Source organism: Ruditapes philippinarum, unplaced genomic scaffold, assembly GCF_026571515.1.
Source record: "Ruditapes philippinarum isolate M1 unplaced genomic scaffold, ASM2657151v2 ctg1156_1_1_1_1, whole genome shotgun sequence".
NCBI classification, from domain to species: Eukaryota; Metazoa; Mollusca; class Bivalvia; order Venerida; family Veneridae; genus Ruditapes; species Ruditapes philippinarum.
This window is the reverse complement of record NW_026862197.1, coordinates 1-72,089: the sequence shown is the minus strand read 5'-3', so window position 1 is coordinate 72,089 and position 72,089 is coordinate 1. Positions and strand designations below refer to the sequence as shown.

Below are 72,089 nucleotides of genomic sequence, written 5' to 3'. Positions count from 1 at the left end.
TCCGCCTCACAATGGTGAACATTTGTGCCAAGTAAAATTGAAATCCCTCTATACATGTGGAAGTTTTGCTCCGGACAAGCATTTTTCAATGAGCTGTGTGACCTTGACCTAGAGACCTGGTTCATGTGCCCGACACTGCTCCTCATAGTGGTGAACATTTCTATGAAGTTTCATTAAAATCCCTCCATACATGTAGGAGATATGCTCCGGACAAAATTGGACGCTGCCCGCCCGCCCACCAGGGGCGTTCCCATAATACGTCCCGTTTTTCAAACAGGCGTACAAAAAGTGGATACGACGGCCATTCGATACATATCAAAGGTCTAAAATCTAAAATATTTAGATTTTACACTCATTCTTAATTTGGCAGTTCTTATGAATAATAGATATTAAATAACTGCAACAAGTGCGAAACATTAACTTCTATAAATTTTATGCCAATAGGATTTTCAAAACGGGTAATTGCATGTAATAAATTCATGTATCTGTAAAAATTAAAAAATTCCATCGACATGAAGAAATAAATGTCTTGTTAAGTTCCGTAGGATATCATTAACCAAGGGAATATTTATACTTGGTGGAGCAAAACAGAAGTTGTCTAGTCTCGAAGATTTGATCAAACTAATGTCCATGTAGGAGTTGGTATTCAGACAGTTCAGTTCAAAAAGCACTAGATAGACTGTTCGTTCGGCAATTTTAATTTAGGAAACATACTAGTAAAATTTGCTGTTCCGCAAAGTATAAATAGCCATTTTTTTTACAAAAATTTCAAATCTTGAAGAAAATAATAGAAATGTATCATTTGGATGCTCTTATAAAATATTGTTTGAAAAAATTCTTAGCGTGAACACTTATAGGGTGAAAAATATTTTTTCTGGAACATTTATTTGCCATATGAATATATAGAACATCCATAATATAATTCTTTTGCGATTTGTTGTTTTCCGATACTACCAGGTTATTATAAATTGTGGAGTACAGTAATAAATTCTATTGAATAAGTACAGCCTTCAAAACTATATTGGACGAGGTGCCAGTTGAGTCCAATATTATGCAGCTGTGTACGAGTCCAATAGAATCAGTACTGTTTTAACCCATTATTAATACCTTTATTTCACACTATCATTTACTTCTTATATAACTTCACTAACATTAAATTAAGAATTTGACGAACTAGGCTAGATGGGGTGCATTATGGATTTGATATAGCGTAGACATTGTAAATATATTAAAGAATTTCAATTATTTAAGTTTTAAGGGTTTTGGGTATATGTAGCTCATTTATTAAGAGTAATACAAAAAGAAGATAATTTTTCTACTTTTATTTCATATACTTGCAATTACAATGGATTTTCAACAATGTTAATATGAAGACTGAATACAATTTTGTACGAGAATTTTTGAAGTTAACAGCCCAAACATAAACAAAATATATGTATATTCGCTTTACAAGCATGTATTCAGCCATCTTGAACATCAAACAAAATGTAAATATCAGTTGAAAACATGCTAGTTTTACTTATGCTTTTCAAAAATAATATTGTTATTTTTTTCCTCTAAAAAAAAAGAAGACAATTTGTATATTAGTTACAAAAATAAAAAATTCTGTCACATAAATTCTTGGTTGAAAAAACACAATTGCACAGTAAAACACTTGTCATATCAAACAGTTGCATTCTATAAAGGATAGTTATAAATTCAAATGAACATTTTTTTTCCAGATTTATAACAAAATCAATTTTCTTTTAATAAAAGTTAAAATACTTTTTGTTAAACACCACATGGCATGTTGTTTTTTTTAAATGCAACTGTAAGATGTGTTTATTAAAAGAATGAAATCAAATCTAAAGAATCAGCTTGTCTTGTATAGCTTATTTTTCACATTTAAAATTTCAAGGCATATAATTTTTGAAACATTTCAAGACTGAGCTAATTCTTTTGGGTTAAATTTCACAAAATGATCTGAAAATGGAAATATCTGTCAAATAGTCCGCTATATAATACCGATTGAGCAATATTTTTTTTTTAATTTCAAATAAATACAATGGTCGGAAATTCTCTTAAAAAAAAAATATGAGTCATGTTTAAACAGACTTCTATATGCACAGACAAAGTTACACATGACAAGTTGAACACAATTCCATCACAACATATCTTTTTTTACATTGAGATTTGGTTTCGAAAAACAACCCAACTAAGTGACAAATATTTGATGCTGATATATGTATGATGTAATCTCAGTGAAGAATTTAACATACTGAGTTGAAGCATGGTCACTGGATATTTTATGGCAAAGTTGAAAATATGGAAATTGTTCAATAAAATGTACAACGCCTGTATCCAAATAAGTTTCAATCATTTTTCCATCAATCATTTTTACACAAATTTTCATAATTTTTTTCCCCATAAAGTCACCAGTGACATGCCTCAGCAATGTGCATAATAAAATAATACCAAATCATCCTTGATTGTTATACGAAGCACTAATTAACAACTTTCATCAGGATAGATAAAAGAAAGGCCGGGAACAGACATTTTCCTATCTATGAACTTTTTATGAAAAAATTCCACGTTGATTTATGTAACTTTAACCACAATCCTATTTCCCCATTTTTCTATCCTTGCTATTTTTCTTTCTTATCATTCCATAGGAATATCTCTGTTGCAACACCAGCACCTTTTTGCCTCCATATTTTAGGATCCTAGCCATTTTTTTTTTGTTCAAACTTTAAAGCAATCTTTATAAAGTTACAAGTGTTTCATTATCATTCATATAAAAAGTCCATCTGAAAAAGTTGCACCAAGAATTATTCATTTTAGCTGTACCATATGGAGACAGTGAAAGGCAAATGAAGAGTTATCAAGTTCACATATAAATAAACAATAACTGAGCTAGCGTGGAGTGTGCATTACAAGTCATCTTCGTCATCAGGCAGGGCGCAGTTCACCGCTTGCTGTAAACATAAAAAGCATATTGTATAAACCAACATGAAATTAATAAGAAGGCAATTACCAAGTAGTATGTACTACAAAATAATGTGCAGAAAGCATTTTTACTTCTACTGCTCCAACAATATCAGGGTTTGTACACTTGTCTCATGCCAAAATTCAAGCACTTAAAAGCACCTTTTCCCATTTTTCAGGCACAATTTGTTGCACATTTATCATTTAAAATCTTAAAACATTGGAAACTATTGTTAACTACTAAATAACATACACTTCATTATGTAAAATTTTTATACATGTATTGATGTATTGTGCAACTAAAATATTCGAGTATGACCAGCAAATTTAATTATTATCATTGTTCATCCACTCACACATATATAGTGTTAACAAATATCGGTAATATGACTAGCAACCATTATTTGTATCCTTGTTCGTATTCAGTTTCTATAGAACAAGGGGCACAACTACGTTCAATTCATACCTAAACTTGTCAACTGCAATTAGTTCCCTTACTGTTGACATTGAACTAACATTTCCTTAATTGGATCGTTTTTGTTCCAATGCAGATTTTTACAAACACTGTGTCATTCAATCATATTTGCAGCAAATTTAAGCGCTTATTAAATTCAAGGACTTTTCAGCACTTTTTGAGAAAGGGATTCAAATTAGACTGTCAAACCCAAAGTCATTTATTGAAATCATGAATTACATAATTTATGCACATAAGACTTATAAATTACAGAATACTGAAGTTGAATAAACAGTCAATGTCACCCTTCCAGTATGTTTAGGAGTTACTTACTGCAAGTTCCAATTCGTTCTGTTTTTGTAATTCAGGGTCCATTGTGATATCTGGGGGAGCAAGGGCTGGCATGGCAACAAATTCAAGATTTGGGTCACCAACAAGTTTCCTGGCTAACCACAAGAAAGGTTTCTCGAAATTGTAATTGCTCTTGGCACTGATGTCATAGTACTAAAACATAGAAACATTTGTAATTTTAACTGTAACCACCAACATCAATTACTTATAAATAATAGAATTATCAAAGAAAACAAAATTTGTTATTTCCACATTAATTTTTTTTCCAACTAATCCCTGTAGGCTCCTAATTCTTGCTATCATTACCAATTACTTAAAACAGAATTTACTGATTTTGAAAATTCCACTTGTATAATTACAAGTACAATGTACATAATAAAGGTAGAAAAATGTCTTCTCATCAACATGGAAAAGTGGAAATTCAATGAAGTAGAAGACTGCTAGCATGAAAATATTTTATATTTACATTTCACAAAGGAAAACTGGAAGCCTAGTCACTATTTTGAGCTATATGTCAAAAATGTTTTGTATATAACACTCACAGATGGATGCATTTGATTCATGCCACTGTCACCAATTTAACATATCTTTTATACATACCCAAAATATCAACTTGACTTTCGATTTTCCTTCATTGAAATATATAATAAGTTTGTCTATATTCAATCTGTCTTTAACTTAATATCTGGATCCAATTAATTAATGGGTGCATCCATTATTCAATACAGTTAAATTTATTTGTAAATTTAAGTTGCAGTTAATCTTGAAAATCACCCATGAAATGCAGAATAAGACGGTGAAACAAGCAGGACCAGTTTTATTTAGAAGTTAAAGAAACATGTAACACCTAACATAGCAAGTATTGTTTATTTAGTTTCATACTTTCTATTTCTAATTAATACAATACCTGGAGATTCTTTTTCCTGTGGAATACAATAGCTTTGGCTTTCACTTTTCTGTCTTTGATATCAACTTTATTTCCACACAAGACAATAGGAATATTCTCACACACTCGTACCAAGTCTCTGTGCCAGTTTGGCACATTTTTGTAAGTTACTCTTGAAGTGACATCAAACATTATCACAGCACATTGACCTGTTAATCGGCATAAAAAAACATATTAAAGAACATAGAAAGGTCACCATCTTTTAAAAATTACCATTGAATGGATAGTGGAAATAATGATTTATGAATGTAAATTTTTAACTGAATGCTTGAAATCTTTGTAGATATTACAGTTTATGAATGTAATTTTTAACTGAATACTTGCGAACTTTTACCGTGTTTAAAAGAAATTTTACTAAGTGCTGACTGCTTATAACTAATTAATTTTAGGGAAAAAGAGCAATTACTTGAATTATTCAACAAGAAATGTACATCAACTTAATTTCCAGCAAAGTTATTTGCCTTGGGTCTGCAAAACCTGCATGTGCGTGTACACAAATACAGCATGCCCATTCACGCACTACAGTGCGTAATTCACGCACAAAATTCTAGATGCACGCATAAAAATTGTAAGTAGGGGGTACATGCACGCAAAGTAAAATCGTCAGAATGAATGTTAGCCTAATTTGCTTATCAACTAAATGTTGTTGCCATCTACCAGTGGTTAGGAACAGTCTAAACCCGGTCACAATTGCTTGTCTGCTTTCAAAGTCATCTCAGTCTGATTCGTAAATATTTTAGTGATGTTTTGACGTCACATGTACTGTCTTAAGAAAAAAAGTTTTGGATATTTACAACTTCCAAAAAGTATTTTGTGTTCTCCAATGATCAGCAAAAAGTTAGTCACTTGATTTTTTAACAACTACCTTCAATTGTGAGCTTTATGTATGTCATATTGAGATTTTAAAATGTACAAAATTTCGGATATACAAAATTTTGGAAATGGGTAATAATCATATGGACTTAACAAAATACCAGTGATTGTAATGGCTGTTATATTGCTACCTTAAGTGTTGAGTTTGTGTCTGTGTTAGTGGGTAGTGATACTTAGTGAAACAGCTGTTCATTAATATCATGTTGACTAAAATGTTCTTACAAACATAAACATGTTTAAACTTATGACTATGTGTACCCCCAGGTTTTGAAATGTACCCCCAATTTTCAATGACAGGGGGCCCATGTACCCCTACGTTTGAAGTTGAGTGGGCATGCTGAAATATCTACCCATGATTCTAGTTATTTGATATTGAAACTCCTTCAACTTGTTCCAAATTCAGAACAGGGAATAACCAGTACACAAACTTCAAAGGGTTTAAACCGTTTAAGGTTTGCAAGTATACACCTACCTTGGATATAGTAGCCATCACGAAGACCTCCATATTTTTCTTGACCAGCTGTATCCCAAACATTATATAAAATTTCTCCTCTGTTAGTGTAGAATTTCAATGGATGTACTTCTACTCCAAGGGTGGCTGAAAAAAAAAAGATGGTTCAAAGTTAACTTCAGGGACTAAGTGGTTATCATAAATCTGTCAAGTTGGCATTATAACAAAGAATGTTTGGTTTTTATATTTCTTTACACGGGTCTGGTATATGGACCAATTCCTTGTACATAAATACCGAAGATATATTGATTGTAATGAAACTAAGCTAAACTTGTCATGTAATTTGATGAAAGAATTCCCAATTTAATAATTAATTAAACAATAGCCTAAATCTGACAGCTTACACTTCACAGAAAGGTTAAATACCACTTAATTATTTCAGGTCACTAGACACCTTTTGGGGACAGGTACCCATACCCATAGAAAGTGGAATTTTGCGTCGTTTTAAGGCAAATTTGAAATTTTATGTTATGATGTATTCAGTGTATTTTTATCACATTTAGTCATTACAATATATCCTACCATTGGTTTCAATAGTTTGTAATTTTCCTACCATTGAAATCAATTATAGCAAGTATATTTTTTTTAATTTAGACTAACAAATCAAACAAATTACTTTAAGTTGATTAATTTTAGAATTTGGAGGGGAATTTTTTCTGAGATAGGGGAAAAATACATATGATTTTGAGAAGGGAATGGTACCCATATTCGGCCCCAAAAACTACCAAACGAGTGCCCTGTATTTCCTTCTTTATTGTTTTATGAGACAGACTTGAAATATATTTTCAGATCAATTCATGACAAACCTTATAGTATTACATTTTTTAAACAAACATTTTTTTAAGAATGCAGAATGATTCACATTTCTTGCAAATACTGATTTTATAGTCCTGACACAAAAATTCCCAATTTGCTGTCTTTCCCGATACAAAAATTCCCAATTTGTCCTGCTAAATGAAAAATGTATTTGCGATGGTTGCATTAGCCTACATGTCATTTAGAAATTTTGAAGTGACATTATATGATAAAAAACAAAACTAAATCTGATTGCTAAACCAGAATCTTTTACATACCCACATATCTTTTTTCGAATTCTCCAGTTAAATGACGTTTCACAAATGTTGTTTTGCCAACACCACCATCTCCCACCAACACAAGCTGAAGTTAAAATAAATTGCAAGTATTAGCTATGTTTTAAAAAATGCTAAAATGGCCATCATTTTCTTTAGAAAAACTAAACAAAAACACCATAAAACCATATTTATCATACAAAGACAAAAAATATTACTTCACTCGAAGATCTTCCAGTAACAAAATACTAACTTAATATCATTGAATGTCAGTTTGAACTTACTGAAGACAAAAAGTTCTTGAACAAACTTAATGTGTTAAGGGTTATACAATTTGTTATATTTCTTTTATGAAATGTAAAAATATTTTAGTCAGGAGTTTCATCAGATTGCCATAACCCCAGCAGGGGTTTACTTAAGGTTTTGACTTTCACTTGCCCGAAGGGCAAGTAACTTTGAAAATCTACTTGCCCCCAGGAAAAACAGGTTGCCCGATCTTAAATGTGAAGTTTGTTAATATTAAATCAAAGCAAAAATTATGTGTAAAAATAAGATTTATTGCAGATCCTATCAACTTATGCCTCAGATAGTAAAATAGTCCTAAATTCCCTACTGTATATGTTTTTTTTGCTAATTCACAATAGTCTAGGGGTCGACACAACTTTCTTTGCCAGGGATCCAATAGAAATCCCTGAGATTTAATTTAGAAAAACTCCTAAATGTCAGGGATTCTTCACATCAAAATAGTAAAATGAAAGTGGAGATTAACAATAGTCAGAATGTCCGACATAATCTGTTAAGGCTTATAAAAATTACAGGTAATAATTAGGCCCTATTCCAGATGACTTAAAATATATATTAACATTCAGATGCTATCACCTTAAAAATATTTATTCCCTATTACAACTTTAAAAAGGAAACAGTACATTGATTGTTAAAATTGTGCTAGGTTTTAAATGTTAATTGTTGATTTCAAACAATGTAAATATCAAAAATATGTTTGCTTTGTTTGCATTTAATTTACCAAACTAGTAATGTACCTTTCAAATTTATTTCATTTTTAAAAACAACAAGTTGCTCCAAGTCCATGACAGGATGTGTTATACTCAATTTAAATGGATCTGTCTGATTACTATCCTCCCTGTTTGTATTAAAATTTATTTATGTCACATCAAAGGGACTCACTCCATGCAGTAATCATATAGTTCAGAGCACTGACTGGTTCAAAGAACTGTCAGACGTAATATACGTCATTTGCTGTATGTTTCACCTAAAGAGATTATTTCTGTTTTGGTCGTAAATTAGGCATGACCTAGAATGACCTCAGATAACTTATAGTTACACAATATGCTGTGATTTACCCAAAAGGATTTTAAACATTTTATGGATTATTTTATTTTGTTTATTAATAGGTAAGAATATTTTTAAACATTGCCGTAGGGGGAGAAAGGAAAATAAATTAACAACAGTTCAAGACTATTATGATTTTTCGTCAAGATTTGTGTAAAAAAGATTACTTGTGACGATTTTTAAAAAAAATTCTATAGGCCTATTGCAAATGAGTTGACGCCAGTTAGTTAAATTTTGACTGTATGAAGAAAACAATAGCGTACAGGATTCAAAGGAGTAGATTTTTACGGCCCGATTTTTCTGCATCTTGCAGTTGTGTCAGTCTTTATTGACATAACTCATCTTGAATTTTTGTGATCTTATGCTTTTTATTCAGAAAATCAGATGTTTTCTTTGCTGCAGCTTTTTCTTTAATTGCTGTAGATTTTTTCTTTTAAAAATGGGAAAACTTTCGGCGCCGCCCGCCATTTTGAAAGGAAAGCAAAATGGAAAAAGTTTTTTTACGTAATTTGATTGGTTGATAGGAGTCTAACTACAATCAGAAACAGTTAAAAATACACTTGTTTGACTGTAATATGAACGGAAAGAAAAGTATTATCGGCAAAGGATATCAAAGCTAATAGAAGGCATAACGAAAATTCACTTGCCCGCTGGGCAATTTGCTTTCAAATTTCACTTGCCCACAGCGTTTTCTACCCGACGCGGGCAAGCGGGCGTCCGCTTAAATAAACCCCTGCCCAGTCCAGCCAAACTGCTTAAATTCTATTAACATACAAATTGTACAGTTAAAACAACCACAAACAAGAGCTGTCAGTAGGACAGCACGCTCGACTATTCTAAGTGCTTGATAGTAAAAGAGCCATGATAATGTTAAATTTTTTAAGTTCACAAAAGGGCTAATTTTTTTTTATAAATTCATGTTATAGGCCTTAGAGAGAGTCTAATTATACAGTATTGTCTTGACTTTTCTGAAGGTAATGTCACAAGGGTGTTTTATTAAGTATAATAATATCAATTACCTATGAATACATAAATTTGACAGAAAAGGTACAAAGGCTTGTTATTAAGATGTTTTATCAAGTAAATTACTGCTTTATTATTATGAAGGAATAAAATTGTCCCAAAAAAGGTACAAACTCTTCGGTAGTTATTGAGATAACAGCTTACAAGCAAAACTTTATCATGAATTTCTAAGTTGAAAAAAGGGGAGAAAAATCAGCCTAAATGCAAGATAGAATTATGGATCTTTGTCAGTGACCTACAATTATGACCCTAAATGCATATGTGAAGTTTTACATTAATATCTTTAATAGTTATTGAGATATGTAAAACTTGCATGTAAACATTAACCAAGAGACTAAGTAGAAAAGGGAATATGAATCAGCCTTAATGCAAGATAGAGTTATGGAACTTGGTCAGTGACATACAATTATGATCCTCCAATTACGACCCTAAGAGCATGTGTAAAGTTTCAAGTTAATATCTTTGAAGACCATTAACCTGTAACCAAAATTTCTAAGTTTCAAAGGGGCAAATAATTCTGCAAATATTGATGGCAGAATTATGCAATTTTGCAAACTGATGTACATTGTTACTATAAAAAAAAGATTTTAAATTTCAATTGAATATCTCAAGCAATAATTGAGATATTTGACCTTACAAAAAACTTTAAACAAAATTTCTAAGTAAAAAAGGGGCATAATTCTGTCAATATTGTAGGCAGAGTTATCCAACTTGTCAATCTGATGTACCTTGTTACTATAAATAAGTATTGAAAGTTTCAATTGAATATCTCAAGCAATAATTGGGATATTTGACTTTACAAAAAACTTTAACCAAAATTTCTAAGTAAAAAAGGGGCATAATTCTGTCAATATTGTAGGCAGAGTTATCCAACTTGTCAATCTGATGGACCTTGTTACTATAAATAAGTATTGAAAGTTTCAATTGAATATCTCAAGCAATAATTGAGATATTTGACTTTACAAAAAACTTTAACCAAAATTTCTAAGTAAAAAAGGGGCATAATTCTGTCAATATTGTAGGCAGAGTTATCCAACTTGTCAATCTGATGAACCTTGTTACTATAAATAAGTATTGTAAGTTTCAATTGAATATCTCAAGTAATAATTGAGATATTTGACTTTACAAAAAACTTTAACCAACGCAGACGCGGACGCTGACGCCGGGGCGACTACAATAGCTCTCATATTCTTCGAACAGTCGAGCTAAAAACTACGAACGACCATGTGACATGCTGTCATACAGACTTACTTTGAATGTTGGTAAATCAACTTGCTGTTGTTCAGCCATTGTTCACTTTCAGTGTTTTCCTGAAGTAAATTAATATAAAACATTTAAATAAAATAACACAACTTTAACTTTAAATTTAATATGAATAACAATGAAACTGAATGCATGAAAAGCAAGAATTTTTTTACCTATCATAAACTATTTGGTAGTTTATGTACGTAATAAGTTTTTTTTAATTTTTTGATACTTGGTTTATTAACAGAATAGAAGTTTTATCAGGATATGCTTCACTTAATTGACATGCCCGGTGAATGAATAAAAGATTGTCAGATTCCCAGCACAATACACCCATTGAAAGTCTATATATCATATGAACTACGTAAATAATCGCGGTATATAGAGTGAAAAAATACGAGTTATTTCCCTTATCTTCAAGTAAAATTGATAACTCTGTCACGGTTCAGAACTGTTCATTATTTATGGGAGAAAGAGTGTAAGCGGCCGGATAGCTCAGACAGTAGAGCCGCGGAACGGTTGTCCTCAAGTCCCGGTCAGGCTGCACATTTTTCTCACCATGTGACATTTGGCACCCAACACGTGACCGTGACTGGATAAAGCTCAGTTTAATTTACATTGCTCTGTAACTCTGTGAAATTCGTGGACGACTTTCAATATAGCAGGGGATTATGTCACGGTTCAGAACTGTTCACTATTTAGAGGAGAAAAAGCGTAACAGCCGGATAGCTAAGCCCTATAAATATGACGTCGCTTTGAGATATTTTTGCTTCTGGGCAAAGCAACGTCATATCGAAATTGCTCAAAAACCAATAGCATGTTCCGCCAGAAAATCGGGCGGAACAAAAAACAATGAAGACAGCGTGTATTTACATTAGTACCTATTTATGAACAAAACTAAAAATATCTACTTATTGTCAAAATAATTAAACTGTCACATCCGAAAAATCATGATTATTATATATTAGGGCTGTAACGGTTTACCGGTACACCGATATATTGCGGTGCAGGATAAAAAAATATTGCACCGCGGTTCACATTTAGTTGTACCGGTTTTATTAAGTAATAACAGTGTTCCATAATATCCTCTATAAATAAAAGAAAGTCTTCCATAATTTTATTGATAAAATGACAATGTCCTAGGCACAAAAGAAAATAACAAACCGAAAGTAGGAAGCGTGTAAAAAACGGTGTTAGTATAAAAAATACACGGTGCGCGGGTAGACAAATGCTTGAATAAACGAATCAAAGCGCTTCGGTGATAAAGCTATGATTAACTATGGCAGACGAAAATAATTATGATTTGATTAAAAATCCAAAAGGAAAGAGTGCCGTTTGGCAGTTCTTTTCAATTAAAAGGAAAAGAGAGACACATGAAATTATCGAAAATACCGCGTTTTGTGATCGATGCGGTGTAGCAGTCAAATGTGGTGGGGGTACAACAAATTTACGAACGCACTTGGAAAGGCATCACAAAATGATAAAATTATCGGCTCAAAGTTCTGTTAACATGTCATCTGCAGTTACAACATCAGCTGGGAGTCAACAACCAACTGTTATGGAACTTTTCAATAAAAGGCAACAATACAAACCAAATTCTGAGAGATCGAGGTTGATTTCGTCAAAAATAGCAAATTTTATGATAAAAGATCTGAGGCCTTTTAGCGTTGTAAGCAATGAAGGGTTTCGTGACCTCATAAATATATTAGATCCTAATTATGTTATCCCTTCAAAGACTTATTTTTCACAAACTTTGATACCAGAATTATATCAGAGTGTGAAATCCAAGGTCGTCGAGAGTTTGTCAAAATCACACACAGTAGCCTTGACAACTGACGGCTGGACAAGTCGGGCTACAGAGTCCTACATTACAATCACATCATGCCATATAAATAATGACTGGGAACTAATAAGTCATGTTCTTCAGACCAGAGCAATGCCATGCAGTCATACAGCAGAAAATGTTGCACAGGTTATCAGAGAAGCTATAACAGAGTGGAAATTACCACAGAATCCACCACTTGTAACCGACAATGCAGCAAATATGCTGGCTGCAGCACGATTACTTGGCAGTCAACCACACCTGGGTTGTTATGCACACACCTTAAATCTTGCAGTACAGAAGGGTCTTGCTTTAAATAGTGTGTCTCGTTTACTTGGCAGAATCAGGAGGGTTGTCTCTTACTTCCATAGAAGTACAACAGCAGCTGCAATATTGCGTGACAAGATTAAGCTTTTGGGCTTGCGACAAGTAAAGCTAATACAAGACGTATGTACCCGATGGAATTCAGCTGTTGACATGGTTGAAAGGTTTCTTGAACTTCAACCAGCCATTTACACAGCCCTTATGAGTAAAGATATTCGTGCAAAGGAAGTTGACATAGCTACTTTAAGTGAGGTTGATATCGGTCTTGCGGAAAACATAATGTCAGTGCTGATTCCAATTCGCACAGTGTCAACAGCCCTTTGCTCTGAATCTATGCCAACAGCTTCTCTGATACTGCCTCTTCAGAAAAAGCTTATCAAGGGGCTTTCAGTCAAAGATGATGATATGCAAGCCATCTCACAACTGAAAACTGCAATATCACAGAACCTTCAACCAAGGTATTGTATAATTTATTCATGTGTCATATACATGAATGACTTAAATTAGAGGTTGATGATTTAATAAGTGAGTTTGATTAAGTTTTAACGTGCATATTATTTAACATAAAAGAAATGGAACAATTATTTGAGATCTTATACAGTAACAACATTTCCCTCATTTCTCATTTGTAAAATATTTTAACATTGTAAGTTTGTTGGTGAAAATGTATTGATTTTTTCTCTAAATATTCTACAGGTACTCTGATCTTCTACCATACCTTGAATGCACAACACTACTTGATCCAAGGTTCAAGACATCCTGCTTCTCAGAGGAAGATGCTTTTCCAATAACAAACAGAGTAATCTCTGAGGCTGCTTCCACACAGAAGGTTCTAGTTAAACAGGAATCTGACACCAGTCCTATATCTGATATGGAGACAACAGGGGCACAGTCTGAACCAGCATTACCACAGCTTAAGCTAGGTAATTTATAATTGTTGTAAATCATAGACCATTGAAATCATTCAAATCAATCAAATCATTGTATGGAATATGGCATTTGCCAGTTATGGGCAAATGCAAAAATACTTACTTGATGTCATGTGTTTTCAGTTTCTTTTTCATGTACATAATCTCACAAATCTGTTAAAGCATGAATGTACTTTCGTTTGGTAAAGTGCTAAGTAGGCTATTTCATAATAATTCTCTATTTTTCAGATTCTTTACTGTGTTGTTAATATATTTTTCAGAAGGAGGTGTTGAGACCAGCAGTCAGAAAGTAGAACCTCAGCAGTCAGGATTAGCATTACTTCTTGAAGATGTAATCATTGTAAAAACTGTACAGGGAACCAAAACTAAAATGGATCAAGCAAGGGAGCAAATGGATGCCTACCTACAAATGGAAACCCTGAGTTTAGGTGCTAACCCATTAGTCTGGTGGAAGGACAATGAATGGAAATTGCCTCTTCTCGCTAGTTTAGCAAGAAAGTACTTATGTGTTCCTGCAACAAGTGTCCCTTCAGAAAGGGTGTTTAGTACTGCAGGTGATATCTTGTCTGCACAACGTGCTTCACTGGATGCTGACAAAGTAGACATGTTAATTTTTCTTAAGAAAAACATGAATTAATTGCAACTGTCACTTAACCCCTTTGATGAAACTGTGTTAAGGAAATCATTACGATATAGTTTTGATTGTCAGTGACTTAATGAAAAGTGTTTCAAGTTTTATTTTGCTGTTAATTTTTTCTCATAGTTGATGCTTAAATAGTTAAAACAGTTTAAAGTTTTGTTAAAGGAAAGTATCCACTAATTATGTTTTGCGAGAGATATAGAGATATATATAATATTTGTTGAAATAATATAACTCTCTTTTTCTGAATTATTTCCCAGTACCTTACATTAATAACAATACGTATCGCAATATATTGCAATACGGATGTGGCGTATTGCAATATATTGCAATACGCTTTTTACCGTATTGTTACAGCCCTATTATATATCCTCTCATGTATTTCAATTTTTTTTACAGCCGATAAACAAATGGCGGCCATAAAGTGCGCGAAATCTGATTGGCTAATTCAAATGCAAGCGTTTAACTGAATCAGAACAATCTAACGGAATATTTTTTTAACGAAAAAATTGCCCATGCACATGTCAGTGTGTTCGAATATATTTTTCCGTTCAAAAATTTGGAATCAATCTGTAAAGCACCTTGCTAAACCAGTATGGCTGATAGACAAAAATAGATTGATATTTATATTTTATTTTAAATTGATAAGTACACTGTTTGAGAGTTTTTGTGTATGATTGAGCATGAAATTGAAAGAAAAGAAGATAAGCTTTTGAATAAAGCTTGAAAGGCAAGACAATAGACATTTTTTGAATTTTTTATGATGCTATGCGTTTTTGAGCAATAACTATTAGACGTCAGGCTTGACCGACACAAACTATAACAAGCCTGTAACGTCTAATATATTGGACTACTGGATAGCTCAGTCAGTAGAGCCGTGGAACCGTATTCCAAAAGTCCCAGGTTCAAGTCCCAGTCAGGCTGCACATTTTTCTGATGCTAAAATGATACAAATTTAGCCGTTTTTAAACCGTTAGTTTGGTGTGATTGAATGTCTAATCTTAAGCTAACTCTCAAATTTATAAATTTCAGTTATTTTCATTTCACATACATATACATGTAGGATATACATTGTTTCTAGAGCATGCCTTTAATTACTGGTTCAGACAAAACCAACGATAAAATCAGTTTCATATTAATTAAAACTATCATGTTTGTTATTTAAAAATGCTATCTATGAGACAACATAAACAAAGATGCCCTAACAAGAAAATTTTATAATGAAAGAGTTTCTGTAAAAATGATTCTCAAACATTTAAAATAGAGGTCACCATTACTCTGAGAGACAAAACTCACAAATATCCAAACAACAAATAAATGAAACACTAAATGCGCATCCAATTTTAAAATGAAAACGAAACAAAGTACCGTACAAAAATGAAGAACAATACGCGATTAAATATACGAAATTAAGCTAAAATACATATAAAATTTGTTAACTGTACAATATATAAGACGTTTCAAAAGAATACCTGTCGCCTGTAAATAATTGTGTATGTGATGTAAACAGATTTAAAACGTATATAGATTACTCAGCTATGGCGCAATTTTGTGTACTTCAAAATCCGGTAAGAGCCGGTTTGAACCAAACTGGCGGGAATTTTCCATGACTTTTCCATTAGGAAATCGTAAGAAAATCAAGAAAAAACTTACACAAAACTATCTTAATTAAAAAATAAAATGAACAACAGAAATTGTTTCCCTAATCTAAAGAACTTCCTTCTTTCGAAACTAGTCGATTACCTTGAGTTAAATGGCCGGATCCGGAAAGACTGAGATGAATTTTGACGCTTGCGCAGTGACAGCGGAAGCGAGACTAGTGTATATATTAAAATTGTATTGATTTTTCCCGTTTTAACATAACTCATGGCGGTTCTGTAGATTTTTGGAATAAAAAATTGGTGTTAATTTAATGTGGATAGCCAGCCGTTTGTGCTGAAAGTAAAGCAGGATGACAAAAGACCGCCTGCCGGCCCTGAAAGCGGTAGGTGTTTCCACTGAAGTAAAAAACGGTGTTGACATACAAAAGTCCGCTGCTAAATATTGACTCACTGTCAAATTTAATAAAATGATTTATTTAATAACATACATCAAAATTTATTGTTGTTTCTATCCATTTAATACTTAATATGAAATTAGGTGCTACCTATGGCGCGGAAAGTCATGTAGATCTTCATGTAAATTATGCAGTATCAAAGAAATTATCTATCTGAATTATATTGATAATGTTCAACACTACCTCCGATCAAAGTTATCTGTTGAATTGGTCGGTACTGGTGTGCTGAACTTCTCATTCTGATCTAAGAATAAATAAATTAATAATTTACAGTATACAAAAAAATAAAAAACAACAAAAAACATAAAATTGAAATAAAATCAATTTGTTTTTATTGGGGTACTGATCAAATTATGTGATTTTATAATACATCAAGTGTTTTTGAAAGAAATCAATTAACAAAATATCTTAAATAATTGATTAAATAATAATAGATCTATCAGTTTTTCAGTTTTTTTTTTTTTAAATATTAATTTAAATTTCCATTGTCTTTTGTATAACAAATTTCAGTTCCAGCTTCATGTGAAATTTTTGTTGTAAAGTCGCAAATGCCTGCAGCAATTATGCAATTTATTTTTACAATACAATTTCCTTCTCTAATTTTATCAAATTTAGTTTGAACAGCATTTGCTGATATTATATGTTTTGCACCTGGTATTATTATTGTATGTACTTCATAATATTTAAAACGTTGTGTAGAATTGATAAATTTATCAAGGCCACGCCCTCTTGAGTTAGTTGCAAATATCAGATGATTCATCTGTGAAAAGAACAAAACAGAAAAAGTTTTTCACTGTTTCATGTGAAAAAACTACATAGTATAAATATATTAAAATGTATTTATATGACAATATTTAAAGAAAATTTGCCAAACTATTAACCAATTCCAAGAACTGTGATCAATAAATGTTAAATGTATTGATTACAAATGTGAATTATTGATGATAAAATTTAGCTTAATAATCATAAAAGTAAATATGCAATATGAATTAATAACATGAATGTTTGAATTACATATATATACATGTGATTAAGTAATAAAAGCATGCTAGGAAGAAAAAAATACATTGATAATATTCAAAATGAGCAACATATGGGTAAGACTTTAAATTCTTTTTATTAGTGTCTAAATAAATAGTTGATATACAGTTTTGTAGCTATTCATGGTGTTAAATTCTAAATCTAGACAGATTCTTTTAATCAGTGGTGAAATGTCATGATGACATTTAATGTCATGGAATATTTTGAAAAGAAACATAGAAATAATAAACATGTCATCAATGAAAAAAATCATTATGACAAAAAATGTTAAGATGAAGATGTAGATAAAATGATGAAAACATGGTTAATGTAGATTTAGAAAATGCATGAATAATAGTAATGGAATGTATTGGTGAAAGTACATATACAATTGTAAGTTTATTTTATGTGATATTTATATTTGTGAAAGTGTATCAGTTACTGGTTGACATACCACCCACCGAAAAATCACTTTTCTTCTGTTATTAGTCCCTTTTAAATTATTTAGTTTTGTCCATAGACGCTTGTAAGAAACAGTTGTTTAATTGAAAAAGAATTAAATGTGATGAAATGTGTTGGTGGAGATATAATGGAAAGTATATTTTCTCTGATATTTATATTTGTGAAAGTGTATCAGTTAGTGGTTGACATTGTTGTTCAGGCAATAATTCTGGTCATTGTAATTATCATCCTGCATATGTAAATGTTCAGATTGATTTGGAGAGAGTAAATATACCTGTGTAGAAGCCTGTGAATCATTATTTACTTCTGTACAATAATTGTTTTCTTGGTATATCTCATTTGAATGTTTAACTTTTTTTGAGATTGATTTCCTACAATATTGTTGTCCAGCCAATAATTATGCTTGTTGAAAATAGACATAGTTATTTACCAGTATGCTTGCTGAATGTAGACATATTAAGTGTGAAAATAATGCATAAGATCTGGTAGAGTCTATATAATTTTTATTAATTTTTTTTTTTCAGAAAAATCAATTGAAATCAAGTGAAAATATGCTTGGAATTTCACTTAGATATATTTAGAACTGGTAGTTGTATACAGTATAGTCCAGTAGGACTAGCTCAAGTTATTGCATAAACTTGCATAAGTAACTTAATTAAAAATGTTAAAATATATTTAAATGTACAAAAGGAAACATGTAAAATTTGTGGTCGTCCAAATATGCAAAAGTAAATATAATGCTAGGACTTTAAACAGGAAAATGTAATTATGCCAAAATAGTACCGTTCAGCCTGTTGAGACGACAGCGATAAAAAAGCAGACGACTGGGCCGTTTAATGATAAAAAATCAGTGTAGTTTACACGCTTTTCGGAATAAAAATCAAAAAGCGCCCGCTATTCATAACATTTAAACCAGTCTAAATATTCAGCCATTGAGGCGCTTGTTAAGCGTTTTACAAGAGGCGTTTGTCAAGCGTTTTACAACATAGATTTCAAAATGGCGGCGCCCGTTAACTAAGGATTTTTTCGCAGCTCATTAGGTTTGGGATATATATTTTTTTGAATTTTTCATTAACTTTTAATTTGATTTCTTTTGAATTGATACGCGTCATACATGTTATCTAAGAGCGCTACAGCCCTCGCGGGGCCTTCGGCCCCGCTCGGACTTTCCGCGTATTATTTTAAAGAAATAAATGCAAATGTACACTTCATTGACTAAGACATATATTTCTTTAATATCTGAATTCTGATGTTATTTTTCGATCTGTCAGAATTTTGTTTAAAATTAAATTGTAGACTGAAGTTGACATTTCTTAATCTTTTACTGAAATCAAATTGTAGGTTCAAATCCCAATAGCGCTAACATATTTCTTTCTATTTTAACATTATGACAGTATTATCGATTATGACAGAATTATCATGATGTATGTACCTCTCATTACCATTATTTAAAAGAGTTATAAATACAGTATAATTAATAATCAAGCACCCTCATACCGATCGGAATGATCGGCTTTTATTATGAACAACTATAAAAGGCTCGAGAAGTTGCTGTCGCCCTTTCACAAAATCTGATTTCATTCCATAATAGGCGCCGCGCTTCGGCGCGGACGCCAATAATTGGTAAAGGTTTTTTGTCACTTTAACAGTGTTTCTGCTCTGAGTTTCTTGTGTTTTTGACGCATTAATTTTGCGAATGACGGAATGAAATTTGCAAATCACGTTTTCTATCTTATCAATTTATACTGCAACACCCTCTTTCTATTATTATGTGCAGGTGCGTGTCTGTGCGAGAGTTTTAAAGAAGAAATGTAAAGGAGAAGAGCTAGTCATCAGTGGTTTAACACTTTCCGTCAGATATGGCCGGTGATTCATATTTGGTTATCTTTGTCCGATCGGTGATATCGGTGAAGACCTTGCATATCTCGTGATATAGGTTGCTGTTGGTTATTTGTAATCGAGAATTTTAAACATGTTTAAAAATCCCGATCGGTAATTTTTCACCGATAAAACTTATCTTTCCCCAATAGCAGTTGATAGGTGGAAAACAGGTGACCAATAGGTGATATCAGTATTAAATAAGTTGTCATCAGTTCACTCCATAATTTGGCTAAAAAAACTACCGATCAATCACCGATGGCTCTGTGTAACTGGGGTGTAACATAAGGGAGACACTGCTGTATGTAGGATAGTCCTCAGTAACCCATCGCGCAGCTCTGCGCTGGACCATTTCAACTTTGTGGATGTTCTGCTGAGTGTAAGGACACCAGACAGAACTGGTATATTCAAGCTGGGAATCTAACCAGGGTTTTGTATGCAAATTCCCTTACGCTTGAATTTTTAGAAGGGATGTTTCTTTTAAGAAAGTTTAGAGATTTCTATGACAGTCATTATCTACCTTTATTTGGATGGCTTTTCATTAAATTATTTCTGCTATTATTAGTGCCATCCCAATAACGACAATCAGCAATTATTTTTTGAGTATCCAAAATTCATTTATTTCCGGTAACTGCATGTATGTATAAATTGCTAACCCGTTCTGTGTCGTTATTGGCACATTTTCTGTCTGACTTTTAACTGTTACACATCAAGTCACGGAATCTGAGATTTAGACATGTAAGGTCTGGGTTAACAAGCGATTTGTGCTTGCTGACGCTTTTCTCACAAGGGTAAATACACCACAAAAGATAGCCCTGGGCTTTAGTGGCCAAAATATCAAAGTTTCTGATGTAAACAGATATCTGACAGGGTAAATGTTTTAATGCAAATAAGCCTTGGTTCTTCCTTTAAATAGAAGATTTTTCGTTTGCTGTAGAAAGGGAATCTCGCCCAGTGACTTTTCTCACTTAATTCTAAATTGGGATTAGTAAAAAAGCAGGTTTAAGTTCAGATTTTTGGTAAAACTGCATGATTTTAAAGAAAATTTCAATTGGGAATCTTGAGGCCCTTTATTGAAGTCTGTTACATAAGCAGCTAAATCATTGTCACCTCTGGTTGGTTTCTTACAATGATTATGTTCTATAAAGAGTCAGCTATTATAGTATCCATACACTTTTCATCCTATATCAATATGATATTTTTGAGTTTAAAATGCCTTTATATTTAAATTCAAATATAAGTCATAGGTAAGAATTCATAAGTCTTAACGATAGAATAGAAAAATCTTTTGTTATATGAAACCTTTCCTAAAAGAGTTTAAATGCACAATGTTTCATTGTTAAAGGTTAACATTATATAAAATGAACTTCCTTCTTGTTCTAAACATATTTTATTTGTCATTATTGTTCATTTACAAAAATGGTGACAATTTGAAATGGCTCCATCCTCCCCTCATTTGAATATAATTGCATAATGGCAACCAAAGTATTGAAAGTGCACTCTTTCATGAAAGAAAATTATAAACAGCAAAGAGTTTCAATAAAGTAAGAAGTTGGCCCTTCTAGTGTAGTAGTCATGTGACAGTGTTAAGTTAAAAAATGAGGTTTTGAACGTCTGTAAAAAATCTGACATTATTAACGAAAGATCGGTTTATAAAAAATGAAACACCCACAGACTAGAACTGGATTTAAAACATGAGGATTCTTACCTGGTATTTTCTCATCTGATAGGATGGATTTTTTTAATTAATTGAGTGAGTGAAATTCTGAGAAATGAAACTATTATAATCAATAGATAATTTTTCTTTACTTCCATAAAAAACTGATCCGAAAGATCAGTTTATAACGAAAGAAACAGAGTTGAATAACAGATGTCCTGCTGAAGGTAGACGTCATCAGCCGAGTTACCATCCGTCTGCAGGTGTTTCGCTCCATTTACACTCGGGACACCCTCGGGATGGTGGAGCAAGTAGGGTTGATCAGGCCCTACCCCGTCTACCTTGGCTGCCATTCATGTTTGCTACGGAGCATCCATAGCCAACTGGATGCTCTTTCGGCTGTTCTCCCCAGAGCATGGACTGTGCGCTTTCGTGCCGCTCCTTTGATGCCCAATGCTCCGAGCATCCTCCACACTGATTGTGATGGGAAGCCACGACATCCGACCTCAATCGGGAAGACCTGAGTGTTCCAGCCGTTGGACTTGCAGGATTGGGCCAAGTCTTCGTACTTGGACCTCTTGAGCTCGTGGGATTCTTCAATGCGTTCCTCCCATGGGACTGTCAGCTCAACCAGCACCACTCGTTTAGGATTCCTGGACCATATAACAATGTCTGGCCGGAGGGTAGTCTGGGCGATTTCCTGGGGGAACTGTAGTTGTTCCTTTAGGTCAGCCTTCATTTCCCATGACCTGGATTCATTCAGGATTCCGGTCGATGCTGGGGCTGACTTGGGTACTTGTTCTCCCTCCTTCAGGAACCCGATGTAGCGGTTCTGGTTTGGCCTCGGTCTCTCTTTCTTCCTTTCGGTCTCAAGGACATGGGCTACCTCAGACAGGACCTGGTCATGACGCCATCTGTAGCGCCCCCTGAGATAGGGCTGTGGGGCATGATGAGAGTACATGTTTGAGTGATCCTGGTGAACCACACAATGGACATGCCGGGTCGTCAATCAGCTTCCACTGGTACAGGTTGGTAGGAGATGGGAGCATGTCGTAGATAGAACGAAGCAGGAAAACTCAGTCTGAATGGCTCGTACTGCCAGATCTCTTGCCAGGATAATTTCCTTTCTGGAACCTGCCATCTTGTCCAGTTTCCCTGTGGTCCTAGCTGGACTGCCCTTGACATTCTTTCCTGCTCTGCTTCTTTCCTGATCTCGGTCTGTACTAGGGATCTTCTTTCCTGCTGTGTTGAAGTCTCCCATCTTTGGTGCTTCCTGGTGCCTAGTCCTTCTTTTCCTATGTTTGTCATACCCACCAATGTCTTGGTGCTTGAGACTGCTCTCTGCAAGCTCCACCGCACGACTCACTGACCACTTTCGCCCAGTCCTAACCTCGATGCCAGCGCCGCTGATCTTCTCGTCTTTGGAATCTCTCAGCGTTAGCAGAAGTCTGGTCTTAGCAACTTTGAATTCCTCTACAATAGAGTTGATGGGCATCTGTAGCTTTGCTGTCTTGCTGTAGAGACCTATGTTGGTGAAGGATGGAGGCAGGCCTAACCATCTTCTTAGGTGCTTGCTGACAGTCCGCTCCAGCTTCTCTACTGTACTGGTTGGAATATCGTTAACCATCATTGCCAAACGAGTCTGGGTAGTAGATTGTGTTGGTACACCCCAAGCCTTGAATTTCCCCGGAAGATCGCACTTGTCTATTCTTCTCAACCCCTCCTCCGCCTGTTGTTGAAGACGGGCTTGACTGCTCTTGTCTGATAGTGAGGTGTCGAACCACTTTCCCAAGCACTTGACTGGATTGTTGGACAGAGATGGGATGTCCTCTCCCTGTATGGTCATCTTGAATCTTTCCGTGACCTTTCCTTTCTTAATCACCAGGCTTCGTGACTTGGCTGGCTTGAACTGCATTCGGGCCCCATGTCGCTGTTTCCTCTAAAGTGCCGTGAGTACCCATCGTGCTTGGATGTGAGTTTCCGTCGTGACGGTCATGTCGTCCATAAACCCACGGTTGGATGGTAGGCGGATAACAGAGTTGTCTTTGGGCCTCGTGTGTTTCCACCCTCTGCTGCCTTGATGATGATGTTCATGCCCATCACAAAACAGTTAACAGAGATGGTACATCCAGTCACAATGCCTTTCTGTAGCTCAATCCAGTCTGTTGTGAACTGTTCACAAGAGAACCTCAGGTGAATGTTGCTGAAGTAACTCTGGATGAGTTTTGTGGCATGATCCGGGATGTGGTAGTGGTGCAGAGCTTCCAAGATCAGTTGGTGTGGGATCGAGTCCATAGGCGTTCGCAAGATCTAACCAAATGACACTGAGATCTTTTGGTTGATCCTGGCCTCATGAAGCAGCTGCGTTAGAGCGCTGGTTGTGCTCCACGCACCCCGAGAAAACCGGGTATTCCTCCCTTTTGGACTGAGGGTGTTGATGTACTGGTTGCTTAACATGTACGAGGTCATGCGGTTTGGCCAGTATTGAGAGAATATCTTGCCCTCAACATTTAGAAGTGATATGGTCCTGAAACTGCTTTACTGTCTTAGAGTCTTTCTCCTTGGGCACAAAGCAACCTTCGGCTTGTTTCCAGCAGTCTGGAACTGTTCCCTTCCTCCATACCACTTTCAACAGTTGCCAGAGACGTCTCAGAAGCTTGGGGCACTTCTTATAAACTTTGTAGGAAAAATGCCACTAGGTCCAGGAGCTGAACATGACCGGGCCTTCATAACAACACTTGTCACTTCTTTTTAAATGTTGGTTCCTTCAGATCTAGTGGAATTGATGGTTCTTCAACAGGAAGAATTTCTGTCACAGTTGCCTAGCGGGTCATTGCCTCTTGGGGTCTGAGTGTACATCCCCGTAGGTGCTGCTCCACTTCGGTCTTACTACTCTCCATCTTTCCTGATCTTTCCTCTCCTAGTAGGTCCCTAGAAAATCTGTAAGGATTTGCTATGAAGGCGGCTCTCTTCTTTGCTTTGGTCTTCCTCTTTTTGGCCACTCTCTCTGCCGTAGTGAGGGTCTTCAGGCGTGACCTCAGCTGTCCTCTCAACTGGGCGAGACCTTCTCTCTCAGTCTGGTTGGCCGCCCTTGAAACGCTTACGTAAAGTACGGAGTTCTGTCCGGAGCCTCTTGATCTCACACTGCCTTCTGTTTGGCGCGGTGAGACTTCTTTGACTCTCCTTTCTTCACTTCTCCGAACCTCTCTCTTCCAAGGGTGTAGGCTATGGAAGGCAACACTTGTAGTTTTTCCTTTCCACAGCACCTGACAATGTTGACTGAAGGATCAGGTCCAAGTCATCGTCAAACGTCTTCCAGCTACTGTCGTTGGTATTGGGCCATGCGATCTTCGGTTTTCTGTCGCTTGATGTCGGTTGTCGTGGTCTTGAGTCTGATTCAGCTTGCCCTTGTCTGGTACTTCCTGTTGTTTATTCATGGAGTGGAGTTGTACTCTGTCTACTTTGTGGCAAAGATTGGAGAACTACCCTCCTGAAGTCACCCTTGGTGCGATCTGTTCGAAAATATTGGGACTCTTCTCCATCTCCAGTGGGAGGAATTAGCTCCTCAGACGGCTCTGTTTGGTCTGTGGGATTTTTGCGCTGTACCGTTCTTGATTGTCATCTGCAGTTAAGGAATGCCGGGGAGCTGAGAGACAAGTAGCACTGTGGGTTCGGCACCTGACTAGATATCTCCCCCGTCTCACCAGGGTTAACTGTGCGTTGTTCCTGTGTATTCCGTAGCTGACAGCCACTTCGAGTCTGGTGGATTTTCATCCCCCTCCTGTTCTTGCACATCTTGCCACAGGGGCACATGATGGCTGTGCTGTTATCAGTCTTCACTCGTAGTCCGTTTGGTGTTCCGTGTTCGTTACCGTGAAATCAGTCCTATTAGGTCTTTCATCCTCCCCCCTCTCGAAGACCCTGGGGGTATTCTTCGTTCGGTGTGTGTTGTAGCAGTTTTGGCGGGTGTCTTCTCGCGAAGACTGCACAGCGGGGAGCCAACCCACTGTACACCGTGAATCCAGTCTTTCCTAGAAGGTCGCCTGTCTCTCCAGGGTCACTGTTCTATTCTCAGTTGTCATCCAGACTTTCCTGGAAGTCACTGAAACCAGAAAAACAACCACTGACTAAAAAATAGATTCTCATCTTTTAATTAATTATTTGATTAATCAATTAAATGACTGAGCAAAATTTGGGAAATGAAAACCATTAGAAATAGATATTTTTTTCAATTAGTTTCATAAAAAACTTTTTGAATTGCTGTAAGGATTAAGTTAACATTCAATGGATTTAATTGCAATGTATAGGTTACCTTCATTCATTCTGTTAAAAAAAAATGTGTAAACATTCATGAACATTTTAAAAGGGACTCCACTGAGGTTTTTTGACTTGAAATAATTTTTCGAGATTAATTGCTCATGCGTTTTTACTCAAGTTTTTTCAGAATAATTATTCTAAACTGTCAAAATGACCTTAAATTTAAAAATGTTGCAAACAAATAGGCTAAAAACAGCATAAAAAATAATACGTTTTCAATTCATTTCTAAGCTTCTAAATATATATCTTATTTATCCATTTGAAACATCTTTCTATTTAAGTGCCCCAGCTGATTTAAAAAAAATTGTAACAAATCCCCTCATTTTATGTTTCCAGCGGGATTTCCTTTTAAAAGAGTAAACATTATAAGATTAATAATTAAATTATAAAAAGCATAAAATATTGAACATAAATTTTTCTCATCATGTTCAAATATTCTTATAGAGAAGTGGGGAGAATGACATTATATTTAATACTGTAGCATATTGATTAACTGACTTACCTGTTTTAAAACATGTACAGTATCCAAGAAAAATTTGCTTCTTTTAAAACCAAGTCCTGATTATAGGATGAAAGAAAAAATCTAACACAATGTTACTGTTCAATGAAAAAAATTTTTTTTTTAAAGGGGTTTTTTGCTTAAAAAAAAAAACGGGGGGCTGGAAATTTTTAATGAATATATTAATGAATTTTTTCAAATAAAAAACATTATTTTCTCACATGACTTTTTACCTGTATTTTATAACGTATTTTTATGATATGAAAAACTGTTACAAGTAAAAATTATTACCCTTTAAAAATTTCTTATTTCCCTTAATTCTTTGTTGTCAAAATTTGGGATGTATTTTTTTGTTTAAAAATTTAAAAAGGGGTTTTTAAAGACTTTAGAAATGTTTTTTAAAAAAGTTTTATCCTTTTAAAAAAAACACCCCAAAAAAGGGGAAAAGCATTTCCTTTTTTAAAATTTTCATAATAGAGTTTCAGCACCTGTCAAAGTAACCTTTTTTGTTTCTATAGAATAAAACCACCTGAACTTTCCTGCCCTAGATCTGATCAATTATAAGAAAGTTAAATTGTTTTCCTTTTTATGAAGGAGGATTAAACTTTTTTTTTCAATTTGTGATAGATTAAAGGGGATTATATTTTGCCTGTGCATATTAAACTGCCACAAGGTTAGATTCTTATTTTAATTATAAAAGCTTAAAACCTGGTTTCCCTTTTCTTTTTTTCAAAAAAATAATCTGTTGGTTTTCATTTGTTTTTAAAATTTTTCTTAATATAAGTTTTTATAACAATCTAAAATTCCCCTATTTTTTTTCGTGTTTGTTTATGACCGACTTTATGTACAAAGACTAAGGTTAACTTCCCCTTTTTTTGCAGGTATAAAAAATTGGGTTTTTTTTTTTTTTGGTTAGCAAATTCACTGTTTCTCTGGGCAAACTGAATTGAAAACCCATGTCACATCAGATTTGAAAAATTGGGGCAAGAAATTTTTCGGATCAATCAAGCGTTTTTTTGAATTTGGGGGAATTTTTCCAATAAATAGCCCCCTAAAACGCCCCAAAACCAACATTAGGGGTTTGGGGCGACCACAGGAAACCCAGGCCAGCCTCCCGCTTTCAGCGCAGTTTGGATCAGGTTTCCATGCTGTTAGCTTTTTCATTTACTTTATTTTTAATGGGGTTTGGAAAGGGGAAACGCAGGGTTTCCTTTTAAAAAAACGGGCGGGGATGCGCAGGTTTGGCTGGATCCGAATGCTTCGAAAACCCTTTATGTTGGTTTTTCGTGACCGGCTCACATTAAGAAAAAGGGTCAAAAAATTAAGTGTTTGATTTTTTCATTTCTTTTGGGGAAAAAAGAAAAAAATTTTGGGCCTGCTTGTTTTAAATTTTAAAAAATTTCCAATACCCAAATTTAAATTTGGGAGATGTTTTTTACCATCAAAAAAGTGTCTGTTTCTTTTGTCTGATGATTTTTAAAATTTGAGCAAATTTTTAAAAAGAAAGAATTTAACATACATGTATCATTTTAAACATAAAAATTTGTTTTAACAACATTTGAACTGGAGGAATAAAAAAGATTCCCCAGTGATCAATTTAGATTTTTGGTATCACAGCATTTCGGGTTGGTAAAATATGGGGTAAGTGTCCAAAAAAAAAAAAAATTTTTAAAACCCACAGTTTCTTATAAAACCAAAATAATAAATTTTGAAAAGGTTAAAACCCAACAATTTCACACTTTTTTCCATTTTACATAATTTTGTATTGTACATGTCCCAAATAGACTATTAATAATGTTGAAAGGGGTTTTCAGAACTTACAAGACAAATCATTAGGGGAAAATCTAGTTTCACAAATCTAGTGATTTTAACAATAAACCCTTATATAAAAACAGAATATTTATATTTTGTGTGTTTATACAAATAATATAAAATATTTTGTTAGTTTTTTCCCAACCCATATTTAATGAAGTTTTGATATCTCTCTTCTGTATTGTTAAGAAGAAATGCCCGCTTGCTAATACTAAGAATAATATTGAAACAAACAGTCATTAGTTTTTAAAGATTCTAAGGGTATTATACTATATCCAAATGAAAATATTTTTGAATAATTTAAAACCAATGGTAATATTATTGTTTCTATAGCCATATAGAAAAAATTCTCGAAAGAGTTGAAAATAAAATGTAACAGGAAACAAATATTAGAAGACCTTTTGAGAAATAACAAAAAAAAAACCCCAAACATTTCTTGGGGCACCCTATTGGGCCTTTACTAGCAGGGATAAGTTTTGAAGAGCCTGATAGTCATAAGAGTATTTTACCATTTATATTTCAGACCCCGAGTGATGATGACGAGTGGAAAGAGGTACAAGTTGGGGTTGGACTCTGGGGGTTTATGGACGAGTTCTCGCCACAGGTAATTAATAAAACACCCTCCCCAAATTTGGAATATTGTATTTCATAACCAAAATTGGAACTGTAACACAGATGGGTGCATGACCCATACCCTTGGGGACTGGAAAGTTTGCTTAAAAAAAAGACGTTTGGGCCGTTCCTCAACATCATAATTGGGCGTTAACAAGTATGAAAATATTTGAATGTTCCTTAAACTGAAACGGAAAGAGCTCAAAACATTTACAACAAACCTTTACACAAACAGTTCTGGTTACATTGAGGGAACTTTGGACCATCAATTTTAAGGTAAAATGATAATAAATTATTTTCAAAGGAAGAATACAACAGAATAGTGTCTATAAAAGAGCCAAAAAATCCTGAAAAAGTAAAAAATTTTGTTAAAGTTTTTTTCTAGGTTTAAAAAATGATTTTCAATTTTGTTTTTTAAAAAAAAAAAAGTACAATAATTTTTTATCAAGCTTAAAATTTCTTTGATTTTATATAAAAGGGAAATTTAAAACTCATAATTTTTACAGGGAAGAAAAAAATTTAGTCCCCATTTAAAGAAAAAGGAAAAAAAACTATTTCCCTAAACCTTTTATAAACATCACAAACCCATTCCCTCCAAAAGCTGAAATGTTAAATTTATGGGTAAAAAGAGAAAATTTTTGAAAATTTCTAGGAATTAGTTGGTGATTTAAATGTTTTGCTTATAATACAGGTGATAACTGAGACTGATTCATGGGAGTTTTGCCAATAAAAATTACCAAAAATTTTCTTTTAGGGAATGAGTTTTCTAAAATTGAAATGTCTTCAAAAAGGTGGGGAATTGTTGGGGAAAAAATTTTCATTATCCAAATTTACTTCACCTAGTGCCCTAGTTATATCACTTAAAATGTCCAAGGTACAGGGAGCCTTGCTAATCCAACCTTCTAATCCGAAATCCTTTCTTATCCGAAACAAAGTGTCCGTCCTGATTTTATTCGTTCTATTTTCAATAGCAAAAAACCTTTCGGATCCGGAACCTGGTCTACTCCCCGAATTCCCGGACGATTTTTTCAATTTTTGTTCTTATTTATCTAAAATTTACTCTCCGGATCCGAAAAACAGATTTTCCAAATGTCAACACCCTTCATTTCAAAATAACAAATTTAATTGCCAATCTTCAGGTTAAACATACACCCCAAACTGACATGTGTTATTTTACTTGATTAATGGGTGAAACGTATGATCTGCAAAGGTGTGAAAATTACACCTTAAACTTGCCTTCATATCTTCTATAATTGGCTTAATTGATTTTTTCGTCACCTTCAATAAATATTTTGATATAATGCAATAAAAAATACCGTTTAATCCTTTGTTAATGGATTTCAAATGATACGTGATTAAGCAATGAAAATAAATAAAAAACTGTCAGTGAATTGGAAAGTCGCTGAATCGGATAAGATAAACAAACAATTGACAAATGCTGGAACGAAATTTTTAGTTTATGTCCCACCTCCTGTTTTACATCGTAGGTTAACTTACCCTTGAGGACATAATTTTTTTTTTGCTTATTTATTTATTTTCATTTCTTTATTTTGTATTCAATGTATTAAATGAACGATAAGACTGCCCAAAAATTAAAAAATATTAAAATCTAAAATGCAGTTCTATTCTTTTTTTTCTCCCCCCCCCCTTTTTTTTTGCCCTAAACTGGCAAAATCCTTATTGTGGTTCTTCTAACTGATTCCCTCTATTGTGGTTCTAACTGGTTCCCTTATTGTGGGTTCTAAATTCCCTATGTGGGTTCTAACTGGTTTCCCCTTAATTGTGGGTCTAACTGATTCCCTTATTGTGGGTTCTACTGGAAATGGTTTCCTTATTGTGGGTTCTAACTGATTCCCTTATGTGGGTTCTAACTGATTTCCCTTATTGTGGGTTCTAACTGATTCCCTTATTGTGGGTTCTAACTGGTTCCCTTATTGTGGGTTCTAACTGATTCCCTTATTGTGGGTTCTGACTGGTTTCCTTATTGTGGGTTCTAACTGATTCCCTTATTGTGGGTTCTAACTGATTCCCTTATTGTGGGTTCTAACTGATTCCCTTATTGTGGGTTCTAACTGGTTCCCTTATTGTGGGTTCTAACTGATTCCCTTATTGTGGGTTCTGACTGATTCCCTTACTGTGGATTCAAATCAAATGTAAGACACTTGCATTATTTACATGCCAGAAAGCTATCCAATTAGCTGTCAGATCATACTTTATAAATATAACATTCAAAATGTAGAGGCAGGTCACAGATTGAGATCTTTGCCCCCCACCACCCCTTCTTTTTATCTTTACCTTATAAAAAAATAACTTTTTAAAAAATATAATCCAGGCCCTTTAATAATTTTAAAGAAATGGATTTTTAATATTCAAAAAAGAAAAAAAATTTAACAGAAACCTGAAAAATGGCAACAAGTGTTTAAAGATCAAAATAAATTATAAGATATATTCAAGGCTGTCTTGACATTTTGGGAGCCAATTTTTAAAAGACAATTATCAATATTTTTTTTGATGAACCCATTTTTGCTGTATATTCTATATGATTAATTGTTTCTATAGTGCACAAACCTTCCTCTGCTGGAACAAATACAAAGTATGGCGTGCAAAGATGGTGGATAGGGGCATAGGGCACAGCTTGCATGACTTCAAGCAAAAATTAATCTCCTCAAGGGAAAAAATAAATGGGTTTCTTGAGTAAGAAGTAAAAGATTATGAATCTATGTTGTTAAAAGATAATCTTCCAAACTACAAAATCACCTTCTATTGTTACTTTCGGTATAAAATGTACTTTTGCTTGTAATTTCGATATTTAAATAAGAAAATGGACTCTTCCAGAGATTTAAAAGCAGGGTAAATCCATTACATAGATTCAGGCAGGTTAAGGGTTAAATTCTGTGGGAAAAATATCCCGTCTAATGAAAATGTCAGAGAAGACAGGGAATTTATTTGTGACAATTTGATTAGGACTGGTCAGCTGCATAGAGACACGTCTGATGTGTGTTTAGCTAAGTATTGGAAACATGTTTATATGTCAGCTTTACTTGGGAAAAAATTATCTCTTAGAGCGCTTTAGTCAGGGGGTACTTGGTTCAGCGGCGTTGTAACTGTATAAAAAAGTAAAGGGAGAGAGTAAGACCGTGTAGTCTCAGACTTAGGAAGGAGCAGGGGTTGCAATATGACCCGCCAGTTGGGTAAAATCCCCAATTAATGGCAGTGATTTTTCACTGTAAATAGCAGAGGTTTCTAAAAGGAAAACCAATGGAAATTTTCTTAAAAATTATACAGTTTTACCAAAAGTCTTCAAAAGCTTTTTTACTTCCCAAATTTGCATTTTTTGTGTGATGATTCTTCCAAAAAGCAAGAGGCTAAGGCCTCATCCCTGAATAACTGAAAGTTTTTAGCCATCTGGCTTAAACTTATGTGTATTTCTCTGGAAGGTACTGAATTGACCCTCTGGAACTGAAAGTTATTAGTCTTAGCCAGAGCTGCATCAGTACTAAGGGTGTAGTACTTAAGTACCAGTACCAGTACTTGGCAAATTATGCAGTACCATTACCAGTACCAGTACTAGATTTTAGCTCGGTACTGCAGTACCAGTACTTTTTTTGGTGAAGTAATTAAGTATCAGTACCATTACTTTTATATATTTATCAAAGTTTGAATAAATACAGTGTTAAACAAATAATTGCAAATATTATTCAGCAAAGAAATAAAATCATAATTTACTTTAAAGCTGCATGCCTCCAGATGACCCAAAATATTACAAGAAAATTAAACTTGGGAAAAAATTACTAAAACTTTGAGAAAAGTAAACAAATTAAAGATTCAAGTGATAATTTATATCTTATGTGCAATTAATGACTGTATTTTGTAGTATTTATCACTATATTTCTACTGCGTTACTAACGCAGTAGGGCTATTTATGCATGTTTTGACCTCTTTTTGGTAATTAACGTGGATTTTAAGCGGCGATTACTTTCTTTGTTCATTTAACAATATTATACCTTTAAATACATTTTCAAAATTTTCATGAAAATTAGGATGAATCTGGAGGCATGCTGCTTTAAAGTTAACATAACATATTTACAACTTTATAGTTTTAACATACTTTTTACAAACAATATTTACAACATATATTCATGTCATATCTAATTGTTTAGTAACCAGTCAACTGCATAAATACAATGCAAACATTTTTCATTTGAAACACAACAGTCTTTTGTTGCCTTTCACACCTTCACACCTCTGTTCAATTTATACCAAAGTAAATAACAACTTTTTATGGTGCTAACAATATCACTTTTTTCACTTGAAATGGGATTATTTAGAATAGAAGAAATTAATTAGTGTTTATTTTGCTACTTTACTAGTAAATACAAAGTAATAAAAGATTTTAATGCTATGTTAACATTTGAAGGAATATTGCAGCAAATTATCTTTAGATTTAATAATATAGTTAATGTAATTTACAGCTTTATTTTATGAGAAAAATTGATGCTACTTTTAATTTTTATCAAAACCAAAAGTACTGGGTAATGCAGTAGCAGTACCACTTTTTAAGACAGTAATGCAGTACCAGTACCAGTAGTAGCAAAATTTTGTAAGAGTAATTCAGTATCAGTACCAGTACTTGCAAAATCGCTGCAGTACGTACTGCAGTACCAGTACCAGTACCAGTAATGCAGCTCTGGTCTTAGCCCCTAGTATAGAGCCAGGCCAGCCTGCACATTCTGTAGTCTCAGACCACTGTGACCTGAGGCTGTGCATGTACACTGTTGACTGACAAATTTTAAACTTTAGTCATTTAATAACCAGCAACATAATACTGTATGTCCAAGGTGGTTTGATACGGGTTTAATATTTCCTTGATGGATACAGAAGTCAGAAGTTACTTGTGTAACGCTAACCTAGCTGATATCTTACTGCCGAGTCTAACCAGAATCTAGCATAATATTTGATACAGTAGAGACTTATGTCAGAAGTATAGAGCTACAGCTGCCGATATATACATTGTGCACTCTAATTTAAAATCAAAATATGTATGTATTTACTCATTAACATATCTAAACCAGGATATGTTCATAAACCAAATTCACTCTTGATCATTTTTTTTAGCTCACCTGTCACAAAGTGACAGGGTGAGCTTTTGTGATCGCTTTTCGTCCGGCGTCCGTCCGTCCGTCCGTCGTCCGTCCGTAAACTTTTACTTTAAATGACATCTCCTCATAAACCACTAAGCCAATTTCATCCAAACTTCACAGGAATGTTCCTTTGGTGGTCACCTTTCAAAATTGTTCAAAGAATTTAATTCCATGCAGAACTCTGGTTGCCATGGCAACCGAAAGAAAAAACTTTAAATATCTTCTTTTCAAAAACCATAAGAGGTAGAGCTTAGATATTTGGCATGAAACATCTTCTAGTGAGTGTCTACCAAGTTTGTTCAAATAAAAGCCCTGGGGTCAAAATTGGCCCCGCCCCAGGGGGTCATAGATTTTCCCTATATGCATATAGTAAAAACTTAAAAAATCTTCTTTTAAAGAACCCAAAGAGCTAGAGCTAAGATATTTAGCATGAAACATGTTCTAATGGGTGTCTACCAAGTTTGTTCAAATAAAAGCCCTGGGATCAAAATTGGCCCCGCCCCGGGGGGTCATTGATTTTCCCTATATGCATATAGTAAAAACTTAAAAAATCTTTTTTTAAAGAACTCAAAGAGCTATGGCTAAGATATTGAGCATCAAACATGTTCTAATAGGTGTTTACCAAGTTTGTTCAAATAAAAGCCCTGGGGTCAAAATTGGCCCCGCCCCAGGGGGTCATTGATTTTCCCTATATGCATATAGTAAAAACTTAAAAAATCTTCTTTTAAAGATCCAAAAGAGTTAGAGCTAAGATATCAAACATGTTCTAATAGGTGTCTACCAAGTTTGTTCAAATAAAAGCCCTGGGGTCAAAATTGACCCCGCCCCGGGGGGTCATTGATTTCCCCTTTATGCATATAGTAGAAACTTAAAAAATCTTCTTTTAAAGATCCAAAAGAGTTAGAGCTAAGATATTTAGCATAAAACATGTTCTAATAAGTGTCTACCAAGTTTGTTCAAATAAAAGCCCTGGGGTTAAAATTGGCCCCGCCCCGGGGGGTCATTGATTTTCCCTATATGCATATAGTAAAAACTTAAAAAATCTTCTTTTAAAGAAATCAAAGAGCTATGGCTAAGATATTTAGCATCAAACATGTTGTGTGTCTACCAAGTTTGTTCAAATAAAAGACCTGGGGTCAAAATTGGCACCGCCCCGCAGGTCATTGATTTTCCTTATATGTGTATAGCAAAAACTTAAAAAATCTTCTTTGAAAAAACCCAAATAGCTAGAATTAAGATATTAAGCATGAAACATCTTTTAGTGAGTGTCTACAAAGTTTGTTCAAATAAAAGACCTGGGGTCAAAATTGGCCCCGCCCCGGGGGTCATTGATTTTCTTTATATGTGTATAGCAAAAACTAAAAATCTTCTTTGAAAAAACCCAAATAGCTAGAGTTTAGATATTAAGCATGAAACATCTTCTAGTAAGTGTCTACAAAGTTTGTTCAAATAAAAGCCCTGGGGTCAAAACTGGCCAGCTGGCCCCAGGGGTGTCATTGTTTTTAACTATATGTGTATAGTAAAAACTTTAAAAAAATCTTCTTTTAAAAAGCCCAATGAGCTAGAGCTTAGATGTTTAGCATGAAACATCTTCTTATGGGTGTCTACCAAGATTGTGCAAATAAAAGCCCTTGGGTTAAATTGGCCTTGCAACGTTGGGGGGGGGGGGGGCCTATATACAGGTGAGCGACCTCAGGGCCATCATGGCCCTCTTGTTGTCTTTCTTATTCAATAAGTGCATTTAGGCATGAGGAAACATCAGTACAGATTAGAATGTTTACTGAGAATTATAATAAATTATAATAGGTGAATGATTTTTAATTTCCTCATTGTTTTTAGAACTACATAAAAAATTCATAAAGATGTAAGAATCAAACAATTTTCAAACAATTGATAACATGATAAAAGATTCCCCCCTCCCCCCCTAGATTTTTATATTTTTATACCAGTCTTCAAGGTTTAAAAAAAAACCCGACAGTTAATTAGTAAAGAATATTTTCGATTTTTTTATCTCAAGGTTAAAAAAAGTGCATAATTTGCTCAAATAAAACATGCATTATAGATTTTGTAGCAATATTTACTTAGTACCAATTGAAACTACTAAATCAATTAGTTATTGTGCAATTGTCAGCAATAAATAGATTAATTATTTACAGAATTCAATTAATCAGTTAAATCTATAGTTGGATAATGTTAACAAAGTGTAGCTGGAGGCTCAGTTAGCAAGACATAACCATGATTTACGACATAGCGCCACCCTCGATTATTGAAACAAATCACTTACAGCCAATATTACTTAATATGATATATAATTTACATGTTTCTTCTCCAATGTTCATTGATTTACCATTACCATGGCCTCGGTACCAGATCATAATATCAGTTTCTTTTATTTATATACAGTTACGTCAGTTTAACGCAGATCTGACAGAATATTTAACAATAGTCTGTAACACACATTATTTCCTTGTGCCCCTATCTGCTGTTCATTAAAATTCTATATCAAAATATCGCCTATTTTTCATTCATCTATTTCTGGCGGTCTGATGTTTTTAATCCTATATTGACTATTTTTAGAAATTTGACGAGATTTTGTTTATTGAAGATTCCTTTAAAGAAACATAATTGTGTCTCTCAGGGTCTATTTCTGGAAATGTCAGACATCTTTTTTTTTTTTTTGAAAAAAAAAATCATTAAAATACATCATAATTTGTTGAAAACTGGTTTTTGTTGATAATCTGTGTTAGTTTTTCTCTGTATTACAAAAACGAACAATCAGTGTCGGCAACTTGTTATCATGCAACAAAAATGAATTATCGCCTAAAATGCTTTAAATGATCACTTATCATTTCAATTTTAATAAAAAGAATATTTTAATAGAAAGAATATTTTGATAAAAAGAATATTTTATTAAAAAGAATATAATTATTTTAATAAAAAGAATAAAGGATTGTGAATTTTACACGTGAAACAATATTTCAGTTCAAGCAAAATGATCACAATCATAAGTTTGTAATTTAATAATAGTAATAATGCTGTTATAAGGTGTTGTTCTGAATTTTCTTTTAGTTTAAAGAAATAAATATATAAAAAAAGAGTGGGAGTGATGGGGGGTGTAGGGGGAGAGTTGTGGGTGCAGCAGTCCCAATAAAGCAAGCATGCAAATATTGGTTTATATTCCGGTGTCTGCTAAACTATATGATTGAGTTCCTCTTGCACATTTTTCAGAACTGTATTCTGTACAAGCAGTAAACAAAATTGATTGATAAAGACTTTTATATTTATATCACAATCCCTGGTAGGATATTGATCACCAGTATTTATTCAATCATTTTTTACACGTTCCTTACAAAATACAAATCTTTATTATTATAAATCAATACCCAGCCACACAGTTTTAGAACGTTTCATTTTGAAAGTGAGTGAAGCAAAACTTAATTTGCTGTTCAGAGTTTTTAGTCTTTTACTGTGGCGTAGGATCTCATTTTTAGAAACTCGCTTGAAAATGTCATGTGATGATCAGTTCGCAAACTTGTCCCAGTATCTTTTTTCAGAAGACAGTCATAAAATTTCATATTGAATGAAAATTCTGCTAACGCAGCAAATTGGCTGCAGCGGTAAAGCGTACAAATAACTACAGTGTAATTTGAGCAATTTTCGTGTGTGTGTATATGATGGGCGATATTGTCCCAGCATCATTCATAACTGTCAATGTAATGGTAAACGTGGAATCAATAAACGGCACCATTTACAATTTTTTTTTGTACGTATATGCTTCGAGGACGATATATATTCCACATTCATGTCGGAACTCTCGATTTATCTGTGAATGGAAAAGAAGTCGAGTGATTTTGCATTGAGGGAAATGATAATAAAAGATTTTTTATTGATTACGTTGACTTGAGATCTTTTATATATCTTTTAAGTATGCCTAATGCTTGCAGTGTGTGTTAAAAAATATACTATGCTCATCTTTGGGTAGAATACTTTAATTGCAGAAATTTATTGAAATCTTAGACATTCTTACTGAATATTTCCAATCTGAAAGTAAGAATGCACAAACTATGTTTAGGAGGCTGCATGCATTCCCTAATACTGGTCAAGTTAATTTGGTACTTTCTCAAATAACTGCCATTTTTTTGTGAATTCACACAGTGTTTGTTCTAGAGTATCATTCTTCTCAGTGTATACTCAAAAGATGGTTTTTTTTTACATTTATAAAAGACTATATAGCAATTATCAATATTTCAAATATCAAAATTGAGCATAACATAATCTTTTATGGAAATTTAAGTTAAGATATACTTTAAAAGTAATGTCAGAATAACACATATACATTTGTAATAAAATTGTAAAGATACAACACGGACAACTTTTGACAAGAAACAGTGTGTTTGTTATGTTACAAAATTTAGCAATCGGGCATTGAAGCAATTGATGTATGATTTTGGAAAGATTTTACATATATTTCAACTTAAACTATGCTAAAGGGAATAAACTTCACAAATAACAAACACAATCAATATGACTCTTTTATTCCTATTCACAACATGTTTCTCATGTAATTATACAGTCGCACCCATGAACAATGGCCATCCCATCCATATGAGAGACTGAACATGGTCTTTATAGGCAAGTGGTCTTCATTTGGAGATTTTCTTGTTCTACTTCTTGTTCTGTCTACTTCTTCAATAAAAGGTTGTCTAACTAAGAGTGGCCTTTACTTACAAGTTGATATTTAATCGGAGGTGGTTTTTAACACAAGTATGTCTGTATATTGAATAACTAAGATTGAACAGAATATGTCAAAGTCTTGATTTTTCTTAATGGAGGAAAACAAAGTTTTGTTGTTTTTTTTAAGAAAGGAAACTGTCCAGCAAGCTGATGAAAGGTTGATAATATTTTCCTAAGGACTGATGCCTGAAAAAAAACCCTGAGGTCTTCCTATAATTAATAGTATGTTGAAAGCTATTTTTATTATGACCTTGCCAATTTTAGTTAACTGACTTAAACCCAACAAAAAAGAAAAAGCAGGGTTGCAAAGAAAATCCACTGTGAATATTGTAGTTATTATAAAGTATATAATGATAAAGCGCTATAGAATGAATAAATGTAAAGAAATGTCAAGTAGCCAAGTTAAAATGACAGGCTTATAAAAGAAAACAAGCATAGCAGTTTTGTTTATATTGCCATATCAAATCTAATAATGAAATTCCCAATGATTGTAAAATGAAATAGAAATTCTGTTTATATAGCCGACCTTATAGACAGAAATAATGTATTTGAAATGTACTGACAATTAATTGACTTTTTTGTCCTGAAGATAGATGAAGGTTATGAACATTTTATTTGACCTCTTGAAATACATGTTTTTCAAGGTTGATTATGATTATAATTTATTAATATTTCATATCAGGTTTGGCAGATTGAATTATCAAAATTAATAAATAATTAATCCGCACATCATGATTGCTCAAAAAAGAGCTTTAATCCTTACAGCTGCGTGCCTCTAGATGATCCAACAGATTTCAAGAAAATCAAACTTGAAAAAATGTACAAAGATTTTAAGAAAAGTAAGAATATTCAAGATTCAAGGAACAATTATTTACATGCTATATATATTGTGCAATTTATGATTTTATTATGGTCATATAATACAAGAGTGCAGGCTTGCCTTACTCTATACTGATGGTAAATGCTACAGCTGCAAGGTGAAAGTAAAGGTCATTACATGAGAACATTATTGCTGCCTAAACTTAAAAGGTCATTATGGCTGACCCCTTGAGTGAGTAGCACAACCCCAATATTCTTCAAATAAAGCAGTACAGCTAAAAGGGGTATATTAATTCAAAAAATTAAGCTTTCAGAGAAATACCCCTTTGCCTTAACATGATATTCAACATGGGATTATCTTAAATAATGAGGTCATACTGGAAGACGCCATCTCACATTACAAAATACACTAAAAAAGGTATACGAAAACTGTCTAAAGAAGAAGAGAGCAACTTTTGAGATATTACGATTATATGATTTGACCCTACATTAATAGCCGATTTTAACTGATTCTCTTGTTTTATCAATGGTTAAATAGTTCAAAACAGTCAGACACTAAGTGTTTTTACTTTTCAGCATTCAATACATGTATATTGAAATTGAATGGCTGTATTTTGTACTTTTGATTACTTTATGTAAAAAAATACTTTACGTAAAAAATAATACATCTTACACTTTGTGTTTTGTAGGTTGAAGAAATTCGTCAGATGATAGATAAGATAGCGTCCAACGTGGAGGAAGTGAAGATGAAACACAGTACGATATTGTCCGCACCTCAGACAGATGACAGTAAGTATACGAGTGTACGGTCATTGTTGTACATAGATTTCATCATCTGGACTGAATCGAGACACAATTATTGGACTGAATAAAAAGCAATGATGTCCATTTTCCCCCCTCGTATTCCTTTACAGTGAAAATTCTCGTTTCTCAAGAGGAACGACACATATTAAATATCATTGACCAGAAATGTTACAGATTTCTTAGAAAATTTGTTATCGAAGTATGGTAATGAAAAAAGTGGATCCATATTCTTTTGATAACTAAGTTGATTCATTGATTTGAATTGAGCCTCAAAAATGAGATTATAAGAACTCTTCTTAGGGCGTTTCCCATACCTCATGATCGCTGTTTTCTTATTTCTTTAAACGAAAATGGGGATTAAAAAAAAAATAATTATGATGTTTGACACTCTTTATATGAATAATACATAAAAGGATGAGCTCAGTTTGTGTGGCAGCTGAACTTTGCTCGGGTAAATTCAATGTGGCTTACTGTAGTGATCTAAAGTGTGTTTGGGGGGAGGGGGTAAACTACCACCACCACTATTTGTTAAGTTCATTGAGACAGCCCTCTTTGTAACAATTCTAAATGTTGTAGCAAGAGTGATTCCATTTTGTGTAGGTAGTGGGGAAACTAGTTCAACAGTTATAGCATATGTATTATGTAGCCACCGTGTGTGTGTATAATCATAAATAGTCTCGTGCTAGCCATTATTTAGTCATTACAGGGTTTGTAAGGGGGTTATTACTTTACAATTCTGTGATCAATCATTTACAGTGTTTGGTAGGGAAAATATCAATCATAATTATGTATTTGATGGGCACTGGGTTCCCTGTGTGGTGAAATAAAGTGGTCACAAGGACTTTTGGTTAAACTTAAAATGTCCTGCAATTGGAATTGGGCTGTGAATTCCATGCATCTAAATTGTAGAAATTTAAGAACAAATTGCTGTAACAATCACTTTATTGATGTCCAGTGAGTATAGAATGAAATCGTGCAAAAGTAAAATAAAAACTTTCGTAAATTGGTACTTATAAATTACACAACGAGTTGAATGAATATTGATATATGCTAGAAGTCATTGGATAATCACCGGTCATTGCCAACCAACAGGGTTTTAACCAGGTTTTCCGAAGGAAAAAACTGGTTATTAGATTGAGGTATGTCGGCGGGCGGCGGCGGGCGGGTGGGTGGGCGGGCGGATGGGCGGACGGGCGGGCGGGCGTAAACAATTTCTTCTGTGCGCAACTCCTCCTACATTTCTCAACGGATTTTGACCAAACTTTCACAGAAGCTTTGTCATTTAGTGACCTGGCGCATATTGTCGGGGTTTTGCGATTAGATAATATTTGACCTAATTATGGCCCTTTGTTTTTATTCATTATATAGAATATATAGTGAACAATTTCTTCTGTGCGCAACTCCTCCTACATTTCTCAACGGATTTTGACCAAACTTTCACAGAAGCTTTGTCATCAAGTGCCCTGACACATATTGTCAGGGTTTTGCAATTGGTATATATTTGACCTAATTATGGCCCTTTGTTTTTTTTCATTATATAGAATATATAGTGAACAATTTCTTCTGTGCGCAACTCCTCCTACATTTCTCAACGGATTTTGACCAAACTTTCACAGAAGCTTTGTCATCAAGTGCCCTGGCGCATATTGTCGGGGTTTTGCGATTAGATAATATTTGACCTAATTATGGCCCTTTGTTTTTATTCATTATATAGAATATATAGTGAACAATTTCTTCTGTGCGCAACTCCTCCTACATTTCTCAACGGATTTTGTTCAAACTTTCACAGAAGCTTTGTCATCAAGTGCCCTGACACATATTGTCAGGGTTTTGCAATTGGTATATATTTGACCTAATTATGGCCCTTTGTTTTTTTTCATTATATAGAATATATAGTGAACAATTTCTTCTGTGCGCAACTCCTCCTACATTTCTCAACGGATTTTGACCAAACTTTCACAGAAGCTTTGTCATCAAGTGCCCTGGCGCATATTGTCGGGGTTTTGCGATTAGATAATATTTGACCTAATTATGTCCCTTTGTTTTTTTTCCTTATATAGAATATATAGTGAACAATTTCTACAGTGCGCAACTTCTCCTACATTTCTCAACGGATTTTGACCAAACTTTCACAGAAGCTTTGTCATCATGTGCCCTGGCGCATATTGTCAGGGTTTTGTGATTGCATAATATTTGATCTTATTATGGCCCTTTGTTTTTTTTCCTTATACAGAATTGAACAAATTCTTCTGTGCTGAACTCTTCCTACATTTCTCAACGGATTTTGTTCAAACTTTCACAGAAGCTTTGTCATCAAGTGCCCTAGTTTTAAAATTGTGAACATACTTTTCTTGATATCGCACAAAACACCACACGCCAATATTGTTGACAAAAGAAAATGACAAGAGACGCAAAAATGCAAAAATTAAGCAAAAATTACTGTTTACCTTTCTAAAACATTTGGGAAAAAAAGGCGAATAGACAACATAAAATTTCTCAATCATTTTTGTTTGAGGAATATTAAAAAAGCCATAATTCCTCCTAAAAGTTCAATTTAAATTTAATTTAAAAACAAATGCCCCTTCATGACAAAGCTTCTGCGAAATATTTTGCTGAAAACCTGGTTGCATCGCATTGCGATGTTCCTTGTCATTATTAATAGATTTGCGATCCATATCATTGGTTGAAATGCTGTTAAAATCTGCTGTATTTTCAACCTGTAGATTAAAATATTCCCCTTGACAAAATTGGCTGTTTTTCGTTGGCACATCTGTTGCCAGTATAGTGCCAGGTCTGGAGTTTGCAAAATCATAATTATTTACAGCCATGTCACACTTTCCTCATTACTGTCCTGCCAACTTGCAGCATTTATTTGATGAAAAGAAATTGGAAACACCCTTACAATGACAGTCGAAAATTCAAAGCAGGAAGATCCCATTGTTACAAATTTAGGGTTTTACAATTTGTTAGAAATACAATTGAATATTTCACTTAACCCTTAGCCTGCTAGCTTTGACTTATTCTTCCCTGATGCACCAAGTTTATCTAGGTCATCTGTGCCATTTGATAATAGTCTTCATTGATCTGTCAATTTTCCCTAAAAATGATGAATGGTTTTGTCCGGATTGAAAGACGGACAAGTACATTTAAGATATTTTACATTGTAATAATAAAAAAAATATGAAAGAGAAAGAGAGTTGCAGTTACAGTGTAATATCATATTGGCATATTGCATGTAAGGCTGTGTCATGAGTATTAAGTTATAGTTAAAAGTTGTTTGTGTTTTTTGAAATGATAAAAGTCGTAATCAGTTGACATGGCTGGATGCAATAAAGGGTAAAATGCCAGTTTTTTTGGCACCATGGTGGTATTTTAGTCAGTATTTAGGCGAAAATCAATTTTACTTGATTGCATGAAAGTTTATGAATTGTTCTTGATTTGGAATTTTAGACTCATCTTCTATATAAAACTATAAACAGAAATGCTTTAAATACAGGATGTTCAGTACGCTTTAAAATAAAAATTTCTAATAACCTTCTACTCCTGTGAATTATGACGCTCAAGCTATGCAGATAAATTAATTATAAGTATGTTCTCATCTTTGATGCCTTCATTAATATAACTTCCGTTATTATACATGACATAATTTCTCTTCCTGAATTGTTCCCTGTTTCTATTTAAGATATTATAGAATTATTGGCAAAACAAATGATCAGACAGTATAAAACGTTTAAGTCAACAGGAAAAGGGCGGTACAGCGTTGACCACATGACAACCATATTCTGATATATGGTGGTATTTTCTGATGATCGAGATCAAGATTTATATGCCGCAGCTACTCGAGAATTACTTGAGAATTAATCCCAATCCATGGTCATTAATTTGTATAGAGGAAACAAGTCTTTTCTCGGCATACAAGAGATAATGTGCGCGGCATGGATTAAAACCTTATTCTGTTGTCCGCTAGGCTATATAGATTTAATTCTTCCCATAACAGCCACTTGATGTTATTCCAAGTAATGAATGTATTGGGTAAACTCTCAAACTCTCGCTTAAGTTTCTGTGTTTTAACGAGTGACCGCATGAGTTTCCAGTATAGATTTCTCCCCAACAATATAACATTACGAGTTTGACAATATGGTCTAATAGAGTTAAGCGAAATAGGAGAATTACCACTGTTTCCGCTTTTTTAGAGAAGATTTTGCATCAGTTTTAAGGCAGTCATGGAGTCCTTATTATTCAACATTTTCCTTTTGCTATATCATGTATTTTCAATGCAAGTGCAAGTGTTTTTAGGCATAACTGTGAAGCAACTGCGACTTATTAAAGTCGTAAATAATGTAATGATAATACATATCACAAAAAATATGAAGTTTCATGCAAGTTTGAATTGTAAACTAACATAACCTGTCAGTTTAAATGAAAGGCATTAGTGCATATATTTCAATTCAGTATATCTAACAAATATTATAGCTTTAATACATAAATGTGTTCCTTTAATTGTATAAGTGTGCCAGGGCCTTTTTTCACAGGTTGGGGAAGCAACCCTGCCCTTAAAAATTATACGGTATGTTTGCAAAAAGGGAAGAAAAAAACTTGGATGTAAATTTAATTTTTTGGTAAACTGCATGATTTTAAACATTTTTTTCTGGTGTCAGCTGGCCTTGTATAATATAATATTCACCATGATATCAGCTGTCATATAAAAAAAATGACCACCTTAGTCAGCTTTATCATGTTTTTTTGTAGGACCACTAAATAAGTTTTAGCGGCATGTAATCACTAGAAATATTTTACAAAACATGCATTATGAAAGCTGACTGCCAATAATTTTCAATACATTTTACTATAGATTCTGTTATTTAAACTATATGATTTCCAGATCTAGTGAAGTGAGGTATAATATAAGAAATAGCATACAGCACATCGGACCTAATAGCATTACAGTCATCTCACAGCCAGCCCCTTTTGGCTCGGATAGGATTACTAGCTGATCTTCCTCTCTTAGTAAAACTGGAAAATTCACAAATACAATTTTTAGAAAAGAAAAATAATGTTCCCGATGATTGTTAAAACATTACTCAGATAGAGGCATCACAGATTAATCAGCATCACTCATTCCATGTCATGTTTCGTATTACCATTTTTCCTATAGCACGGAGACTATAAAGTAAATCTAGCAGTCTCGTTTATTTTTAATGTCGAAATGCTGTACTGTTACCATATATAGTGAAAATATTATCTATGACGTTTTTATAAGGACATAGTGTTCTTCGTTGACTATAGCCAATTTTCTATACAATATGTACAATGTGCTTTCGCCAATAGTAAGAGCGAGAGAGAGATGAAAAAAAAGCAACATTGATTGCACTAACACGGGATCAATCTTTGACCCGATTATTGATCTCATGTTTATCATCTGGATTGGGATGAACAGAGAAAGTCAGGCTCCTAGTTAATGCAAGCTTATTGCTTAGGAAAATATTATATGTACGGGTATTAACTATTAACCTGTTGTATTCTTGTAATTGACTGGTTCCAAGTCTAGCCCTGCTTTGAAATTTTAGGTACCATCTGTTGTTGACTTTACAACTCATTACACTAGTGACTTTGAATAAAGGATTTGTCTTGTTTTAAATTTGGAACTGTTCAATATTAATAATTATCTAAAGGGTTCAGTATATAAAACCAATCAACCTTAATTTATCCTGCTGATGGCAACTGAATGATTTACTTAAATGTGACCAGTGCAGACCCAAGTTCAGCCAGCACATCAAGGTTGTTTGATCATTGTCTGTACTTTTTGCTATTCCAAGGCTTGTTTGATACCTATCACTAGAAGAAAATAGTGTTAAATGTGAAATTATCTGTCATAAAAGTAGCAAAATGTAAGCAAAGTAGTATTTGGACTTCCATACAAAATGCTAAATCACTATAACTGTACTAATTGCCAAAAAGCAAGACACCCGTCACACAAATTGACAAAAGGTGATTCAAGTAATAGGCCAGTGCATAACTCACTACAACTATAGCAAGATACCAAAAACAAAATGCTTTTGAGAAATAAAAATTAAAGGAATTCTGGGACATGATGTACCTTTAAGAAAATGCTTTTTAGTCCCCTACCGGTTTAACCGGAGGGGACTTTAGGTTTACCCTCCGTCCGTCTGTCCGTCTGTCTGTCTGTCCGTCTGTCTGTCCGTCTGTCTGTCTGTCTGTCAGTCCGTCAGTCCGTCCGTCCACAAAACTGGATCCCGCGATAACGCAAAAAGTACTGAAAATATTTTTATGAAACTTGATATATGGATAGATGGCAGTATGGAGATTATGCACGTCTTTTTTTTTTCTTCCTATGTTGAAAATTCTGGTTGCTATGGCAACAAATAGTCTGAAAATATGGCAATTTAGCACATAAACTGGATCCAGTGATAACTCAAAAAGTACTGAAAATATTTTTATGAAACTTGAAATATGGTAGATGGCAGTCTGGAGATTATGCACATCTTTTTCTTTTCTTCCTATGTTGAAAATTCTGGTTGCTATGGCAACAAAATAGCCTGAATTTCAAGATTTCTGATTTAAATTTTTCAGCTTTTTCACTATATGTTCTTTATTTCTTAAGGTGTTTACTTCAAACTTTAAATATAAGTTTCTGGTCATCAACCACATCATATGTGACAAGGCTTATAACTCTAGCACAAAAAATATCAGTATTACCTCCCTTGAACTTAGATTTTTTAGGGGAAAAAATGTTGTCTTTTTTAAATAACTTCTTTATTTCCTAATGTATCTACTTCAAACTTCATATATATGTTTTCTTATTATCACTCGACATTTTTGAGAAGGTTAAATACTCTAGCAAGACTATTTCCAGAATTATGTCCCCCTTGAACTTAGATTTTTTTCGAGAAACTGGTATTTTCACTCCAACTTCTTCATTCCTTATAGGATTTACTTTAAATAATATGACAAGGTTGTATAAACATAATTTCCTTACTAAGCATGGAAACTTAACACATTACTGTGATATAGACAAACTTATTTTATTATGTTTTGTGGTTGATATTTTCAAATACAGACTTCATCCTCAAATTCATTATAAATGGCAATATACAGGAGTGTATGACAATTAAAGAACTTTTTGAGGGACCGGTAGGGGACTACTGTATTGCCCGCAATACTATCAAATGCTTGTTTGTTAAGTTTTTTACTCTTAGCATATGATATTACATTTGTTAAAGAGCTGATGGAACATTAGGGGTTTAGCTCGAAAAATAGATGTTTGTCATGAACACTGTTAATTGTTTGACTAATGAAATAGCAGACAAAAATTACATTCAAGTATATATGGGAGGCTCAGTCGTGCTTGTTCATTACATCCCAGTGGCTTTTACAGATTTTTAGGATAATATTGTTTGGTAATTTAGTTTCTGTAAGATTTAGGAATAGATATAAAAACATAATGGAATTTTCACAACAGGCTTTTGATGGGATGTATGAAAATACAAGATTTGTGTTGAAGATAAACCATGCACTCCTCAATTCTTTATAATGTATCATTTGCACAGTTTTTTATACAAAACCAGAAAATCTAATATTTCTATAAATTCATTCAATGTCATCCTTAAAAATGAAAATAAAAAATGGTCTATTTTGGAATAAACCGTAAAATTCCTAATAAACGCCCCTTCCCTAATAAAGGCCCCCCCCACAGGCCTTTTGATAAGGAAAACAATCTACTCATCAGTGTTGACAACTCATGATTAAAGCCATAATTTTATTCAAATCATTCAGAATCCATAGTATTTTATAGTAAACACAAATATGTATAAAATGAACTTTAAAACCTTAACACTTTTAATGTTATTACCAATGCTAAATGCTAGTACTAAAAGTATTTGCAGTGATTTTTGGATTTAGGTAAAACTGTGTTGTAAAAATAGCCCGCATTTTGGAAAATGTTTAGCCCCTGGGGGCATTTAATAGGAATTTTACGGTAATTTTATTAATCTGACAAACTTTTAAAAGTAATGCGACTAGTCTTACAGATCTGACTTTTTCCATCAACATCATTGTTTTCTTTTCATGTGTTGCATCATGTTAGTTGTCGTTACCTGCAACTTCAGACATGACAAGCCATTCTGATTTGCTTACCGAAAATGCAACATTACGCTCTTGCTGATTGGATGACTGAGTTAAATAAACCAATCATATTTCACGTAATAAAGGGGCACTATAGTCAGAGACGGACTAAAACTGTATTAATTTTGGTTGTGAATCAAATATAAATTTTCAAAAATCAAATAGGTACTCCTAAAACTGGTTTTCAAAGATTTGGAATAAATTGTTGCAACTCTTATGACGTACGTTTACCTTGTTGATGTGATTTAAAACCTTCACTAAATGTTACTTGAAGTACATTTGTAGAAGTAAACTTATGATTTCTCTAAGCTTGAATTATGACAATTTGAGGTAGATTCAAGTTGTTATTTTGTTATGCATCATGCATGTATTGTTAAAAGAAAATATCAAGACTGCAACTGTAGTAATTTGAGACCGAAAGCTGAATGATTTAGTCTAGTGCATTGACAGTTAATGAATTCCCTAGTAGGAAATTTCAAATAGCTGTATTGTATGCATAAAGGCGGATATAATTTTGATATAAAAGAGGATTTTTAAACCTTCCTTGCACTGGCAACAACATTATAATAACATCTATATAGAGGCAGATCTGTCTTTGTATCTATACATAGTCTTGCCAGAACAGTCTATTACTGTTAGCTTTAAATGAATGTGATACCATGATTTTGAAATCCCTAGAATTAAATAATGGACTGTTCAAAATAGAAGGGGAAACTTTGGTTTATTAAATTTTCATCTCCATTTTTTGGCTGTGACAGACAATTTGTAAATAATTTGTAATTAATATATCCATCAATGGATTAACCAAACACCATTTGCATTAAATTGGCCTACTTAAGTATTTAGAATTTTACAATTGATAGTACGTTTACATTAATATTAATATTAATTGTTGGCTAATTTTTGAAACAGTATCACATTTATTAATGGTTTGGCAAGAATAAATTTATAATTAACAAGAAAAAAACATGTCAAATTATAGATAATTTAGACAAAAAAAAATTATATTATCATATACCTTAAATAGTAAAATAACTATAGATATGAATCTGTCGTTTAATTTTCAGGGAGAAAATAATATAAAAAGGACAAAAAATGAGATCATAACTAGAAAATGATGTCAAGAGTTTTTTCTGAAAGCAAAGATTTATGAGAGAAAATAATTGAAACCTGTTTCAGATTGACATTGTCTTACATTATTTTCACGAGGAATGTGAAACAAAATTTAGACTTAACCATATAATTCTTAACCATATAATTTGCTGCAACCTAGTATTTACTTGGCACGAGGAGATGCACGATAGATGCAAATCTTTCTTGACATATTGAAATTTATCCCCTTTGAGAGCTGATTTGAAAAATGACAGACATTTGGAATAATATACTTAGACTAAGAAAGATTGTTTATGCCAAATAACCATATAAACAAGAAAATAATATATATCTAATTTTGTTGCCACTGAGTATATTTTGAGACAAGAATGTTGTTAAGCAAAAAATGTAAGAAACTTTGTTACTTGCTTTCCTTGATAAATAGTGAAATGTTTGCCTCCTGTTGACTTGGAGGTTGCAGATTACAAAACCTGTATTAAGAAGATAGTTTTCCCCAAAAATATATGGCATAATTTTTCCCAATTTAAGCTAGGAGCCTTAAATTTCCCAAATTGGTTTGGAAACTGGCGGTCCTGAGTTTAAGTCTGACTGAATTAGAGCTGTCATACCAATGCATGATGTGTTTCTAGCCAGTTTTGTATTGCAAGTACTCACTGTTGCTTAGATAGTAATGTCATTGCCCAGTTAACAATAAAAAAAAATATATTGTATATGGAGTGATAGTTTTAACGATTTGCCTTTTGTGTAAAAGTTCTATATATACGTTTATTCATGTTCATGATATATAAATATGCCTTTGTAACATTATAAGATTGATAAATGTATTCATTTTTAAAAGCTGAAAGTCAAAAATCAAAGTTTTTACCTTCATTTAGGGTGATTGAAATATTTAAAATTGTTTTACTTATAATTGCTATTTGCTGATTGAAAGATTTAAAATGTTTTACTTATAATGGCTATTTTACAAACATAATTTTCCTTGGTTCAAATCAATTAATGTATAAAGAGTTTAGATTTTCCAATCAAGAATAATGGATTAAAGGAAGAATTGCAATGGAGCCATAAAATTGTTATAGCATTTATTTTCAAGGTTTTAAGATGGGAAGTTTCATGTTGAAAGATTTAGTTACGGTTCCCAAGACACTGTTATATTGGAGAACATGATGAAAGTAATCTCTGCAAAAGTCATTAGAAATATATATATATAAGTTTATAAATAGATAAGCAATAAGGAAATATTTTATGGCCTTTAAACTTCATCAGTTTAAAGCTGCTCACAGGAAGGAAGCTATCCAGCTAGCTTACGGAACGTTGATGGTTCTACTCAGATGCCCATTCGTGCCTGAAATAATGCATGGAAGGGCACCTGAGGTCTTCCTCCACCAGTAAAGCTCAGCCCGGACCATCGCCATTATGTCCTATTGTACTGTGTCCGTGTGACGTAAAACCCAATCAAACAAGCAAACAAAAGCTGCTGGATCACAGTATATATATGTCTCATTCTTTGCAATGAGATTATGCAAGATTATGAAGCTGAAACTCACAGGTTTTGAAAAAATTGTGAAATAAGCTTTGAGTTCCAAAAATAATTATTGAAATAAGCTTTGAGTTCTATGAAAAACTAAGTGAAATAGCTTTGAGTTGTAAGAAAAAATAAGTAAAAAAAGTGTTAAATTCTAAGAAAAAACTAAATGAAATAAGTTTTGAGTGAGCATAAGTTAAGTCTTAAGATATGTCATATTATAAAATGATGAATAATCTAGTTAATTATACATTAATTCATCCACACATCTGTTACCATTGATAACACTATATACAATACAAATGCCCTTAGTGATTCTGTGTGAACTGTTATAAAAAATACATGATAAACAATTATAGTAATTTATCAATTTCTGTAGGAATGAATAAAAATATCTTATTAAGAGACAGAGTACTGTCTAGATCTTGACTTACATTTATATTTTAAAGTAGCCTTTAAATGTGTTACTTTTAGATAATTGTCAAATCAATTTAAGAATTAAGATGAAAATTGAAATTTGCCATTGATATAATACGTAAACAATAAGGAACCCCGTCGATACCTCTGATCTACCAGTTGGCGCTCTCTATATGTAAATTAGTAAAGCGGACAATTCTATATTTTAGAAATGAAGGTCACTGGCGCCATATAAATAGCTCTCAGACACTGTTTTAAAGAAGGCTTAACAGTGATATGATGCACTTTTCCAAGAAAAAATTATTGTAATACTTAGTTTGAATCAACACTGAATTGTTTTCCCAAATAAAAATAAAAGCTAAAGGCCGTTTTAAGAAATAAGATATGGGTGGTTATCAAAGAACATAGATTTCAATTGACTGTAGTCATCTGTGTCTGCAGGTCCACATTTGATGCTAAAGTCAACATCAGCTTTGTCAGCTGTTGCTGAGTCAAGGTTAAGGTCGCTGAAACTTCAAATCACTGGGGAAACAATTTCAGGGGGGCTTTCATTGCATTACTGTTTAATGTGACAGACCCATCCAGATTATTTTTGGAAGGTCGGTTGTTCCACTCATTGTGCCTGTTTGTGCCTTAAATAACGCACAGAAGTCTTATTTCTTCAGTAAAACTTGCAAGTTGCCACAATGTCTTTTTTACAGTGACTTATGTGTGACTTAAAATGAAAAAAATTACACTCGTGAAAATGTAGCACAAGAAAATGTTAATAATGAATAATATAAAGCTGTATACAGGTTCAAATCTAGTAGATCTTTAATAAAAGTTACGCCCTTTCTCGGTTTTGGTCTATAGTGCCTTTAATTTTTGTATTCTTTTATAAGAAACTGTAAAGAATGGTTTATATGACATAAATAGCTTCTCTCTTTTATCTAGGGCTGGGAACGAATAAGGAATTCGATGTTCGAATATTCGTTTTCCATATTCGAATATATTCGAATATTCGTTTTTACAACATTTGTTCCAATATTTCTCTTTGACGTATACGTATCCGAAATTGATTGCGTCGAATACTATACTACTTTAAAATGCTTGGAATAATCGGCGATTCAAAATACCTTTATTGCTATGTCGAAGTTTTTTTAATTTATATATTGTAAATTGAGATATATATGTTTACTTTTGAAATTAATTCATAATTTGATTGCCTTTTGTTCAGTAAACCCGACTGCTGTCTTATTAACGGGAGGTAACTCACGTGACTTGACTGACAGTAATATGAATCATCGTAGCCATTTATCCCCAAAGACACATAATGATATTGAAACTTAACTTGTATTAAATATTTTTTATTTATAATTTTAGATAAAGTTTAAAATATTCTTTAGATAAGTTTAGCTATAACGAGGTAAATATCACACGGAGTCTAATGTCTACGGAATAAATATATTCTGACAGAATTTAGACACTTCATATGCTTTCATAACGCGCCGAATAATGGTGCCAATTTATTCTTATTCACAAAATTTAAGACAATTATTGATTAATCGGAAAGATTTTAACACAGAAAACAATAAATAAGATAATTAAAATCGGAAAAATTTACATTATAAACTGTTCAACAGGTAAATTGCAAACTGTGAAACGGGTGCCCTTTTGATCAACTATACCCCAAAGTTTTCACAGTTAATTGGCGATAATTGTTGACACGCGTCATACAAACATTTGAACACCTGGTGAAAGAAAGGGCAAAGGTTTAATTTACGATCTGAATTGAAATTTGAAAGTAATGACAAAAAATGAAACATTTCTCCTTTTTTTTCAAATATTCGTATTCGTTTTTCAATGTTCGAATATTCGGTAGTGTTTCGAATATTTGAATATTCGAATATAATTCCCGGCCCTACTTTTATCCTATGAGAAATCTTACGCAATCCTTGTTTCAGAGAGAAATACATAAAACACGATTGTCTATAAATATAATCACACCATAAATTGCCTTAGAGAGGGAATCTAGGAAACTGGAACCCTGATATCTCCAGTCCTTATCATTCCTGAGCATCTAATTGTAGTTTTCTATTGATATATAAAGACTAATAATATGCAACAGCAATCTATTTATGTGATTTCCTCGGGGACACTGATGTCTGGAGGTGTTACTGTTTAATGTTGTGATTGAAGCAATCCAGATATGATGACATCATGTATATATTGATGCCAATCATGTGCCATTGTTCATTTTTTTTTCAGACATCCGTTTGTTTATGTCCCAAAGTATATTGTACTTGCCTGTCACTCTTTTAAGTTTTGGTGTCCATGCAATGGATTTATTAAAGAAAAATATGAAATAATCAATTTTATCTAAAATTTGCCAGTGTTCATTTTTTCAGACATTTTACATTTTTATGCCCCCATTTAAATAGTTTAGTAGTAGAGTTACACTTTGATGGGGTGGTCCATCTGTACTTGTATACTGTTATCAGTGCCCAATCAAAAACTAAGAAATTAACTAGGAAATAAGCTGTGGTTTATGTTACTTGGTCAAAACATTGCCATTGCATGTAGGTGTACTCTGTAGATTTTGTGGTTATTAGGTCAAAGGTCAAGGTCACAGTGATACTTTGTGAAAAAAATTTGTTTGATCTGAATAAAATTATCTTGAAAAGCAACAAACCTATGTTTGTTAAACTTAATAGGGACATAATTCGTAGACAGTAAAACAGTAAACCCCAAATGATGGTTCAGGTCAAAGGTTAAGGTCACAGTGACAGTTTGTGCAAAATCCTTATCTAGAAAGAATTAGCCTGACTTTGTTAAGTTTCAAAATAAGGGAATTGCCCAATTAGCCAGTGAATTTGAGGTCAAGGTCATAATGAAACTTAAAGTCTTCTCTAATAAATAAATGAGAGTTTCACTAATCATAAGTTTGTAAAAATTTTTAGTCATAATACTGTTACTTATATTAAGATAACACTTAACTTTTATGAAATAATTGCATAGGAGCTTTTCTTAGAAGAGATACGGTAAATTATTTTATATCACCTATTAAATTACCATTAACAAGATTATACAGTGGCCGAAAGCTGATTTAATACTGATGAAATAATTCATCATCTGATAAAAGACTTTTGGGGTATTTATTTGAGCGGGAGCAATTATTAGAAGAGATACGGTATTTTATATATATCAAGAGCTTCATTACCATTAACAAGGTTATGCCAGTGGCTGAAAGTGTTGTCATTGATTAATGGTGTTAATGAATATATAAAAAATATAATGCAAGATTATTCAAATCAAAGATTAGAGATACGATAACAATGGCCTTTTGGGTATTTTACAGGCTATATTTGCTACATATTTGTCATTAAATACAAGAAACTTTTGAATCTGAAAATTGTTTTTTTGTTAAGGTTTTTTTGCGCAATGTTTTAATCTAAATAATCATGTGTTTGTCAGCTTAATGTTAAGCTTTAGCCAGCTGGCGGCATTGAACTGAATCTACCCATGTGATCAGTGAAGACCAAGGTCCGCACCATCTGATTATGATCTGCACTGTTAGCACTTCAGTCATCATGTATTTTGAAATTTTCCCTAAAACAATGAATGGTTTTGTCCAGATTTAAAGATGGACAAACCCATTTAAGATATTAAGGGTAGCAAAGGCTTTAAAACAGTGATATGAAGACCATATCAAGCAAGTTAAGTACCATAATTTCCATTAACAAACAAAGCTGAAATGAAGGGTTAAATGCACATTAGGAGACTGTTTTTCACAAGTTTAATGTTACTTTATCTCTGTGTCGTTATATTTTTCTGGTCCTTGGGGATGATTGATTCCAATACTTTTAAGTACTGCTTTTAAATGTAACTACAGCTTTGTGTGAAATATTGTACTTTCCAGGATCTTTCATGAACAAAATTACTCAAATGTAGCCTACAATTTTCAAATTTTATATTTGTTTTCTCATTGCTCAGGATTGATTTCCCCTTTTTTCGGGCTGCCTGCAGAACTTGGGCTGATTTGATTGGTTTGAGACCCCGGCCGTTTCCCCCTGATCCTCACTCTGCACTTTGTCATTGTCCATAATTGAAATGTTTGTCAACCTTCAGGATGTAAAGCTTTTAAGGTCAAGTTTAAGTAGATATGAAAAACAGTGGACATCAAAGTGTCTTGAGACACTGTATGGATGGAGATGTAAGCCTTGCTCTGTAGTGGTGACAGTAGAGACTTTAAACAGCAAAATTGGTCACAGCACTTGTTAAACTTGATGAATTGATTGTAAATATATATACACTCGTTCCAAGGCAAGCTTTACTACTTATCATGATTGTTTGTGTATATATACATTGTATATATATATATATGTATCTGTATATATACAGAGTATAATTGGAAACCAATATGTTACATTACTGTTAATAATGTATCCATGATTCCATGTAGGGTAATGCCCTTTGTTTTCACTAAGAACTATTTCTTTGTTAACCTTAGTTTGATTATGCTTCCATGGCTAAAGTCATGTTTCTTTGTTAAATCGGGTTCAACATTTTTCTCTTTTATCCACCCACCCTAAATGTTTTGGCGTAAATTCATGTAACTTTTTCCACCAGCTATATGCCATTTGTCATACTGTTATTTCGCACTACCAAATATACTAGCAGGATGTTGCAATTTTCAGCTACACTTTTCCACCATCTTTCATTGTTAGGTTGTTTAATTACCACCCAGTCTCTTGATATATTATCATTTTCGTTTTTCTCCAAATTTATGTATTAAATTAGTTTCTGAAACTGATTACATAAAGTATGGGGTCAAAGTCTTGAATTTTTAATAGCAGCAAGGAATGATTGGCAAGCTTACTTACAGAATCAGAATGTAATGTTTCTTCTAAGAAGATATGACATCAGAATTATGAAACAGTTTGAAATTGTATGCTGCAGTGAGAAGCGATTAAATTGATAAGCCTTTTCTTGTTGGTGGCTTAATTGTTGTATTTGGTATTAAACTTTTAAAGGTCTGTTTAATATTCTGCTAGGCAAGTACATTACACATTGAGAGTTTCGTAATAGTAAATTGTACTCTTGTCTCAGTGTCTGCTTTGATAGGGATGTCTCATCCAGAATTCAATCTAGTCTTGTATGATGCAATTCTTTTGTCTACAATCAGATAGATAAATCAACTTTGTTTTACTATGATATCATATATCAAGTATTATGCAGCTATGATATTATCATTCTGTCAGCCATATATCATATCATGTAATTGTTCCCATCCTTAGTAGCATATGGTATCATATCATAACACATTAAGCCATGATTGAATATTCTGTTATAATCTGCTAGGATCACCTAGGATATGAAATAAGATATGAGGCCTCAATCCTGACCTCTAGGATATGATGTTTTTGCCACCTAGGATATGAAATAAGATTTGACATCTCAGTCCTGACCACTAGGATATGATGTTTCTGTCACCTAGGATATGAAATAAGATATAACGCTTCAGTCCTGACCACAAGGATATGATGTTTCTGCCACCTAGGATATGAAATAAGATATGATGCCTCAGTCCTGACCACAAGGATATGAGTTTTCTGCCACCTATGATATGTTATAAGAAATGACGCCTCAGTTCTGACCACAAGGGATGATGTTTCTGCCACATATGACATTAAATAAGAAATGATAGCTCAGTCATAACCATTACTATTATAATGATGTTTCTTTGGTTACCTTGGATATAACATTTCAAATACTTCTCCTATGATATGATATTTAAATGATTCACCATTGACAATGATACGATAGTAATAGTGGTCAACAAGAATGTAATAGTTAGAATTATAATCAGTTAAGATATAAATTTTAGTATGTCATTGCAACTTAAGATATATAAATTATAAAAAATAATAATTGGTTAAGTTCAATGAGACAGCAAGAATATGATTGTGTTAATCAGTCCCCGGTATTCATCATATAAAATGTACAGCAATATCTTTACAATCTAATTGTTTATCTTAACCTGCAGGTGTTGATTGTTTTGGGTATAAACAGTTACATAAAAGGAGATGTTTACTCCTGTTGACACATAGATAAAAGTTTTGATGCTACCTAAAATTCCAGTGGAGGGATTTAGTTGCCCATTTCATACTTTCTGTCTGTCTATCCACCCTTCTGTCTTCCTATCCTTTCTTTCTGTTTCACTTGCCTTTCTTATTCTTTAAAACACTCCCAGGGGAGCATTACATATTCAGACAATGGGGAGTTAATAGAAAAACTTAATTATTGTAGAATTCTTCCTGTTTTATGTTATTTTTTGCTTTATATGGAAAAATCAACTTTACCAAAAAAGTATTTAGACTCTGGCGATTATTGCACGGTGATGTTGTAAAGGCCCATATTAATTTAATTTCCGACCTGCTTATTCTCATTAGCCAATCAGAGTGCCACTTTTATGGAAGCCTGGAAGCAGTCATTTTGTTTTAACCATTCAGAAATATGGAAACAACAAAAAAACCAAACAAAATTTTAAAATTAACCTTAGGGGTTTAAGTTCAGCTAAAGAGACCCGTAGAAAATTTTTACAACTTTTTGAATTAAATTGACGGAGTTTTCAAATTGGGGGGGGGGGGGTTTATTTTGATCTTTTTTCCTGGAGCCCTTTTTATTTATTTATTCAGATTTTTTTCCCCGAGTATATAAATTATTTAAAATAACCATAATGTTTTGTTTTGGCAAGCTAGCACTTTTTACGAGAATTTTTGTTGTCTTTTTTAATGAGATTTGGAAGAGATAGAAATACCTAAGGGGCTTGTTCATGAGGACTGAGGTTGTTCGGTTCAGGCATTTGTAATTATGGTGTTGTTAGTAGATAGTGTTTGCGTTTTACCAAGAATCAAAGTTCCATTTTGCCTATAATAATGGTTCCCTTTGGTTGAATTTGTATACTGGTTGTTTTTTTTTGCTGTAAAGATTTTGATGTCGAATAATTGTGTCCTGTACTTGACAAATGTGTGTTTTTCTAAGCTAATCACACTTAGTACAAACAAACTTTCACCATTTTAGCTTCCCAGTGCACTACATGTCACAAAAAATTCTAAGTCAATATGTTGCGCTTATTTTTGAAGCTGTAACTGTAAAAGTTTGTTTGTTCCCCAGAATAGATAGGAAAACCCAAGATATTCTTAGTTCCAGAGTTAGTCTATTGTTGCAAAAACATTTCAATAAGATGTTTATATATTTCACTGAAAAGTATAGCCTGAATTTAAATAGATTAAGAATAAAAACACAATTTCTTAAGAAAATTCAAGACACAAAGTTAATTCGACATAAAAAATGGAGTCTGATTGCATAATGTTGTCATTCCATCCTATGATTACATTGTTGTGATTGAGTTGAAATAATATTTTCAGATTCTTCCAATCAGAGTCAATAATAGCTAGCTATACTGGTTTTAGAGCGAACACATTTCTTCACTATGACCTAGATAATATCTAGACATGACTTATTAATTATAAAACATGTTTAACAGCAAAGAAAATACAGTCCATTTCGGACATATCAGCTCAGAGTTATTATGCAAAAATACTCACAATTCATCAACATGTTGTAATGAAGTGTGAAGTGTATTTTTACATGATCATAAATTTTCTTTTCTTTTTCTCATTTCAGAAACTAAGGAAGAATTAGAAGAATGGATGAATGACATTAAAAGAACAGCAAATAAAGTTAGAGCTAAATTAAAGGGTTAGTATGAACTGAAACACAATAATTCCCCCTCCTCATGACATTTTAATGAAGAAAAAAAGAATCTAATTAAAGAATGCACGAGGTTTTAAGAATGCTGAGTGGTAAAAGTTACTTAATCAGTCTAAACAGTTTAAAGTCTTACCTCCCTTGCTGAGCATCGGAATATCATGTTGATGGTTCTACTCGGGTGTCCGTTTGTGCCTGAAATTATGATGAACAGAGGGGCATCAGGAATGATGTGGTGGCTGAACTGTGCTCTAGTAATTTCAATGTGGCTTTCTGCCATTTTCACATATTCCGGAGTGAAAACTACCAACACCATACCACCTGCACCTGAGGTCTTCCTCCACCAGAAAAAGCTGGAAAGTCGACATATGACCTATACTGTGTTGGTGCAATGTATAACCGCACCAAAAAAAAAAGACTGTTGTGTAAGAATCTTTGCTATGGAGAAATGTCCTGCAAGCAAGGTTGATGGTTTTACTCTGATGTTTGTTCCTCAATCTTTGCACAGAAAGCACCGAGTTTTCCTTGGGACTGTAAATTTGGAAAATTTTCATAAATTTAACACTGTCAGATCAAAAAGTATGATAAAGTATAAAGCCATTCCTTAATACAAAGTTATCTCAATCCTACAAGGTTATGAGTTCGTCTTGTAGGTGACAATGTATTTGAAATGAAGAAATCTTTAGATACAAGACTTAATGTAAGTGAAAGTTGTACAAGAAGGGTTTTGTTTCTTCAAGCATTGTTTCTATGAATATCTACAGATTACTTTAGAAAGATTAAGTAGGACTGGTAGGATTTTGTTAGTTTTTCTTTTCATAGCTATTGTGCTGTTGCAGAAAAGGGAGCTAACTAAATACAAAGATTTTAGCTACCTAAAAAAAAAATTTGATGGTTTTATTCAGATTTCCAGTTGTGGGTAAAATTTTGTCTCTGGCGTAAATTTGATCACATGACATCTTTCAAGATTTACTGTTTGAATTTAAAGACCCTGTGTACCTTGTATTAATCCTTTATTGAGACTATTTATATTGAACCAAGTTTCCGGAAAACTATCTGGTGCCAGTCAAACTGACAAGCTTCCGTTTTATTACAGTTTTTATTGGTTGTTTTTTCAGATAACCTGCTTTTGGACTGAATTTAGGCGCACATTCATTTGATTAGCTAAAAGCTGTTGCATAACCTAAATAATGTTGAAAGTGTAATTAAACAAATCAAACAAATTGACAAACAGAGAATAGGAATATTGTAAACCTTGAGTCATTTGTATGATAGATTGTTTGTAGTTTTATTTCTATAGCTGGCCCAACATTCTGTATTGATCCCTCTGTATTCGTACAGATCATTTTATGGTCATGAAACGCAATGGCGACTAGACACAATATCACATCTTTTTTCCCTCTTTTATCACGTTTTGGAAATATATACAGTATTTACTCTTATTAACGCACCTTATCTAAAGCATGCGTGAGCTAGCTTCTGTTAAAAATTCTGAGATATATAATTATTTATGAGAAATGCGTCACTGCAGTTTAGTGCCTTGCAGAGACACAGGAGGTTGTAAAAATGCTTACATAAGTTTATGATGAATGCATTTTTGTCTGATAATCATAGCTTGATAAACATGTAACCTTTCACATGAAGTATATACATGTATTGAGATATAACTCCTGATGTTTTCCCTGTCACTGCGAACAGTCTGTGTCATTATATAAGCTGAAATACAGCGGTTTGTTTAAGAAAAGCCAGAAAATTACTGTTATGATAACTATGATAAATTCCGTAGCCTAACTATGATGATTCCGTAGCTGAAAATTCTACTGGGTACTTTGTATCTCATGCATTTCTTTATTGGTTTCATATTTGAAATACATTTTTAGAGCCAAATCGTGCCTGAGTAATAAACAGAGGGTTGACCCATTGCTGGTCTGTCTGAGAGGTGTCATGTGCATGTAGGTGATGGGCTGGGTGGGTGGGAGAGTGAGTAAGAGGTTCCTTTATTTAAAAGCATCATTATGTTGCTCAAAACCCAGCTGGAAAGTTAAATTTTTATCTGTTTGAACTTATCTGTATCTGTCTTGATACAGATACAGATTTTTTTTGCTGGATTTATTTCCTTATTTGAAACTGTGGCACATTAATTGTTACTGGGTTAGTTTTGGATTGTTTCTTAATAAGAGTCCCAAGCACATTGATTGTCCATGGGCACTTTCCAGTACTGTCCATTAACAGGCCTGCAACATTTTCAATTTTATCGTTTTAGGTGCTCTTAAGGGATTCTATATTTTCTATATTGCGTTTATGTTAGAAACCTAGGTCAAACAAATATTGGTCAGTTATTATAAGTTACTTAACAGTTAAATTCGGGACTTTGACAGAGACATAGTATTTTGTTGGTGAACAGTAAGATTACGTTAACTATAATGAAAATAATCATTTCAAGTATTGTGTTTAATGTAAAAAATTATCATCTTCAACTTTTTTCAATCAGAAATGTTGGAGGAAAATTGCGTGATGTGCCGTTTTCAGCAAGTTTCTCATGGAGAGGTTTTTAGCTCGACTTTTCTATGAAAAGGGGAGCTATCCTACTCGCCCCGGTGTCGGCGTCGGCGTCACACCTTGGTTAAGTTTTTCGTACCACCCCACTTTATTTCAGAAGTATTACAAGTATGGCTTTGAAACTTACCATACTTGTTCACCATCATAAACCTCCATCTACAGACAAGAGTACATAACTCTGTCAAGGTTTTTGACAGAATTATGGCCCTTTTTTGACTTAGAAAGTGTATTGAGCTTGGTTAAGTTTTTGTACCACCTCACTTTATTTCAAAAACCATTGGAGGTATTGCTTTGAAACTGACCATACTTGTTTACCATCACGACCTTCATCAACAGACAAGAGGACATAACTCTGTCAAGGTTTTTGACAGAATTATGCCCCTTTTTGACTTAGAAAATACATTGAATATGGGTAAAATCCACTTATTGCCTTAACCCTTTGAGATATTGCTTTGAAACTTTTAATGCTATTTCACATCATTACCCCCATCTGTACGCAAGAGAAGGTAACTCTGTCAAGGATTTGTTTTAAAAATTAAGGCCTTTTATCGACTTAGAATCTTGGTTAAGTTTTTAGTACCAGTCCACTTTTTGACTGAACTGTTTGAGATATTAATTTGAAAGTTGGAATACTTGTTTACAATCATGATTCCCAAACATGTCCAGGAGAAGGTAATTCTGTCAAAGATTTTATTTGAATTATGGCCCTTAACTGTCAATGTTTTGTATTATAGGCAAGCACTAAAAAACTTAAAAAATCTAAAAAAATTCATTCCTATCCACTTGTTCACTTTACCATAAATTATGTCATATAAACATTGCTGTAATATTCAAGGGTATCAAACAACTAGTTCACTTTAAAAATACAGAGATTCTTGTATTGCCTTTTACTGCAAAAACTTTTTTTATTGGCAAGCAATAAAAAAGTCGAGCGCGCTGTCTTACGGACAGCTCTTGTTTTCTCTCTCTTCACAGGAAAATGCTTATAAATCTGAATTGAAAAAAAAAAGCAATTTTGTTCTGCGATTAAATGCTTGGAGAATAATTCAAAACTTACAAGGTTCTTGATGGATAGGGTTGAATAAGGTCGCAATTTTAGAATGAAAATGATTGGCATCCCCCAAAAAATTCATTTCTTTGATGTTTTTTTTCCTCTCCCAATTGATGTCTTACATCATTTTACTATTGGCAAAGTCATTTTAAACATTTTTTTTCCCCCAATTCATTTAAATGCCATAATGTGATGAATGACAAAATTCCATTTTGTATATCAGTCTTTTATGCAGTTGACTTCATAAAATGGCAAATTGTCATTTTGTACATTTTTTTTTTCAATTCAATCTTATGCTATGGTTTATCAATGGCATTTAAATGATTTTGTACATTTTTCTCCAATTTATTTGTATGTCTACATTTTTGGGGGGGATTTCATAAAGGGGAAAAAAACATCATTTTTTTACACTTTTCCCCAAATTTTCATTCAAATTTTATTATCAAGTATTTTAAGTAAATTAAATTCTTTTAAAGGGGAAAAACGAAAAGCAAACTCCTTTTTAAATTTTTTTTATACAACCCATGTGAAAAAAATTTATTCATTTTTTAGCTTAGACAAGAACAATGTTTTGTTTTCTTTTTGGTTTTTATTAGGAATACAGCATAAAGGTTTGAAAAAAAGGGAACTTTCCCTTGATTTTTTAATTTTTTGAATGAGACAAATTTACCCCAAACTTTGAAATAAAAATTGAGCCCTTGGGGACTTTTTTTTCCCCTTTGTTAAAAGAAACTTTATTGAAAGGCCTTAGTTTCAATATAACCCCTTTCCAAGATATTTTAAGGGCCCATTTCAAAGATTTTGAGAAAAATTTTTTTTAACAAAAAAATTACGGTTAGTTAATCCCTTAAGTTTTTCAAGTAAATTACAGGGTTTTAAATAGCAAGTTTGGGTTTTGAAAAGCTTAGATCATGATGTTTTTAAAACCCATCCCCACCATTTTAATCTAATAGACTTTTCCAATTTAAAAAACCATTCACCCTTTTACCCCAAAATTTTAAAAAATATGTTGTACTATATAAGAAATTTAAACAACTGGGGAAACCCAAATTATTTGGGGCATGGGCGGCTGGCTGATCTTGGGTCTGCACGGGAAACAAATGCATGGAAATTTTTCATTTGCACCCAGCTCGCCCGTAGAGTTATCAACTGTTTTTAAATTTTAAACCATACAAATTTTTTTTAAGGGATTCTAAATTGTAGTGCTTAAACCCAGAAAACCTTCCCCGCATTCCCTTTGGTCATGTTTTTTTCCCCACCACTTTTTGGGTTTTTGAGAAATTTCTGGGTTAAAAAGGGACTTCCCCTCTCCCATCTTTTCTGAAAACACACTGCAAATTATTTTCCAATAAACAAAAATTTTTGGAAAATTTGAAATTTAAATTTTAAATTTAAAAGATTGTAATTTTAAGGGACAGGGGGTGGAAAATTTCAAAAATTTTTAATTTTAATGATTCTCTTGTTTTTTCGGGGTTGGACCCATTTTTTGGAAAATTTTTGTCACCAGAAAAAGTTTTAATTACATGTATTTCCCTTAAAAAAATACAATTTGGGGGAAATAAATGTTTGACGGGTTTTTTATTTTTGTATTGTTGTGCAGCTTTGCATGTATGATGTTTTTAAAGAAAAATGAAGTAGGGGAGCAGCAGAATATTGGGCATGTTTATTTCTTCTACTTGATCGGTTCCTGTGTTTTTCTTTAATATCCTTCACTGAATGCTCAGCTTGGGAAAAGTTTATGTATCCTACTGAATTAAATGCAGATTAGATCAAGACGTTTTTTTGTTTGTTTTTTTCGGCGTATTGCAATGAAAATTTCTGAAGTGAGTTTCATTTAGAAAACTCTGAAACAGTGGTTAAATATTCATGAGAGAATTCATGAAAACAATATGCAATTCAGCCAAAGGAAAGAACAACTTGTAGAAATTGTTCAAGAGCTGTAAATCTGTTATTTTCTTTACATAGACAGTATCTCTTATAAAAAGCAGCCATGAAGTAAACTCATAATTTTAAGATATTTCATAAAGTTTAAAGGTTAAGACATCATTTTGGGATTGCCAGCCTTATAATATTTATATGATTAAAATATCTGTAATAAATGTCAGATTATGGTTGTACCCTAAGGAAAAATTAGGAAAATTTTCTTGAAAAAATTTTAAAAGGGTTTTGGGTATTCTTTCGCATGATCCCTGCCTCAAAAAAAAAATTTGGGAAAATACCTGTTTTAAAAAGGGTTAAATTTCCCTTTAATAAGAGTAATTAAAAAACATGACAGATTTTTAATAGGATAAAAATTTTTTTTTCCCAAAAAATACCAAAATACCCTTACCCTAATTGAAGGGAAAGATTTAAAAAGCTTTTTTCCCCTTTATAAAAGCCAGACAAGCTTTTTTTCAGGGGTTTTGGGAGTTTCCCTTTTCAATCACTTAGAAAGCCACATTAATTAGAAATACCAGCATAGTTCACCCAAATCATTTTTCCTGGGCAGCTGCAACATTTTAAACCGTCCCTTTTTTTCTTCATTTTTGAAAAAGAACTGAAAATTTAACACCAAACCCCCTACATCCCTAATAGGGTTTAAAGAAAAGTTTCATGATCAATTATAACAAAAGTGAACTGCACTGTCTGGGAATCGAACCCGGATCGCCCGATTCACAGTCCAACGCTATATTGAGCTAACTGGATAGTTTTTCCTGCTTCTTCATAAAGTCTTACTGTTGGCTGACAAACTTCAAAATTCCATCTATATATCCATAAAATTGATAATAGCAGTTCCAAAAATGGAATTTCTTTATTATGGATTAGAGGGTTTTACAGTTCTGAGAATTCTGTATTCTATAATAGGAAGATTTTTTTTCATTGGAAGAAGAATGATTCAGGAAATTTCATCTCGCTTTGAGTTAATAAATAATTGGTGCAACATTTTTTACTGCTTGTGTGTTAGCCACTTTTAGATATTCAATTGATTAATGTTGATGATCTCAAAGAAATTGTCTGTTCATTAACTGTCTTGTCCGCCTCCACTTGTCATAGTAGTGGTGGTAAAATCATTATAGCTAGGGATAAGATAATAGTATATAGAACAAAAATGAAAAATGTATCTTTCCATCCTTCCATGATAATATATCTTGTCTATGAAAATACCAGGGCTTGTGACTGCTAAAGTTTAAAAAATTATGAAAATATTTTTCTTGTTCCACTGAAAAGATGGTGTTTGTTAAATTTAGTTTTGAGCTGTTATGGAAATGACCTTTTGGTTTTTCATACATTGAAGGGATTAATTTTAATTGAAAATGTCTTTCCCATACTGTTGGATTAGATTTCAGGTCTGACGCTCATCCACTTCCTGTTTAACAACTTTAAAGTTAAATTTTCGACATTCAAATGGTCAATGGTAGGAAATTTTCGTAACAGTTTTCTCAGCAACTACTAATCACAGCCTCTTTGATGTTTGGCAACAGCTTTTTGGCTTCAGTAAACCGGGGGATTTGATTCGGGGTCGGCACCACCACCCTCTTTCCCGGGGGGACTTGGGTTTTAAAATTTTCCAAAATATCAATGGTCAAACATTTTTTTTAACATCAAAACCCTAAAATGAATTTTGGAAAAACCAAATGCCCGGGGCCCTTTTCTGAAACCGCTCAAACCCTCACCAATCTTTTTGGGTTTGAGGGGGAAAACACCAAAAAACCCACTCTGTTTTAAAAACTGCCCCCCTTAGCTTAGGGTGTTTGTTTTTTATGAAATTTTTCGTTTTTTGAAAATTTTTAACAAAAAGATTTTTAGAAAAAAAAATATCTTTTTTTCTTTTTTCATGTTTTTCGTAAAGATTGTTTCTTTTTGTTTAAAGGGTTTGGGTTAGGTTTCGTTTTGAAAAAAAAGAAGAAACTTTAAGGTACCGTGCATTAAAATTAAGAAACCAGGAGCACGGGTAAGAAACATTGTTAGGAGGGCATTCAGTAAGTACAAAATTAAGATCTCTTTAGAAGGAAAAGGGAATCAATTCATTCAATTTCCTTATTATCACTAATAAGTCTGCCAATAATTGTGTCTGCTAGACGACCATTTTACCTGTTGCAGACGTTTTTTTCCTTCATTGGTTTCCCTCATCTTGAACTTAATGGATTTCTTTCTTGAGACAATAGTTGAGTAAGTGCCAAAAGTTTGGACCATGTCTCATTTTTCTTTCATATTTATAATTATGCATCATAGCAGCCAAGTTTTATTTCTTTATTCAGCCAGGTTTTTTTCCCTCCATATCTCAATGCTCTGTTTCTAAAGAGACTTATAAAGCATTGATGAAAAAAATCAATGGTGTTATTGTAAGAAGTACTTCACCGTGAGAATAGCATAAATGCTAGTTCAATTAGGGTATTGTTTGCGGATTGATGAGAGAAATTTCCTGATACAGAGAGATGGGATATCTGTCACATAATGGAGGGGAATTATGATCAATATGATCACTGTCACTTATCACCTAACTTGATCTCACTTCACAAAGCTTTAATCCTAATTTAACTTTTTTTTTTTAGCTCTTGTGATAAATAAAAGTTACTGAGCTCCATTTGGTAAATAAAAGCTTAAGAGCTCAAATGGTTAAAAACGAAACCTTAAATGAGCTCTATATAATGGTAAATAAAAACATTTAATTAGCTCTAGTAGTATAATTATGAAAGCAGGCTTACATCATCGGAGCTCATCCAAGTAATCCAAGTACCAAAGTAAGATTTGTCTACTTTATTAGAGATGTAATATATAATTTTGTCAAGATTAACTCGGTAACATTTTAGGTCACTCCCAATCACTAGCACACTTCAGGGACTTTGGATTCTTTTATGTTAGGAAACTATTCATATACCTAATACAGTTTTGTCACAGTGTCTCAGACCAAACCAAGCCAATTTCTTTTCCGGAAAAAATTGATTCAACATTCTTGAATTGATGGCAATAAAACTGTCCCTAATTCTAAGCACTCTAGATCCCAAGTATGGAATTAAACAAGAAAAGATTAATTATATTCTGTTTTCTTCTTTAGATTTTTTATGAATTCAATCATGTAGAAACTATAGTTTAGCACAAAAAAATCTTAATTATTGTCAGACTAGCTGCAGCGCTCCATTATAGATTTTTCTAACTTGTATCAAGTTTATCCAGAAAACATTTAGTTTTTCCAGTCTGAGACTTTTTGTTATCTGTACAAAATCTCATTATGTCAAATGTATAGTATTGTATGATACTCCATGTTAAAAAAGGCAGACATGATTTTCTTTGAGACAATAAACAAACAGTAGAATGTAATTTTTGTCTTGGAGTCAAAGTTCTGTCACCTTAGTGCAGTAATAGGTTATGCCCTTCTATATTTAATATCAGTTAACTAGTTATTACACTAAGGTGACGATTAACATTTGCCATTGAAACAACCATTGGCAAGGTTTGACCACAGTTGATAGCAATATTTCAAGTCATATAGTTTACAATGTACTTCAAAGTTAGCTGGCTGATAGTATAGAGCCTGGTCAGACTGCACAGATGTTTATAGGCTGGCCTGGCTCTATTCTGGTAGCAAAGATTGTAATCACAAGGTGAAAAGCAGGGAAGGATTCAAACATAAATATTTTAACTCAGTAAATAATTGTCATTAAAGGCGGTAGCTTATTTGAACATCTCAAGTTTGTTTCCTGGAACTTATTATACCCCCGCACAACAAAGTTGTAAGGGGGGTAAACTGGAATCAGCTTGGCCGTCCGTCGGTTTTTTCTTGTCCGCCCAATAACTTAAGATTCCTTTGAACCTTAGTCTTCATATTTGGTATGGAGGTTAGTCATGATTAGTAGATGACCCCTATTGATTTTGAGGTCACCAGGTCAAAGGTCAAGGTCACAGGGGCCTTGACTTCAAAAAGCTTGTCCGCCCAGTAACTTAAGATTCCTTTGACCTACAGTCTTCATATTTGGCATGGAGGTAAGTCATGATTAGTAGATGACCCCTATTGATTTTGAGGTCACCATGTCAAAGGTCAAGGTCACAGGGGCCTTGACTTCAAAAAGCTTGTCCGCCCAATAACTTAAGATTCCTTTGACCCACAGTCTTCATATTTGGCATTTGAGGTTAGTCATGATTAGTAGATGACCCTATTGATTTTGAGGTCACCAGGTCAAAGGTCAAGGTCACAGGGGCCTTGACTTCAAAAAGCTTGTCCGCCCAATAACTTAAGATTCCTTTGACCCACAGTCTTCATATTTGGAATGGAGGTTAGTCATGATTAGTAGATGACCCCTATTGATTTTGAGGTCACCAGGTCAAAGGTCAAGGTCACAGGGACTTTGACGTCTGCCCAATAACTTTAGATTCCTTTGACCCACAGTCTTCATATTTGGCATGGATGTTGATCATGACTATAAAGTGACCCCTATTGATTTTGAGGTCACTGGGTCAAAGGTCAAGGTCACAGGGACCTTGACAAAAAAAAGCTTTTCTTCTCAATTACTAAAGAATGTCCTGTCCACAATGTATTGATTTTGACATTTTCACATTTGAAGCATGTAGAATACATAACTTAGCAATGCACTGGCTTTAAGTAACCTCAGATTTGGCAGGGAGGTTGTCCTTGAGCTCTAAATGGCCACTGTTGATTCTGACAAAGTGGTATGCGGGGGTATTCACGTCATGATAGTGGCAGTTCTAGTTAGTACTGATATCAAATGAAGAAACATGGTGATGACCGAGTTTAGGGCTCGGACCCAGAATTCCCTTGGTTAAGAAGCAAACATTCTTCACTGCAAGATCATATCTCAAAGAGAGGTGCAGGAAGACTGGCGATACTTGTGCTGATTTAAAACTGAAGTGCTGAGGAAAAAAATATGACAGTGCTACGCCTAGAATTTTATACTCAAACACTAGTGCCTGGTGTCTGGTGACTATTTTAGTACCTCGGGTGTGAACTGACTGAACACCTCGCTATGTATGAAATTATTCCAGTTGACAATATTGTGGTGTAGTTGTACTATACAATGTATTAGATATTGTTTGCTAGACAATTAAAGAGTGTCAACTAAAGAGTTTTAAGTGCTTTTCCTGTTAAATGTTTATGAATAATTGATTGCAAATGCGGTACACATTATTTGTAGACTAGATGTACAAAACGGTCTGCAGAATGCATATATCCATTGAATACTCTCTTAAGTAGAAAATATGAGCTGCGTCACGACAAAACCAACATAGTGCGTTTGTGACCAGCATGTATCCAGACCAGCCTGTGCATCCGCGCATTCTGATCAGGATCCATGCTGTTCGCTATCAGTTTCTCTACTTGTAATAGAGTTGGTAAGCGAACAGCTTGGATCCTGATCAGACAGGCTGGTCTGGATCCATGCTGGTCGCAAACGCACTATGTTGGTTTTGTCATGGCATGTCTCATATATAAAAAAAGATAAGAATGGCAGTTTGCTGAAGTATTTTACACAAACATTAGAGGAAGCTGTTGTTTTAGACAAGTGCGAGGGAGGGGGGGGTCAAATTTTAAGCTATATTTTAAAAGGGAAATTTTGGGTTTCCCTTGACAAAAAAACAAATTTACAAAATTGAAATTAAATTTTTAAAGGGAAAAAAAAGGTTTTTTGTGCTTTGGGACAAATTAAAATTAGTTTTAAAAAGGCAAAAAATTTGGTTTGGTTTCTTATAATTTAGCCAGAAAAAGGCAGCTGTATATTGAAAACATGATATGGCAGCAAGTTTGTTTAGGATGAATTACTTAAATTAGAACACAAGACATTTAGGTAGTTGCTTATGGTATTCAAAGAAATGTCATATTTTTGTTTAAATGACATTTCTTTGTTCAAATGCTGATATTTTTTTTTTTTTAGACAACAAAGTTGACCATTTTGTAGGCTCTATGGGCTAGGCTGTTCATTGTTAATTTAAGACAACAATGTTAGCTCTTTGCTTTTAGGTGAGAAAGGCTCCTGTTTGTTTTAAAAGATGACCATTTTATAGGCCCTAAGGGATGCTGTTTGATTTTAGACAACAAAGTTGACCATTTTATTTTTTTCAGTTCAACTGTAGGGTTGGTATTGGAAGCCATTTTACTTTGGTCTTGGCATTTATAGTCAAACCTGTGAACAAAGGTCATACAAGGGAGAGACCAAACATGGCCTTTATATACAAGTGGGCTTTATCTGGAGGTCATTTTGTTCTTTTTAATCAATTAATGATTGTTGAAAAGTGGCTTTAATTTACATGGTGATTGTTATTCAGAGGTGTTCTTTCACACATGTTTGACTGTAAATGGATAGTTCAAGGAAGTCAGCAAGGGCTTTCAGAAATTTCTACACCATTTTGAGCTTTGTATAGAATAGCTCATGAAGATTGATGCCAGCAATATTGCTAACAATTGGTGCTTTATGCAAACAAAGATATATGATTTTCGGAAACATTGACATACAGTCAGTCATCACATGTTGATTTATCACTGCTCTCAATATTGTCATAACACTCAAACTGCTGGAACCAAAAAGTGATTAGCATTTGCCAACAGTATGGAGCCCGGCCTGCATGCCTATACCTCCATGCAGTCTGACCATGCTCTACACTTTTAGCAAACTTGAAATTTTTCATCTTGATATCCCTAAATTGATATGACAGTTTCAAAAATGGAAGCTTGACAAGTTCATTTCAAAACTTTAGCAGGTTAAGGGTTAAAGTTCATGCATGTTTATCCCTATCCAGTCTTTTCCTGTTATAACTGCAAAATTATGTAATGACCGACATTTATAAATTTTCTTGTTATTTTGTATATTTCAGTTATTGAACAAAATATAGAGCAAGAAGAACATTCAAGTAAATCTACTGCCGATCTCCGAATACGTAAAACACAGGTATGTAAAAATAATAGTGAGTGTAAACCTCCAGAGTGCTGGTAGCAAGTGGCCACAGGCATAGCCAGAGTGCTGTCCCGCCAGACTTTTATTGGAACCCTTATCAAAGACTAATTGAAAAATTGACTGATGTCGAAGTTTATTTAAGATATATCTTAAATAAACTTCGACATCAGTCAATTTTTCAATCTAAATATTTTAGGGAAAATTTCAAAGAATGCACCGATCTCATTTGTTGCAGAAAGACTAAAATTGAATTAAAGGTAGTTGCAAAAATTTGCAGTCTTTCATATTTAACAGTGCAAGGATTATAAAAATTTCAAACAATAAATCAAGATTATTTAAAT

The 72,089-nt window shown here is 33.4% G+C and overlaps 3 protein-coding genes across 5 annotated transcripts; 2 read left to right on the top strand and 1 right to left on the bottom strand.

Annotated features, from left to right (window-relative positions):
• Window positions 1–1,307: 1,307 nt before the first annotated feature.
• LOC132718244 (GTP-binding nuclear protein Ran) lies at window positions 1,308–16,344 on the bottom strand. Of its 3 annotated transcripts, none has more exons than XM_060701890.1 (7): window positions 16,246–16,344; window positions 10,794–10,852; window positions 7,173–7,257; window positions 6,061–6,186; window positions 4,677–4,864; window positions 3,752–3,922; window positions 1,308–2,954 (listed from the first exon to the last, which is right to left on the bottom strand). In XM_060701890.1, exons 2-7 carry the CDS (start codon window positions 10,830–10,832, stop codon window positions 2,910–2,912), a joined length of 654 nt encoding a protein of 217 aa, XP_060557873.1. In that variant the 5' UTR covers window positions 10,833–10,852; window positions 16,246–16,344; the 3' UTR covers window positions 1,308–2,909. The 3 variants fall into 3 exon arrangements, with proteins under 3 accessions (XP_060557873.1, XP_060557875.1, XP_060557874.1); XM_060701892.1 differs by lacking the exon at window positions 16,246–16,344 and adding an exon at window positions 16,156–16,208; XM_060701891.1 differs by lacking the exon at window positions 16,246–16,344 and adding an exon at window positions 15,975–16,067.
• Window positions 11,758–13,867, top strand: LOC132718239 (E3 SUMO-protein ligase ZBED1-like). Its single transcript, XM_060701887.1, has 2 exons — window positions 11,758–13,391; window positions 13,630–13,867. Exons 1-2 carry the CDS (start codon window positions 12,067–12,069, stop codon window positions 13,865–13,867), a joined length of 1,563 nt encoding a protein of 520 aa, XP_060557870.1. The 5' UTR covers window positions 11,758–12,066.
• Window positions 16,345–28,482: 12,138 nt separating the features above from the next.
• Window positions 28,483–71,783, top strand: LOC132718243 (syntaxin-like; the record flags this gene model as incomplete). Its single annotated transcript, XM_060701889.1, has 5 exons — window positions 28,483–28,515; window positions 28,727–28,807; window positions 40,199–40,298; window positions 59,176–59,250; window positions 71,669–71,783. Coding segments are annotated over exons 1-5 (404 nt in total), but the record flags the coding sequence as incomplete, so codon positions are not given.
• Between the last annotated feature and the right edge of the window lie 306 nt (window positions 71,784–72,089).

Bases quoted from the DNA above. Each gene is read 5' to 3' on its own strand.
- LOC132718239 (XM_060701887.1), top strand. From the start codon at position 12,067: ATGGCAGACGAAAATAATTATGATTTGATTAAAAATCCAAAAGGAAAG. The intron at 13,392-13,629 runs GTATTGTATAAT...AATATTCTACAG, and splicing joins TCACAGAACCTTCAACCAAG to GTACTCTGATCTTCTACCAT.
- LOC132718244 (XM_060701890.1), bottom strand. From the start codon at position 10,832: ATGGCTGAACAACAGCAAGTTGATTTACCAACATTCAAA. The intron at 7,258-10,793 runs GTAAGTCTGTAT...TTTTAACTTCAG, and splicing joins TTGATTTACCAACATTCAAA to CTTGTGTTGGTGGGAGATGG. The intron at 2,955-3,751 runs GTAAGTAACTCC...TTATGTTTACAG, and splicing joins AGAACGAATTGGAACTTGCA to CAAGCGGTGAACTGCGCCCT.